We start from the raw sequence: 72,089 nt of genomic DNA, 5'->3' as shown, positions 1-72,089 counted from the left end.
ATCAGCACCGCACTCTCCCGAGTGAGCCACGGGCCGGCCCTTACAGTTTAATTTTAAAGTTTCTTTCTCATACTTTTATGACCCCCTCCAAATTTTCTTAGTTGACTGGAAGCAATTCAACTCTGAGAATCACATATCTCTTTCACTCATCTTGAACACACTTGTTAGTACAGATTAGAACTTGTTAAAGATTAATTCTTAAAGCATCCTCAAGCTTTCTTTTCCAACAAAGGAAACATCAATTACAGGCTCACACATAAACTTTGCCCCTTTCTTGAATACTTGCTGCCCTTTATAAATCTTAGATTTCTTCCCCTTGAGTATTAGTTCAAAGGAGAGATTTTATTGCCTCCAGGGGTTGTTAAACTGATTGCAATACTGCCTATTTAGAGCAGTTCAGTGGGAATTAAGCCGGTTCAATGCTGTCAGACCTAGAATATAGCTGTCAAAGAGCATTACAAGTAAAACACCCTTGATAAGAAATAATGACCAAATGTCAATCTGTTTTTCACTACCCTTACTACAGACTTCTCCTGCCACACAAAAAAAGCAATGTTTTACACTTTATAGTAATAGGACATTTCTGATATTTCTGTTAAAATTCTAGCAATGTTTTCAATGATAAAAATATATAGTTCTTTTTTTTTTATTCATTTTTTTTTAAATTTTATTTTGTCGGTATACATTGTGGCTGATTATTGCTCCCCATCACCAAAACCTCCCTCCCTCCTCCCTCCCCCCTCCCCCCCTACAATGTCCTTTCTGTTTGCTTGTCGTATCAACTTCAAGTAATTGTGGTTGTTATATCTTCTCCCCCCCCCCCGGTTTTGTGTGTGTGTGTGTGTGTGTGTGAATTTATATATTAATTTTTAGCTCCCACCAATAAGTGAGAACATGTGGTATTTCTCTTTCTGTGCCTGACTTGTTTCACTTAATATAATTCTCTCAAGGTCCATCCATGTTGTTGCAAATGGCAGTATTTCATTTGTTTTTATAGCTGAGTAGTATTCCATTGTGTAGATGTACCACATTTTCCATATCCACTCATCTGATGATGGACATTTGGGCTGGTTCCAACTCTTGGCTATTGTAAAGAGTGCTGCGATGAACATTGGGGAACAGGTATACCTTCGACTTGATGATTTCCATTCCTCTGGGTATATTCCCAACAGTGGGATAGCTGGGTCATATGGTAGATCTAGCTGGAATTGTTTGAGGAACCTCCATACCATTTTCCATAGAGGCTGCACCATTTTGCAGTCCCACCAACAATGTATGAGAGTTCCTTTTTCTCCGCAGCCTCGCCAGCATTTATCGTTCAGGGTCTTTTGGTAAAAATATATAGTTCTAACTGCAATCTGGGCTCAAAAATTGATGGAAGCATTTTATTCCTTTTAATAAAGTATGTGGCAACGTGTTTCAAAACTAACACATTTTATTAATGCAAGTAAGTAGAGGGTTGTAAACCATTTTTAAGTTTTATCATTTACTCATTTAACTAACATTTGTTAAGCCTCTATGAATTTGGTTTTGTGCTAGACATTAGGGTACAAACATATGGGTTTTTGTGAGCCATTTTAAGGAGGCTAGATTTAATCCTGCAGGCTATCAGAAGTAAATGAGATTTAATCAGATTTGATGTTTAGAAGGATTAATTTGGCTACAGTATGGTCCTCCTCATCCCTATCATTCTCTCTCTTGCCTCTCTGTTCTTTTTCTTCATAACACCAATCACAGTTCATAATCATATATAGGTTTACACTCAATTTTCCACTAATTATAAATCGATGAGAGCAGAAGTCCTGTCTACATTGTTCATTATCCAGAATCCAGTATAGTACCTGGTATAGAAGCCATTTGATAATTATTTACATGATTAAGTGAATAAATAAATAAATATTGAGGGGGTTTAAGACTGTATTTTAAAAAGTCTATTAGAAGACTGTTGCAGTGTATGGATATTTCATAGTGACCTGAAATAAAACAGTGATATTGTGGCAAAATAGGACTTAATTATATATTTAATGCAGATGGTGTAGAAAAGTAAAGTATTTAGAATAACTCAGAAGTTTCTAATTTGATCAAGTGAATGTTGATACCTTCAAATAGAAAAGGAAATATTTTAGTTATAATATTTCATTGATGAAATGTTATAATATTTCATTGATGAAATATTATTTCTAAATTTTAGGCAGTATGGAAGGTACACAAGATACAAATAAGATATAATATGTAGCCCCTTTAAAAGGTGTTTTACATCATTTTTTTTTTTTTTTAAGATGACCGGTAAGGGGATCTTAACCCTTGACTTGGTGTTGTCAGCACCACACTCACCCAGTGAGCTAACCGGCCATCCCTATATGGGATCCGAACCTGTGGCCTTGGTGTTATCAGCACCACACTCTCCCGAGTGAGCCACGGGCCGGCCCTGTTTTACATCATTTTAAAAGAATTTTTAAAGTATAAATTACTGAACGATTTAATCAGTGATTAAATAAATTAAATCAATTGATGAGCCAATATCACACTGATTATAACAATTTGTCCTTCTCCCTTTCCCCTCCCACTTCCATCCTCTCCATAAGGGAAGTTATTTTTAACCTAAAAGGATAGAATATCAGTTTACTAATAAATCATATCAAATCATTTCCTTTTCATGAAAAGGGTTATTATGTCAGCACGTTAGCCGAAAATCATAATATTCTAGAGATCTGGAAAGACATTTGATTTGGTTTGCCAAACATTATTCATTTCCCCATATTCGCTTTTACTGTATATGTCATTCCACTGCTTAAAAACCTTTAATGAATCCTCCACCTCATTTAAAAATAAAAATAAAAATAAATTAACCAAATAAATAAATGAGTAAATAAATAAATAAAATTACATTCAAAGTCATTAACTTTGCAATCCAAGTCTCTGTAATTCGTCTTTCTAGTTTCCTCAGATACATTACTAATGTCACCCTCAAATCCAGCTTTGTTTTCTTTCCCGGTATGAGAAATTTATTCTCATTACATCGTGGTCATGCTTCTTAATCTTTGACCAAAAATAGCTTCGTTGCTATTTCACCAGATTTGTTTCTGAAGGAAAAAAAATCAAACTCATCCCATAAAGGAAGATTTTTTTCATTACTGAAAACATTACTAACAACAGTAAAAAGTGCAGCAGGATCTAGAGGAAATTCTAAAAGAGGTGTTCTATAAAAATGTCAGGATAACAACATTAGAGCAGGTGTCTACCCTTCCAAAGCGACCATTTTGAAAGGACTCATATAAAGTGAAGGCTCTTGTACAGCTACTAAAAAAATTGGTTTTATCTCTTTAGAGTCTGGTTGGATTCTTAAAGTCTCCACTTTTTTTTGTACAAAAGCTTATGTTGAACAGATGGATGGCTCCAGTTTGATGTATTCTTCTTTTTATCCATTTTGATTAATTTTTACATTATTTCAAATAGCAAAAACTTTGCTTTTCAAATAGTAAAAATTCAAATAACAAAATTAATACATTAGGCAAAAGACTTTAATGTATTTCTTTTTCTCTATTATACGAACAAATAAATTAGAACAGAACAAAAATTTTATAACTATTCTTGCAGAAGTTTTCTCTCAGTATATTGACAAGTAAACTGTTCTTAAGTCATTGGTGTCACTGTTGAATTTATTTTCCCAAATTAAAATGCTAAGATAGGTCAATCGAAGTGCAGTGGTGTTTACAACTAATTTACCACAACCAGTTACAGATTTCTTTGTTCCTTCTCTGTTCCCACTGCTTCATTTGACTGGCCTTTAAAATAAACAAGAAATTCTAAAATAATTAAGTATTCCTGAGATTTTTGTGTTTCATTACTTTTAACCTCAAAATAAGTAAAAACATTTTTAAATAAGAAAAAATATTTTCAGCTGCTAAATAAGACATAAAATTAGGAGATTTTGCTTTTATGTTAATGGTAATGCTATTCCCTTGTAGAAAAAATAATGTATGTCAGGCTCCAGACACCTTTCCCAGGCACTCTTGAACATTTTACATGGTTAAGAACTAAAAGAACTTAAATAAGGAGGGCATCAGACACAAAAATTCTGAAGATTTTTTTAAATAAAAGTTTTAAAACACTATATAGGAAAAGAATGCTATCATTGATCAAATTACTCTTACCTTCACAGGAAATGATATACATAGCTTAAGAAAATTTAAAAATTAGAAAATAAATAAATAAAGGTTCCAAGTCAGTCTTTTTTTTTTAACTGCCCTCCTGAGTTCAACACATAGTTGCTGTGAGCTGTTTGTCTCTTTTCTCACTTTGGGTGTGCTGCCTCCATTAAAATTAAAGGGTTTCTGACCAGAAGATACTCTAGATCTGCCCCCAATCCCTTTCTAATCTCTAGTCAACAACCTTGCCATTCTTCACACCAGCTTTCATATATCTTTATAATCTTAAGCAGAAAGCCTGTAAATGATCCTGCCTCCAACATTCTTGGGAGATGGTGGGGAAAGCCAGCAGGAATTGAATGTTCTTGATGTCCTATTTCTCTCTCCCCTAATTTTTCTAAATTTGAACCTGTCCTCCCCATCAATCCATGTATGAGATTAATCCCTCCTGGTTCTCCGTTTCCTTCCATCCTATGTTGTCTGAAACCTCATGGCCCCAATCATCATCTCTCTCTTCTCCTCTCAGCCCTAACCCTTTCCACCCCATATCCTTTAACTCAGCTTATATATACACTCATGATTTTTGTCTTAATTTTCTTCTTTATCCTATTACTCCTTTACTTATCACTTTTTTCTCTTCATTGCCAAAGAAATAATTGACTTCCCTATTTTCATGTCCTCAGTTGAATTCACTTCTCAGTTCACTCTAATCCAGCTTCTGCCTCCTATTTCATCCCTAAAATAGGGACTCTATTTTAAATAGGGATCACTACTGTAATAGCAACCAAATCTGATGTCTCTTTGCAGTCCTCATTTCATTTGACCTTTCTTTAGCATGTGACACATAAATCATTCCTTCTTTCTCGAATATCTGAACTTTATTTTTGTGCCATGGACCCCTTTGAGAATCTGATGAAGGCTAAGGACTACTCAAAATACTTGAAATTATAAAAGAAACCAATTTATTGAAATGCCATTATCAAAATTTTTTTTACTTGTGATATAGTAATATGTGTACTACTTTATTAAAGCATTAAATGAGAAGATAAGTCAGTAGATCTAAAAACTATCATAATTTCAAAGTAGTCATGAGATATTTATGACAACTTACTGTGGCATAAAAATATCTCTAATTTCTATTAATGAAATTCATAGGTACTATAAATAATATTATGGTTTTTACCAATATTCATAATAAATTCTACTCTATTTTATCCACATTTCACATTTAGGTCTTTAATCCATCTTAGTTTCAACTTTGTACATGATGTGAAATAAAGATTCAAGTATATTGGAGATACAGTTGGTGAGAAAGAGGGCCAGTATATAATGTTCCAAACACATTGTAGTAAACAATCTATCATTTCCCATCCAATTTATGATGCCACCATATATCCATGGATCTGACTGCGCTCTTCATTTTGTTTCTTTTTTCCATTTGTTTTTATGCATGTACCACATAGTTTATTATAAAATAACTTTGTACATGTTCCTTATCTTTGTAATTCTTTTTCAAAAAACTGATAACTTATGGATATTTATTCTATGTAAATTTTTTTTTAAGTTCATTGAGTTTTTTAAAAAATCTTATTAGAATTTTTATTGGAATTGCATAAAATGTCTAGACAAATAGAAGAAGAATTTGGTATTTTTACAATAAGTATTCCCATACATGAACATGTTTCATCACTTTATTTATTCTGATCTGTTTGTGTCCCTTAAAAGAGTTTGAAACTTTTCTTTTTAAAGGGCCTATGTATTCTTTTTTGGTTAATTCTTAGATACTTTGTAATTTTTGTTACTATTGTGAATAATATCTTTTCTATCATTTCCTAGTTGGTTATTATTGGTATAGAGGAACACTATTGATTTTTGTAAATTGATCTTATATTGCATAATGTTATTGAACTCGCATATAAGCTCTAACTGCTAAACTATGCTAGATCTTCTATGCTGACAGTTATATCATCTACAAATTATGACTGTTATGTCTCTTCCCTTCGAATTTATGTACCTCACTTAGGTACATATCTCATTATATTGACTACAATCTCCAGTACAGTGTTGAATCACTATTAAAATAAAGGGCATTCTTATATTTTCCTGAATTTAAAAATGAATTCACCTTTGTGAAGTATTGTGTTTGTTGAAGATTATTGAAATACAGTCTTTATTGTATTATATCCTTTCTACTGCCAGCTTTCTGGGTTGTTTTTTTTATTTTTATTTTTTGGATAGATATATGTTAAACTACATGAAAATTGTTCTGCATAAATTGAAATCACTACATAATTTTTCTCTCCTTTACTCTCTTAATATGGTGAATTACTCTGATAGATTTCCAGATACTAAACCATCTTTTCATTCCATGGATTAAACCCTACTTGATTATAATGTATCATTTTATTCTATAATGTCAGATTTTTGTTAACTCATATTTCATTTAGGATTTTTTTCATAGTTTTAAAACATGTCCATAAGTAAAATAAATCTATAATTTTCTTCCTCTTTTATACTATCTTTAGCCAGTTTTGAAAACAACACTAATTTAACCTCATAAAATAAATTGGGCACTCTAAAATGATTAATTTTATGTTACGTAAATTTCATCTCAATTTTGAAAAATGATTTGGGCAGCTGTCATTCATTTTCCATTTTTTTGTACAACTCGGATATTGTACAAAAAAATGGAAACATTCTCTTCCTTGAAAAACTGAGAGAAGTCATATGTAAAATCACTTGGGCCTGGAGCTTTTTCTCTGGAGGAGGTATCCTTATAACTTCAGATTCTTTATTGGTGTTTGGCTTATTCAAATTTTTTATTCTATTTCTTCTTGAACTAAGCGTGATATTTTGTATTATTATAGAATTTTTTTCTTGTTTTTTTAAACATTTTGGTGAATTTTTGTTTACAATATTCTTTAAAAGTTTCATATCTTTTATTTTTGCAACTGTTTCCCCTATACACTCTGTATTTTTCAAAATTTAAATAGACTCTTCTGCTTTATTTCCTCATCTATAGAATGGAGATGATAGTACCTACCTCACAGGGTTGTTGTGAAGATAAAATGCATTAATAAACGTAAAGAGTTAAAACAATCTACGAGCATTATACAAGTATAACAACATAGTAAGCACTATACAGGTGTTAGGCGTTATGTCTGTCTTATTAATGTTTTCAGAGAACAAGCTTTTGGATTTGTTAATCTCTAATTTGGAGGGATTCTATAGATTATTAATTTTGTATCAGTATTTCTTTTTATTCTCTTCCTTCTGATTATTTTTTCTTAGTGTATCCAATTTATCTTTTTCCAACTTTCTGAGTAGAAATATTGGTTTATTTGATTTTATTCTCTTATGTTCTATTAGAGCAATAAATTTCTAAGTCCTATTTTGGCTATGCAAAAAAATTACATAGGCTTTCCATTGTCTTTCACTTCTATGTATTTCTAATTTCCCTTATGATTACCCTTTTCTCTGTGATCTTTTTATTTTAAAAAATGATTTCTTATTGCTCTATGATCAGAGAACATGGTCTGAATGGTGCTGATTACTTGACCTTTGTTGAGACTTCTTTGTGTTTGGTATATAGTAACCTTGTTAATGTTCTGTCTTTTCTAGAAAATGATTTATGAGAGTAAGATTATACTGTTTACATGTGTGTGTGTATGTATATTAGTTCAAACCTATTAACTATATTATTTATATCAGAATTTTCTTTTTTGTTGGCTCAATTGGTTCTCAAAAGGAATATATTCATATCTATAATTATAATTTTTAATTTATCCATTTTTCTTCATAGTTTATCAATTGTTCCCTTTTATCGTTATATCTTCTTGATCATTTATTCCTTTTACCAGTGTATAATGTCCCTCTTTGACTCTCATGATATTTTTCACCTTAAATTCCATTATTTAATTACTGCTTTCATTAAGGTCTCTTTAAAATTCCAACTTAGTGTGTTCTCTGTTTCCTGTGAGAAGCCTAACTGATATACTAATACAGAAATTTCTGTGGCAATCCTTCTTGTCTCTTAACATTCATATATTTTATACTTTCTATCTCTTTATTCTTAATGCCTTTCAGAAGAGTTCTTTGTCCTAATATTCTTTTTCACAAATTTATCTTTTGCCTATATTCACTCTGCTATTCAATGAATTTACTGAATTTTTGTTTTCAGCAGTTGTAATTTCATACCCAATATTTGCACTACATTCTTCTTAACTTCTCATTACTGCTTTATAACTCCAATATTCTCCCTACTTATTTGAGGATATAGTTGGCCCTTCATATCCATGAGTTCCATATCTGCAGGCTGAACCAACAGCGAGTGGATGAAAAATATTTAGGAAAAAAAAGATAAAAAATATCAATACAATAATAAAAAAATAATACAAATATAAAAATAAAGTAGAACTATTTACATAGCCTTTACATTGTATTAGGTATTATAAGTAATCTAGAGATGATTTAAAGTATACAGGAGGATGTGCATAGGTAATACACAAATACTAAGCCATTTTATATAAGGGACTTGAGCATCCACAGATTTTGGTATCCACAGTAGGTAGGGGGTAGGATACCAAATCCTCTGCAGATACCGAGGGATGACCATACTTAGTATGCTTATTTTAAATTCTTATTCTATTGGTTTCATTAACCCTGTTTTGTCTGGTATAGGTTGTTCTTTTTATTTTCTTTCTGTCACCGTAGTTTTACTCCTCTGGTGTTTTCTGCTAGTATTTCATGTTTCTCTAGGGAACCAACACCCTCGAGAACACTAGTCAGTACTGTGTACCAGAAAGAGAGGAGCTAAAGCCTAAGCCCTGACTTACTCCCCGTCCTGTGAGGTTAGGGAGCATAAGAGGGGGAAATTGCCTTCTTGTGACGAGATCTGATGTTAAAATACAGATTTGACCCTTCCCACTTGTATGTCATGCACCAGATAACCATGCCTGACAGAGAATCTCCACCCTCACCTCTTCTTATTACCTAGCCCTTGAGGTATGTGTAGGTGTGAGGCAGTGTGAAGACTTCTGCCTTTTATCTGCTCCCATCCTCTGCCTGACTCAAGTACAACCCTGATGTTACTTCCCTACTCCTACCAGCTGCTGGCTGGTGCTACAATTTTTCTTTGATGACAGTGCAGGTCATGACTTACTCAAGATAATGCAGAGGAGAAAAAATAATGGTACAACTCTAAAGTTTTCCTCTGCCTGTTCCTAGTCCTTGACACACAATCCTCTTCTGCTCTGGGCTACCATTGCTATCCTATAAAGGGGCTCATCAGCTTACTCTCTCCCCATGGATTTGTCATGATTTTTATGTTCTCTCATATTCAACAACCGCCTTCATGCTTCTGTCACAGCTTCCGTGTTGAGTTCAGGAGGAGCCATAGCTCATGTTACTTCACTACACTTTTTGTTAATTGTAAAGAATAATCATCTCTGAGAAAAGGAGGAGCATCTACAGAAAAGCAAGGATTATTTGCATAATCTTAACTGGCATGCTCAAATAGGTATTTCAAGACGAGAGTATAGCTGAACTCCAGGCCAAGGTAAATTTCACTCGGTGCAATTCATGTTAAGTACAATTGCCAAGACTATCATTGATGTTCAAGGAAACTATTGAGTCAATTCCCAAATATCCAAAAGATTTAGAGTAGAAAAATTAAGAAGAACTGAAGAAACCTCCATCTACCCTCAATACCTTTTGCCAAAATTCCTAGTTTCAAGACCTGACTCTACTGTTTGACCCTGCTTAAGTTACTTAACCTTTGTATGCCTTAGTTTCTTCATTTGTAAAATGGGGTAATAGTAATATCCACTTTGTAACATTATTATGAGAATGAAATGAGTTAATGAATGTAAAGGGTTATTAACAACACCTGGAATATAATAAGCACTCAATAAATGTTGGATATTATTAATATATTTTTCAAATATAGCAAAAAAAGAGATCCAGGTTAAGCATCAGAAGACCTGAGTTCTAAAGCCAGCTCTGGAATTAACTCACTGTATGTCCTGAGGCAAATCATTTCGCATCTGTTTGGCTTAATTTCCTCATATATAAAATGAGATGGTTGGACTACCAGTTCTCTAAGCCGATTCCAATTGTATCATGTTCTTAATTTTGCATTAAAGGGAAATTAAAATGAACATACATTAAGTGGGAATCAAGTCTTTCGTTCCATAAATATTTACCAAGGCAATGTGCAAAGATAAATAAAAGGCACATTTTGCCACAGAGGAATTTACAATATAGTAGATAGGCTAAGTATTGTGAGAATCTCCATAGCTGGGGGCTGGCCACAAAAGAATAAAAGTTGGGAGCATATGCTGTGGGCTGGAGAAGTTGTACTGTCAATTCTGCTTCCAAATTTAACTATAAGGTATACTGTACCACTCTCAGTGAAATAAGACAAAGTCCAATTAGACAATTAGCGTACATTTACTCTGGCCAGAGGCATGAATGGGCATGTAGACACAATGCATAATTGTAACAGAAATAGCGCCATACTTCAAAGTATGCAGAGTAGGGATCAAGAAGGATTTATGACATGTTTTTGGATAGGATGAATTAGTCACCCTGCCCAACTTCCAAAATTAGAGCCTTCTTCCTTTGGCTAGAGCATTAACTTGCTATTAAAATGGAAATGACCCTGACAGGGACAGCAGTCATTTATGCCTTGGTATGAATGAGTTTCATCAGTTCTTTTCCCTAAACAAAGGGAAGAAAACTTGAGGACAGAATGCCCCATTTGAGAGAAAAGGCTAGGCAAGGAGATAACTGTAAAAGTCCTCTAATCTCTTCATATTCATGCTTTATTTAAATAATATTTAATTAAATTATGTAATTACAATTACAAATAAGCAGTTTAGGAACAACCACAAAAACACACACCTTACAAGGGGAGTAAATGTACATGGGAACAGTGGTGAATGGCCAAGGAACAGGAGCAACTGGCCAGCATTGGCATCAGATGGAATAATTACTGAATGAAGCATGTAGGCTGGTCAAGAGCTTCAACTGTGCTTCACAATTTTGCTTAGGGTTTGGTCTACTGTACACCTTTACTAAACTCTACCTCTGCTAATTCAGAAATACAAAATAACACAAAACCCAAATAAGTAAATGTCATCACATATTTTAGCCACATGCTATGGCAAGTACATTTACTGTGTGCTACATGCTAGGCCCAGTTCAGTGCTTTATGTTTGTTCTTATTTGGTTCTCACCATAATTCTATGATGTAGGTGTTATTATTCCATTTTACAAATGAGTAAACTGGGGCACAGACAGGTTAAGAAATTTTCCCAAAGACAGAACAGCTATGAAGAGATGAAACCAGGATTCAAACGCATGTCCACTGATTCCAAAGCCTAAGTTCCTTATTACTACATTTTGCTGAATTTTGTTTTACTGTGAAATATTGCCAGTGATATATATGTACAATTCGCTAATTAAAATTTTGGTTGAGCACTAAATGCCAGGCCCTGTGCTGTACACAAGGAATATGAACATGAATGAGGCCCTATTCCTCATATTCAAGGAAATTTGAATCTAGTAAAGAATAAAGCACAGTAAGACCACATGGGTTCATATGCTATCTCTACCTCTATCTGGTGTATAAACCTCAGGGAAGTCATTTAATGTCTTTCAACTTCAGTTTTCCTGTGCATAAAATGGGATAGTATGAGTTCCTATCACATAAGGTAGTTGTACACAATCATGAGACAAATACATTACGTTAGCGTAGTGCCCAAAAAACAGTGGACTCACCATAAACATTAGCTAACGTGATTATTGTCACTGTCACCATGAACACTCATGAGAGGTAATCACAAAGCATGAGTGTTTTTGACTCCCACTGTCCCTTCAAAATTTATGCAGTGGGGAAGTATTTCCTCTGGCCCTGGACAAAATCTCAGTCGTCATCCCAACATTTCTGATTATTCCTAGGTAATAAAAAAAAAGCATTCAGGTCACTTAAAGCCATAAAAACTGTCTTAATGCAGAAATCAGAAAGTCCAGTTCCACGTAAGAGTAACTTCTAATCTGATTTAAAATTAAATCATCTCCCAGGAAGGTTTTGCTGGAGGCTGGCAGCATTTAGTGGGAAAGAGAGGCTTCATCCTGTCCCCATCCCCACACCGTCTCTCCAGCCCTTCTCTCCCCCAGCTTGTTGACCAGGTTTCTGACCCTAACAGAGGCAAAGAAAATGGGATGGGGGAAAGGTAAAGTGTGCATAATGTTCTTATTTTGACTGATCCTCTTTTGGGCCAGCTTCTTGTTTTGGGGACCTGGGAGGTATTTAAAGATGACTCTTTCTAACAATTTCATGAGTTCTTCCGGGCCCTTCCCCCGACAAAAAATTGGAAGAATTTACTACTTTTCATCTGAAAATGGTAATGCACCTTATTCTGGCTGGCCACCTCCTTTCTCTGCTGGTCTCCTATCTCCCCTCCAGACAGCAATCTTGGGAAGGATTTCAAATGACTCCAGACTGGCTCAGTCTCCCATATGGCTCACATTTGCTCCAGGGGAAACTTTCCCCCAAACAAACTCTAGAAATGTCTCCTTGCTCCTATCCTTAGAGCTGCTGGCCAGCCTGTCTCTTTGCCTTTTACAATTTCTTGGCAAGATTCAGGAATCAGTCGTGTCTTCCTAAGTGCAAGAGACACACATTTCCATTTGTTCCCTTGGGAACAAATCTCCCAACTTCACCTGGAGGTAGAAGCACTCCTCAGCTCTTCCTGGTGGGGGCGAGGCACTCACAGCCCATTTTTCTCAAAAGAAATCCTCATCAAACTTCTCATCTTCACATTCTGGATCCTCCAATATCTACAATGTGGGTGGGGGTTTTTTAAGAGTTATGAAAATTTGCATCTTCGGATGGCACCTCACTTTGGAATTTTATATTTATTGCAACTTGGTGCCTCAATCAAAACTTCCAATTTAATATTGTTAAATTATTTTTTATCAACCCTTTTTCTGAAATATGAAGCAACTCTCATATAGTGGCTAAGTGCTATAATGCAAATATAAACAAAGTGCTATGTCATAATAAGCAAATTTTATCCAGGATTGGGAGTAGAAGATGGACATGGAGGGACTGAGGCAATGACATCTCAGTTGACCCTAAGGATCCACCTGTTCACTTAACAAATACTTACTGAATATCTTTTATGTTCTAAGCAGTATTTTAGGTGCTTGAGATAGATCAGTAAAGAAGGAGGGGGGATGGTTAGCAAGAAATTGGTAAAGGGCCACAAAAAAGATTACATTATGTAATGATAAATACAGTAATTATCCTGATTTGAGGATCAGGCTTTGCAAACAGGTATTGATATTCAATTCTGTGCCCCACAGATATGTACAATTATGTCTCAATTAAAAATTAATTAATTAATTAGTTTTTTAAAAAGAAAACAAAGATCCCTGCTCTCATGGAGTTTACATTCTAATAAGAGGATGGGAGAACAGACATGAAACATGATCAATTACGTAACTTGTTAGAAGTGAAAAATGGTATGGGAAAAAAGAAAAGTAGGGGAGGAAAGAGAAGTTTATGAAACAGAAAACAGGAAGGACATTGCAAGGGGGACAACAGTATGAATAAAGGCCTGGAAATTTAAGGGGAATGGCATAATCAAAGAACTGAAGGTAGTGTGATGTGGCCAGAGCACAGAGCAATATTAACGGTGTGTATGCAGCCCCTGCCTCAGGCCACATCCCAACTCAACAGTTTGCACTGGGCACCCAACTATCTGTACATTGCCCCCAACTTCTTCCTAGAACTCATGAGTTTGCCTTTTGTTCTTATCCCCATGGATACGTGTTTGATGCCTAGAAAGAAAAAGTACAAGTAAAAGAACTAAAAAAAACCTGTTTTTTAAAAAAATTTATTTAAAATTCTATAAGACATTGAGCTTAAAAGGCTTTGGTGCCTATTCAACAATCAAAAAAAATTATCAAACAGCTGTCACATAGTAGGCATACAGATATGATAATGTATAAGGTGGATATGGTCCTTGTTCATCTAATAAAACATAACAGGAAAGGAAGAAGCAAGCCTGTCATCTGCATGGAGTCCTGCATGACTCTGGTACACTAAAGTGCAACAGTAGGACCTACTGCTCAGGACCCAGTGGTGAGACCACCTGGTGGGAGACAGAACAGCTGAGCACTAGAAACATGGAAGAAGCCTCTGTGTCACTTGCTTGACAGGCAGTCTAGAGAGTAGGAAAAGACTGAGAAGTAAAATGACAAACTGGAAAGAACTAGAGGTCCTGCAATAGTGAGGTAGGTCAAAAACCAAAGAAATATAAGTTACTACTATGAATGTGGCTTTATTTCCCATGCTTATCCCAGGTCAGCCTGACTTGAGGAAACCCAGCCAACAACAGCAACAAGGACTGTGGACTATATTCACAACTGTAACTATAAAAGCAAATGTATCTGAAAAGTTCTACGGTGATGGGCCTAATTTTTTTTCCCTTTATATACAAACCAGCTTCTTCAGGATGGAGTTAGCCCTCAGGCTAAAAATTCCCCATTGCAGTTCTAACCTCAGCCTTCCATTAAAATAACTCAGACCATCATCAGTGAACAGATAAAGAGGTTGCAATAATCAGCTTGGAGAGATGTTGCCCCCAAAGTAAAGCTTCAGACCCATATGCTGTGCCTTAGTAAAGACAGCAACTTAGTAAAGAAATTTTTTATCCAACTTTAAAAAGGGGATATGATTTCATTAACAATAAAAAGATACAGGGGGAAAAAAAATCTTCTTAAGTTATGGCCTGAATCCCCTTTGAAAAGTGGGACTCTGCTGCCCCCTGCTTTCCACTGTAAAAACTGCTTAGGGAAGAACTGGAAATCACTAAATCACTGAAAAACAAATCTCTCACAAACACACACACTCACACACACACGCACGCACGCACGAACACATACGCACGCACACACATGCATTCATACACCCCAAAAACAAAAACCACTGATATTACTCTAGCTTGGGGACTCTAAAAACATCCTCCGTTATTTAAATCCTATTATTATCTAAACAGTGGTTGCCCAGATGCAGTAATAAGCACCGTGGGGCCCAGCATGGCTTCAGCACACTGAAGGGTACCTGGATCTGTCTCTCAGAATCTGCCCGTTTGTCCTCTTCTTGTAATAATCCTCTGACTTCAGCCATGACTTCTGACGGAGAATCTCCAACCCTCATTACCTGAGCTTCATTCATATATGGATATCCAACAAGGCCTTCAAACTCAAAATGACTGAAACTAAACTGAATTTTTTGTCACAAATCAGCCAATATGAGGATTTCCTTCAGTGAGTTTGACTTCTTTCAATGGTACTACTATTCTCCAGTCACTAAAGTTAAAAACATAATCTTACTCTTGATTTTTCTGCTGGCCTTCTACACCAAATGAATATAGCAGGTTCTGCCTTCTTCTACTAACATCTTTCAAATCTATCATCGCTTCTCCATTGTTACCCAGGGTCAGGCCTTCTTTGAACCCTATATATTTATGTCTGGAATGTTACACTAGCTTTCTAACTCCAATCTCCATCTCATACCAGCTTGTCTTAACTATAATAAGTCTTAAAATTACTGGCAGATTTATGTTCCTTAAGTACAGCTTTGCTCATGTCACTCCATTGTGTCTCCCTTGCCTCAGAATATAACCCAAACCCTTTAGTCAGGCATCCAAGGCCCTCCATGATCTGCCATCAACTGATTCTACTACTGTATTCAAGTGACTGATGCTGCAGCTACATAAAGCACATCCTGTTCCCTAGAGATAGTCCATAATTTTCTTCTGTGCCTTGCTGTGCTGATAGTTCTTCCTTGAATGCTTTTTCTCTACCACCCTCACTATTCCTATTATAAGTCCAAATCATATGCATCTTTCAAGTTCTACGTCAAATATCACTTGTTCCACAAAGCTTTCCCTAATTCCTTCAACCAGAATAAATCTTTCTTTCTCTGAAGTCTAATCACATTGTTTCTTTCTTTAGTTCAAATGAGCAAATATGTATTGAGTTTCTTCCGTGTATAGAAACATGCTAGGTCTAGGCACACTGGAGCAAACAAAAACAAACATGATCCCTATCCTTGTGTATCTAAGAGTCTAATGTTTATCCCTTTCCTATTTGTATTTTCTTTCTGTGTGTCTTACTTTCCTGATTGAAAATTTCATACACACAGTATGAACTTTTCCATTTATGTATATTTTATTCACTTTTATGCCCCTTTCATACATAGTATCTAGCAGAGTACATTACACGTACTTGTTAATAAGTATTTGAATAAATTAATAAAAGTATTAAAGGGTACTAGAATTTCAGGGTCATTACTCTCTTCTCAAGCTCACACAACCGATTAACTTTTAAGCTTGAGAGTATAACAAATTCTATGGATTCCCTGATTTAAAAAATTTTTTAACATACTTTACCCCACAAATATGTACAAGTAAATGTTAAAATATTTTTAATTTAAAAAACGTTTTTATCACTTAAACTGTACTCATAACAGAGTTAATGCACAGGTTTTGGAATCAGACAGAACTAGGCATGAATTCCAGCACTGCTACTCACGAGCCGTGTGATCTGAAGTATCAGAGGTCTGGGGAAGTTACTTAATCACTCTAAGCCTCAGTTTTCTTATCTGAGTTTGGGTGAGCATTAAATTACATAACAGGGGGCTCCGGGCCAGGGGCGGCGGCGCCATCTTGTGACCGGGACCGGTGGGGAGGCCGGGGAGGGGGCCCTGGGGGGCGCAGGGGACTACGGGAATGGCTTGGAGTCTGAGGAACTGGAGCCTGGGGAGCTGTTGCTGGAGCCCGAGCCGGAGCCCGAGCCCGAAGAGGAGCCGCCCCGGCCCCGCGCCCCCCCCTCCGGGAGCTCCGGGCCCTGGGCCTGGCTCGGGAGCCCCCGGCAGCCAGGAGGAGGAGGAGGAGCCGGGACTGGTCGAGGGTGACCCGGGGGACGGCGCCATTGAAGACCCGGAGCTGGAAGCGATCAAAGCTCGAGTCAGGGAGATGGAGGAAGAAGCTGAGAAGCTAAAGGAGTTACAGAACGAAGTAGAGAAGCAGATGAATATGAGTCCACCTCCAGGCAATGCTGGCCCAGTGATCATGTCCATTGAGGAGAAGATGGAGGCTGATGCCCGATCCATCTATGTTGGCAATGTGGACTATGGTGCAACGGCAGAAGAGCTGGAAGCTCACTTTCATGGCTGTGGTTCAGTCAATCGTGTTACTATACTCTGTGACAAATTCAGTGGCCATCCCAAAGGATTTGCATATATAGAATTCTCAGGCAAAGAATCGGTGAGGACTTCCCTGGCCTTAGATGAATCCCTATTTAGAGGAAGACAAATCAAGGTGATCCCAAAACGAACCAACAGACCAGGCATCAGCACAACAGACAGGGGTTTCCCACGAGCCCGCTGCCGTGCCAGGACCACCAACTACAACAGTTCGCGTTCTCGATTCTACAGTGGTTTTAACAGCAGGCCCCGGAGTCGCGTCTACAGGGGCCGGGCTAGAGCGACATCATGGTATTCCCCTTACTAAAAAAAGTGTGTATTAGGAGGAGAGAGAGGAAAAAAAGAGGAAAGAAGGGGGGAAAAAAGAATTTTAAAAAAAAAGAAAGAAAAACAGAAGATGACCTTGATGGAAAAAAAATATTTAAAAAAAAAAAAAAAGATACACTGTGGAAGGGGGGAGAATACTATAACTAACTGCTGAGGAGGGACCTGCTTTGGGGAGTAGGGGAAGGCCCAGGGAGTGGGGCAGGGGGCTGCTCTTTCACTCTGGGGATTCGCCATGGACACGTCTCAACTGCACAAGCTGCTCCCCATGTTTCCCTGCCCCACTTCACCCCTTTGGAGGCTGCTCAAGTGTAGGTGGGCATCGGTGGTTAAGAGGGTTTTTTTTACCCAGGGCTCTGGAAGGACACCAAACTGTTCTGCTTGTTACCTTCCCTCCATCTTCTCCCTGCCTTTCACAGTCCCCTCCTGCCTGCTCCTGTCCTGCCAGGTCTACCACCACCCCACCCCTCTTTTCTGGCTCCCTGCCCCTCCAGATTGCCTAGTGATCTATTTTGTTTCCTTTTGTGTTTCTTTTTCTGTTTTGAGTGTCTTTCTTTGCAGGTTTCTGTAGCCGGAAGATCTCCGTTCTGCTCCCAGCGGCTCCAGTGTAAATTCCCCTTCCCCCTGGGGAAATGCACTACCTTGTTTTGGGGGGTTTGGGGTGTTTTTTTGTTTTTCAGTTTTTTGTTTTGTTTTTTTCCTTTGCCTTTTTTTTTCCTTTTATTTGGAGAGAATGGGAGGAAGTGGAAACAGGGAGGTGGGAGGTGGATTTTGTTTATTTTTTTAGCTCATTTCCAGAGGGTGGGAGTTTTTTTTTGATATGTGTCATAAATAAAGTTGTTTTTGAAAATAACATAAATAAATAAATAAATAAATAAATAAATAAATAAATAAATTACATAACAGATGCAAGGCAACTAATGCAATCCAAGGTAAATCAGTGTTTAACAAACTGAGGCTATTGCTATTGTTATTTATTTCTGTTTTCTTTTGAATCATAGCACATCAATACTATTTTCCAGAACTTGTTGCTATTTCTGTGGTATGCTTGCTTCTTTAGCTTCTGTGACATATGCTATTGGAAAACTGACTCAACAATCATTCCCAACCCTCTTCTTTCTTCCCATTTTCCACTATGGGAAGCTAGGGATGGCCATGTGACCCAGTTCTGACCAAGGAGACAGAAGCAGAGCCTTCCCAGGAACATATTTGCTTTCCCTATAGGAGACAGAAGACTGAGGACTGTCTTCCCCACTATCCCTTCTTCCTGACTTAAATGCAGGATACATTCCTTGGAGCTGCAAAAGCATCTTGAGATGATGAGGAAAAGGCCAAAAGAATTGGGGTGCTGCCTCACACTGAACATCTGAACCAATACAAGTAGTCGTTTGACTCCAGACTTCTTGTTATATGAGAAAAGATCCTATTTGTTTTAGCCAACATAAATCAGTTTTTGTTGCTTGCACCAAACACTATCAAAACTGATTTTCAACCTCCTGAAGTAGTTGAGTATATGTAAGAGAACATTATAAAAAGATAAATTAATAATGGCTTCCTTCTTCAAAGACTCTTCAATGCATAAAGTCAAATATCTTATCAAAATTCCATACAGGAGTGGTCCTACAAGTCTAAGAGGGATGCTAATTAAACTAAGCATCATCCTGAAACAAACTAATCTTGAGATAAGAAGCTAGAAGGATCCATTAAGAAAACCTTAATTGTATTTATTGAGTGCCTGCCACCATTCTAGGTGCTGAGGATCAAATGCTGAACTAAGAAACAAAAGTCCTATTCTCGTGGGACTTACATTCCAGTGAAGGAGACACGTGATAAACAAATAAATTCATTTTAGATAGTGATGAGTGGTAACAGGGTAATGGGGTAGAGAATGACTACATGAAAAGTCCTCTCTGAGGAAACTTCGATTTAACCTGGCTGACTGATGAAAGAGAACCAGTCATGCAACAGTTTGGGAGAAGAGCATTCTGAGCAGAGAAAACAGTAAACACAATGGCTATGAGACAGAAGCAAGTGTGATGTATCAGGGGAGCAGAAAGAAGGCCCAGAGTACTTGTGGCATAATGAGTCAGGAAAGAGTGGCAGGAGGTGAGGTCAGAAAGACAGGAGCAGGACCACATTATGGTACTGCTGGCATTGTACCAAATTTAGACTCACAGGAAGTTTTTAGAGATGTCACGCACAGAGAGACCTCATTGTCTGGCAGTAACCACATGCAGTGTGAACAAATATTCATGAGAATATGAAAGATACTCCCTGGTGTATGGGGATGGGTGGGGGGCATGGTGACTTTACACGGGAACTAAAGAGAGTAAGTTAGTGAGCAGGCAGAGGTGAAAACTAAAGATTTTGACCTATTATTGTTACTGCACTCCATCAGTACTCACAGACAGCTGACTGACCCTTACGAAACTTAGGGATACATTGGTAACTAGAGGAGAAAGAACGCCAATATTCTTTTCCTCACTCAGAATCATCTGTTTTCTTGTAAAGTTTCCTCTCTAGGTTCCTGAGAAGCCCCTTCTTGAGATGAGACCAGTTGAAGAACAGAGCACTCCCTCCTCATTACTTCCTAATAATGGTATCCCCATCATTGACTCCAAATTTCCTCCTGTGGGGTTTTTGGAGCATGGTAAAAGCTAGAAGAAATAATTTGGGATCTCTGAAGTAGAAGAGAAACCCATGAAGTCTACAGGGCATGTTTCTTATGTGCTGTGCATCTAGAGATAGTCCTTACATAATTTTGGTTTATTTGGAAACCAATATTGTTAGACAAACCTGGGTAAATAGGTCATTCCTGAGTTGTAATTGCCTCTTGTCTTTAAGATTCCTACAGACAAGGATTATTTGTCTGGCACATAGTAAGCACCAAACATACATTAGGCGAATAAATAATGCTTCCAGAAAATAAAGCCTTACAGGCTTATAAAAATTAAAGATACCACAAAGCAAAATAAAACAGCTATGCACATTAATTTTTTAAAACTCTGTATATTTATAGATATATAGATCTAAAAGAAAAATAACTGTAACATTCATTCATCCAACAAATTCATTTTTAGGATATCCACTATGTAGCATGCACTGTGCTAGAAGCTGCAGATAGAGAAAAAAAAGAGTAAGACAGAACTTTATGGGAAGCAGAGGCCTGTAGTACAGAGTGTAGAAAGAGCTTTTTTGTGTGTGCTCTGATAAAGTAAGCGGGGGGGGGGGCTCAGAGAGTTACTGGTAGAGAGGTCAAGAAAAGCAAAAAATGCTTCCTAGAAGAGCTGAATGTAAGCTGTTTTGTTTTGTCTTGTTTTGTTTGTTTCATTTTGTTTTAGATAAGTTCAAATACCTTTAAGCAGAACATTTAGAGTTCAAATTCCACCCTATCTAGACCAGTGGTTCTCAACTAAGAGTGATTTCACCTCCTAGGGAAAATTTGGCAATGTCTGGAAACATTTTTGATTGTCACAACTGGCTGTACGCTACTGAAATCTATTAGGTAGAGGCCAGGGATGTTGCTAAACATCCTACAATACACAGGACAGCCTCCTACAACAAAGAATTATCCAGTCTAAAATGCTGATAGTGCCAAGACTGAGAATTCCTCATCTAGAATGAGAGAAGAATTAGGAAGTACAACACAAAAAAACCACAAATACATCACTTAGTAGAGGTTACTCTAATGCAATTAATGATTACTAATAAGGAATAATTTAATTAGCTGCCTCACTGTACATCAAAAAAATACAAATAAGAAAACAATCAATTAAATTTTATGGTGACTATAAATAAAGTACTTAAGTCTCATGATATGTACAATTCAAATATTTATATTAATCAGTCTTATTCCGAACATTACATATCAAACCTAGGGTCTCAGGAAAACATTGCTTGATTAGAATTCCAAATTAAAGAATGTCAAATAGAAATTCTGATTTTTTTTTATAGCTTTCAGCTTCTAGAATGGAAAGACTTAGCCCATTCCTTTTGAGTTTAAAATTACATTACATAGTCATATGTTCAGCATTCTTTAACTAGATACATTTGCTCCCTAAAGGAAGTTTATAACTTGTAAAAGGAGTTTTATGCAGAATACAAATTGAGAGTATTACATTACTATCTCTTGAGGACACTGAGTTGTGCAAACAGCATCACTTTATCTGACGTAGAGGCTTTGGATTGGTCTATCTGTTCACCCTAGGGCTCTCTGGAATTATAGATCAGGGACATCACTGTCATACCCCAGCTGCTGCAGAAAGCTAGTAGCGGAAAAGGAGATTTATGAGTATTTTGGTTATACTCAACCAAGGATACAAGAGCTATACAACAGGGAGCCTAGTGGCTCTAAATTGTAGGCATTATGCAAAAAGAAAATGCAGAGTTGGGTGTCAAGGGAGTCCTCCAGGAGCAATAGAACATCTTTGTGAAATCTCTAAAGAATAAATTTAACAGTTATTAAAGAACACCACCCTGTTGTTGTAGACACTAAACTTTATAACACCAGAAGGGATACAAGGAATTTTCAGGAAAACATCTGTCATTTAACGGTGATAGTGACCTCAGCACTGACAAGCAATTCAAATCCCAGTTGAATAGAGTGATTTAACCCTTTAGGGGTGGCTGTTTGGAGTTCTAACATTAGCAGATTATTAATATCCTTGCCAGTAAAGGAACTTTGATGCCAAAGGAAAACAAATTCATTGAGAATAACTATGATTAATTCTGTTATATGAGACACTGACGAATTATTTCCCTTCAATGATATGAAAATATCAGGTCATGATATTTTCTTAATTTTGACCAAAGCCCTGTCCTTAGAGAGAAATGAGTAGATGTAATGTAATCTTCACCACAAGTTACGAAAGATCAAAACTAGGTCAAAATATTTTGGAAAAAAAACTAAATTTCTGCATTAACATTATAAAAAGATTTACCAAGATAATACTTCTCTATTTTGTCTCTAATTAAAAGTTAATTTTAAAATAAATAAGCTCGATTTTCAGGTAACAGCAGGCAAACTAAAATTTAAATGTTCAGAGCCAACTGCGCACACTGGATAGTGCTGGGTGTTTACTTACATTCATTTAATCTTTGTAACAATCTTGCAAGGAAAGTAGCACTATATTCATTTTATAGATGAGAAGACTGAGGCTTTACTTAATTTAAATGTTTTTTCCAAGACAGACAGAACTAGAAACTGGTACAGCAGGGGAAGGGGATGGGTAATCGTAAGGAAGAAGATCTGCTGAATCCCAAGGCTAGTAAGCTGTGTTACACCATGCTGCCACAAGAAATTACATTTTTATTTGTGTCAGACACATGAATATTAAAAGCCATCACTTGAAAGAGAAAGCATTAATACTGTAAGTTGATTATGAGCTCCCCTAAGCACCATACCAATATATCCAATTCCTTACTTGATAAAACCACTTCAGTGCCCCACAGGCAATGTCAACATGCCCCAAAATTGATTTATTATCTTCCCCACCTAAACCTGATCTTCTTCCTGTTTCTCTTACCTCAAGAAAGAGTATCAACATCTACCTTGATACAAAGGAAAACAGATCATAAGGAAATACAGTACACAAAAACTATTACCTGGGTGACTGGATTCTGGGTATTTTTTATTTTATTCTTTATACTTCTCTGTATTTTACAGGTTTGGGTTTTTTTTAATGTTTACATTATAACAGATGATTTTATCCTTTTTTGTTTAAAAAATAAAAAACAGAACATGGTAGAGTAAAAGTCTCCACTTTCCCAATGCAACTTCGCTCCTCACATGTAAACACTATTTGTGCATCCTTTCAGACATTTTTTCTATATAAACATATTTTTTATTTTTATGCATTTCTGTACAAATGTATAGTTTGTACGATGTACAGTTTGTACAAATGTATAGTTTGGAATTTGTATATTTACATTTATACATATAGTTTTTCCTAAGTGAACCTCTAATATATACATTATATTGTAAGTTGCTTTTTTCCTCTTAACAATGTGTCTCAGAAATGTTTTCAAGTCAAATAATATAGATCGATCACTCTCACTCTTTCTAATGGCTACAGAGTATTCAATTGTGATGTCTGTATCATAATTTAATTATGCCCCTTATTTCTGGGAATTTAGGTTGTTTCCAAATTCTCGTTATTATAAATAATGCTGCAAAAACCACTATTATAGATATACCATTTCAGCAATTCTCAGACAAAAATACACACACACACACTCTTATCATTTCTGGTGCTTAGATGTACCTTACAACTGAAGGCATGTTACCATCACTGTCAGCCAGGTAGTATTGTTATGTAAAAAACTTTTTATTTGGTGGGGGGGATACCTTCCCTTCCTGTAAGAGAAAAAAGCATTAGCCTCAATACATTTTATATTAGATAAAATACGTATCTTTTTATTCGTGTGTATTTCAGACATTTGTGTTTTCAGGCAAATACATAGCTATTCATGGGTGGAATTGCTGGATTAAAGGGAATGCGCATTTTAAATTTTGCTAGGTACTTTCAAATAGCCCTTCATATAAGGTGAGGCAATTCATACAGCCATTGACCATCTTAGAAAGGGCTTGTTTTCCTCACCAAGAGTGGTTATTATAAATCTTTGAAAATTTATCCACATAATGGTTGATAAACTGGAACTCTCTATTGATTTCTTTTACTCTTTTGTCTCATACATATTACAAATATTTTCTCCCCTTCTGTTACTCTTCTTTCAACTTTGTGTACAGTGTCTTTCACCCTGCAGTTTTTCTTTTTTTAATGTACCAGATTTGTCACACTTTTTTTTTATGGCTTCTGGGTTTATATCTTGCTTAAAAGACCTCCACCTCAAAATTATGATTTTCCAACAGTTTAATACTCATGCAGTTTTTTAAAAACTCTTTATCTCTGTAATCCACTTGACATTTATTTTTGTGTATTGTGTGGTATAGGTATGTCTTCTCCCAATGTGGCTATTCTACTGTCTCCAAATCATTCATAGGCTACTTTATTGTTTACCCATGATTTTAACATATACTATATATCTACACATTACAAGTCTGTCTTTTTAATCTTGCTTCATTGATCTATTCATCTGTTTGTCTGTAAGATGCTTATATTGTTTTGTTGTATGTTTCTAACAAGAAACGTAAGCCAAATTTTCCTCATTGTTCCTTTTTTTTTTAATTTATCTTTCTTGGTTATTTACTTTGCATAAGAATTTCTGAATTAGCTTAAGTGTAATAATACTGCTACTAATAACCCTAATAGCCATTCTCCCCTTTTCCTACAATACCTGCTCTTTTAGTTGGGAACACAGCCAAATAGAATAAACACAATTCCTAGCCTTCCTGTCAGTTAGATGTGTACATGTGTCTGTTTTAAGCAACAAGATTCATGTAGAAAAGCAGGCACAATTTCTGGGAACTGTTCTTAAAGTGAAGGTGTATACCTTTCTTCTTTTTCTCCTTCTCTTCTGGCTGGCAGATAGACAGGATGACTGAACACAACAGATTTTGAAGATGGCAGAGCAACAAGATAGAGGGAGCCTCAGTCTCTGACACCTTGAAGGGCACCACAAGCCCTGCTAGGCCCACCTGAACTTTTTACATGAAAGAAAGACTCTTCCATCTTCCTTAAGCCACTGTTATTCTTAACTTTCTCTAACAGGAAATACTAATCCTAAATAACAGTGGAAAGGGTACTTAATATATGAGTTCATCTGAGGATAACTGACATGTAGACAATATTTTTTACAGACAGGAACACAGAATAATTTTCTATTTATTCAGGCATTTTGTATCCTTCATTAAAATGTAGTTTTCCTCAAATGTAGCTTGCATTTTTCCCAATGTTTATTCCTAGACAGTATATAGTTCAGATTTTTGTTGAAATGGAATTTTTAAATTACATTTCTAATTGGCCGATGCTAGTCTATACAAAGGTACAGATTTTCATATGTTGAACTATTTAAAAACACTATCTTTTGTTATTTCTAATAGTTTTTCAATTCATTCTTGTAGATGTACTATCTCTACAATGACATTTCCTGAAATAACAACTGTGTTGTCTCTTCCTAATATTTCTATTTCTTAAGGTTAAGTATCCATCCTATAGCCAAGAGGCATTGTTGTCTTGATCATGACTTGATTGTGGATGTTTGCTGAAGTTTTCAGGTAGATGTCTTAGTCAAGTTAAAAAGGTTTCCTTCTAATCCAAAGTATTTCCTTACTCCTTCCCCTCTCCCCCTCCTCATCCCCCTCCAACTGCTCTACAACATCATAGAATGTAATAACATTAATAAATAAACTTTAAAAAATTGTAAACACATTTAAAAAGTCATATGCAATTTAAAGAAATTGAAAAAAAAAAAGTTTCTTGCTACTCCTAGCCTGCCAAAATTTAAATGAGTGCTAAATTTAAGGGAATGTTTTTCCAGCACCTATCAAGATTTATCACATGGTTTTTCAGATTTAATTTTTTTTCTAAGTTACAGTAACAGATTTAATAGATTGAGTTGCACTAGTAGATTATGTTGTATTCTTTGAATAAACCCTATATTGCCATGACATGTTATTCTTTTGAATTTAATTTTAATGTTTTTTCAATGATTGCATTTGTTCCTCAGATTGGTCTATCTTTAATGGACAATATTCTGGAATAAGAGGTATGCTAGCCTCAGAGACCAAACTGAAGTGTTTCGATGTTTTATATATCTAAAACAGCTTAAATAGGAATCCTCTTTCTTAAAAATTTCCTGTTTTATTTCCATTCAAATGCAAGCATTGTAAGGACAGCATTTTCTTCTAAATCTGGTTAGTATTTTTATTAATTGGTTTATTGATATCCACTTGTTAATTTCTAGTTCTATTGCATTGTGGCCTGCTTCACGGTCATTTTTTCATGGTATCTGAAAAGAAATACTCTATAACTATTAAAACTTGTGACCTATATGATTCAAAATCTGTTTCCTCAATTTTGAGCTCTTTATCTGGCAATTTCTGAGAGCTGTGGCCAAATACGTAGCTATGATTGCAAATTTGTCAGTTTCTCCTTGTTTATTCAACAGTTTTTCTTTACATAAATTGATATCATGTTGTTTAGTGCACAGTTTTCAGCTGACTTCTGAAATCCTTGTATATTCTAAAATTGCTAAAATGTCCTTATTGTGCCTCTTGGTTGATAATTTGACTCAAGATAGAATTCTAAATTCAGAATAATTTTCCCTCGTAACTTTAAAAATAGCAATATCTTCTAGCATCCCAATGTACAGATAACAAGTCTTGAGACCAATGTGATTCTTTTCTTCTTATAGGTAAATTGTTTCTCTTTAGAAATTTTGAGATTTTTCTCTTTATTCTATTACAGAAATTTCATAAGGATTTATACTGTATGACCCCTTTTTCATTAGTTTTGCTCAGCACGAGTCTTTCATCAAAATAATTTTTTTCCTATTATTTTCTCCATTTTTTGCTCTCACCTTCTGAAACTCCTATACACACATACATATATTTGCTCCAAAGTATTTACTGAGTACTTACTATGTCCCTGGCACTGTGATATATGCAGGGTATTCAATAATGAAATCTCATGTAATACCGTACATGAGGAATCCATATAAAATTAATTATTACTATAACTAGTAAATTATTATTCTATATAATACTAATTACATTTAAATGGTTGTTTTTCCCCTGCATTGCTTTCCCAGCAATTCTTTCTGCTTGTTAAGTTTGGTTGTTTGTCTCTATTTATAATGAGAGCCTAGTAGTCAGCAAGCTTTTCCTGTAAAGGTTAGGTTTTGTGGTCCATACATAGTATCTATCACATAGTCTTTGTTTTGGTTTCCTACACTGGGGAAGAGACTGCCTCTTCAGCAAATGGCACTGGGATAACTGGATATCCATATGTAGGAGAATGAAACTAGACTTGTACTTCTCACCATATACCAAAATCAACTAAAAATGGATTAAAGAATTAAATGTACACCCTGAAACAATAAAACAAGAAAACATAGGAGAAACACTCCAGGAAGTGGGACTGGGCACAGACTTCATGAACATGACCCCAAAAGCACGGGCAATCAAAGGAAAAATAAACAAATGGGATTATATCAAACTAAAAAGCTTCTGCAATTAACAGAGTTAAAAGACAACCAACAGAGTGGGAGAAAATATTTGCAAAATATACATCTGACAAAGGATTAATATCCAGAATATACAGGGAACTGAAACAGCTTTACAACAAAAAAACAAGTAACCCAATTAAAAAATGGGCAAAGGAGCCGAATAAGCATTTCTCAAAGGAAGATATATGAATGGCCAACAGACACATGAAAAAATGCTCAACATCACTCAGCATTCAAGAAATGCAAATCAAAAAAAAAAAAATCAAAAAAAAAAAAAAAAAAAAAAAAAAAAAGAAATGCAAATCAAAACCACACTGAGATACTATCTCACCCCAGTTGGGATGGCTAATATCCAAAAGACTGTGAATGATATGCTGGCAAGGTGGCAGAGAAAAAGGAACTCTCATACATTGTTGGTGGGACTGCAAAATGGTGCGGCCTCTATGGAAAATGGTAAGGAGGTTGCTCAAACAATTACAGATAGATCTACCATATGATCCAGCTATCCCACTGCTGGGAATATACCCAGAGGAATGGAAATTATCAAGTCAAAGGTATACCTGTTCTTCAATGTTCATTGCAGCACTATTTACAATAGCTAAAACTTGGAACCAGCCCAAATGTCCATCATCAGATGAGTGGATACGGAAAATGTGGCATATCTACACAATGAAATACTACTCTGCTATAAAAAAGAATGAAACACTACCATTTGCAACAACATGGATGGACCTAGAGATAATTATATTAAGTGAAACAAGTCAGGCACAAAAAGAGAAATATCACGTTCTCACTTATTTGTGGGAGCTAAAAATAAATAAATAAATAAATACACAAATAAACGGGGGAGGGAGGGAAGAAGACACAACAATTACAGTTCCTTGAAGTTGATACGACAAGCAAACAGATATGAGGTTGTTGGGAGGGAGGGGGGAGAGGAAGGGGGGAGAGAGGTTTTGGGAATGGGCCACAATAATCAACCACACTGCATATTGATAAAATAAAATAAAATAATATTTAAAAGAAATAAAAATGTAAAATCCATACATAAACAGATTGGGGTGGGGGGCCGCAGATGGTAGTTTTCCAATCACTAGAGTTCTCAGTATTACCTGGAGTTTATTTTCTCAGCTTGAGTGAAAAAGTTTATGGCATATTTTTGAATACAAAGAACCTCGCATTTTAACTGTGTGAGGAGAAAGAGAAACAATGAGGAGGAAAAGTGGGAAATGAACAGCCTTTTGTTTGCTTGTCTTCTAAGTATGAGGAATCAAAGCTCCTTGTAGTATCCACAATACACCTGGGGCATTAGCACACTTTCATGGCCCCTATATAGGAAGGTAGTTTTTTAAAAGTTCATGGAAAAATTCGTATTCTACAAACTTCCTGAAGTACCCTCGTATACGTACTGTCTCACTTTATTTGGCAAACAGCAAGCTGTGTTATGATAGTTTATTTATGGTTTTAGTTTGGAGGAATTCTGTGGAACAGCACCTCTGAGCCCAGAGACTTGAATTAACTATCTAGTCCTTGAAAAATCTGGCTTACCACACTAGACAGCACCCCCAACCCCACACACCCCCCCCCCACCCTCACAGCTGCCTCTAAAATGGGAGGTAATTCCTTGATTATCATCTCCATGTGGCTGTCACTTCCTGGGATCTCCTGGTTTTACCAACATCTGATTCCTTGTTTTATATCTTCTAGTGATACCTTGCAAGCACCCTTGTTGTCATTTCTAGTGTGTTTATAAATTTATCTTTATTTCTGTAATATTTTATCATTTTATTTCTTCTGTAATCCTAACACAACTTTTTAGAAAATGACTTGAATCCACCATGGCATTTTGATCTGGAACTCTCCCAAATTCATACTCTTTACTTATCCAATAACTAAGCTGTTTGTAATTCCTTTCCACACTTCATGCTGTTTCATATCTCCCTGTCATCAGAGAGGCCATCTGTCACCATCAACATCGCCTCATCCTTACCCTCAACATAATATATATATATATATATATATTTTTTTTTTTTTTTTTAAAACAAAAACCAGTAAAATAAGGAAAAGAGGAAGGGAAAAGTAAGGAGACTAGTCTGGCTGTTTCTGAGGAAGCCTAAAATGGTGGCATGGTCTACTCACTTTACTGCTGCAAAGAATCTGCCCTCCAGCCCTACAGGCTCCCTGATTTTGTCTGCATACCAAATAGGGATCCAGCCCTCTGAGTAGGAACTATAACTATCAAATAAAGTCAAATTGTTAACCTATAATATGAATTGTAACTGTCACATTGACTGAAACATTTCTGCCTGCATGACTACTCAGTCCATTTTCTGCCCATGAGCAGATGTCAAAGCATAGTCAAAAGTCTGCTTGTAACTAATGCCACTGAATTGTGCACTCAAAAATGGTTAAGTGGTAAATGTTATGCTAAGCATATTTTATAATAAAAAGCTTATTGATACAGTAAGATGTCATGGGGATACATTCTGAGAAATGAATCATTAGGCGATTTTGTCACTGTGCAAACCTAGTTTGTACTTACACAAACCTAGACGGTAGAGTCTACTACACACCTAAACTATACAGTATTGCATGACAATCTTATGGGACTACTGTTTTATATGTGGTCCATTGTTAACTGAAAAATTGTTATGTGGTGCACGATTGTATTAAAAATAAGGATGATTTGCTAGACAAACTGAATGTTAAATAATATGTCTAATATAACCTGACGGTATCTACTTCCATAGTAAGAACAATCTTACCAACAAAAACAGAATTCTCAAATATGTTCCATAATACACTACCAACATTTTCCTTTGTAGTTCTTTTTGTGTGTGTGTCTGTGCATAAGAGAGCATGTTATATTGGAAAACTACTATTCCTGTTGACTTCACGATATGTTTCTAAGTTTTAGACTCCCAGAAATGTCTGTTACAGATCATTCCAATGCTTTCATAAAATATTATGGTGAATCCCAAAAATCTCCTGTTTTGATATGAGAGTCATAGGCACCAGAAATTTGTTTGAGGGCCCTATCAATGTTCTCAAAGTGCAATCACTGACCACTAACTTCAGAATCACCTGGGATACCTTTTAAAAATACATCACCTCCAAAGACTATGTTCTAGTAAACCTGAGGTGGTACCCCTAAATCCTCACTTTTACAAAAATTTAAGAATTACTGCCCCTTTCTAACATGTAAGGTGACCTGAAGGATGAAGAGTCAGCCAAGGAAAGCTGATATAGGCTAGAAACAGAAAATGCAAAAGGTCTCTGTCGGGAAGACCTTCATCAAAAAAGTTACAGAAGGCCATTATGGCTGCTACAAAGAATGGCATAATATAAAGTTGGAAAGCTAGGCCAGATCTGACCACCACGATAATGAGTTTGGATTGTACAGTACAAAAGGAAGTGGAAGATTAGCATTATCTCAATTACATTTTTAGAAGATTTTACTTCTGTGTAGAAAAATGAGTCTAGCAGGGTAAGAGTAGAAGCAAGATTAGTGAATGAGCTATTTCATTGGTCCAGGAAAGAGATGATAGTGATTTGAACTGTGTTGGTAGCAGCAGAGATAGAAGAGTGGGCAGATAAATTTTGGAAATAGAATAGACAAACTTCCTGACAGATTGGAAGTAGGAAGTGATAAAAGTGAAGAATATAGTATATAGTCTCTATGCATCTGCCTTAAACACCTATGTAGGTCATAAATAAACTTCTTTGGTTATTAGAACTACATATCTTGCTTTTTAATAAAGAAAACAAGAAACATTTGGAAAACAAGTTGAAAGGTTATTAAAGATCATCTATAAATCATTATTATAAAAGGAATGCAAATATAACCATTAAGAATCACAAAATTTGATCTGCCTATAAACTGCCATCTACAAATTATCCAATAGGAAATACAAAAATTTGAATTTCTGAATTAAACACAGTAACAAAATATACTTTATTAATACCTTGCAAATAATTAGGTCTATATAAAGGCACATGCTGCCCACAAAAATTACTTAGATGGGTCTTTCCTATCTCTCATTCTAAAACATTTACCTAGAAGTTGTTACACAGGATCCTAATTAAACAGGATTCAAGCCAAAAGTTTCATATCTCAATCAGATTACCAGAGACATTCATTTTGAAGACACCCTACTTAGTGTCGAAAGTACCAAATACTAATTATAACCCAGAGGAATCTATTATTCTTTTACCTTACCCTTTCTACAAATATTTTAAAATAAAGTAGAAACAAGAAGATTAATCAAGCTCTATTACCCTTAAAATCTGAACTCCTTAGCAAAGAGGCTTCCTGAAGCCTATTAAGTCAATACAGACTCCTAGATCTAGGATACACATTTCTCTAGTCTCCAACTAACCTTCTCTTATTTGGCTTCAGATCCCTACAATTAGATATGAGTGCCTACTGGATATTCCCAGCTTAAAGGTAAGCAAATCCAGCTCACCTCAAAAAAACCATATTGGACCAGAAAACCTAGTTTTAAAAGCTCTGTTCTATGCAAATAGAGAAATTATCTGTGAGATTCTATAAATGCCCATACATTCATCCACTTAGTGCTTTACTGCTTAATATATCCATATTTCCATCCATTAAATGCCTCAAAATTTTGAGAAGCTAGTTTTATTGAAATAGGTCCCCCCTCAAAAGAATAGATTCAAAGAAATAAGAACAGTGCTTTTCAGTGACATAGAGAGATGGTCATTTGAAAATAAATGACTTAAGAATAGATCATCTGTCAATCTCATGTTCTCTTTTTAAATATAAGCCATAAAAAGTAAAAATAGGAGAGAAATATTTAAGAGAAATAATTATTTAAAAAAAAAAAAAAAAGTTTGCATTTTGGTTCTTAAGCCAAAAACAGACATGACAAAAGAACTAACACAACTATGGAAAACTTACTTGTATTCAAATGTATTTTCAGAAGATTTCAAGATTTGACACAGGCACAGAAAAAAGGAACAAACGAAAACAAACATAAACAAGGTCAGTTATAGAGTGACCTGTATTTGAAATGTATTTTTTAAAAATTTTTTTTAGTCATACTCTTTAAAAATATGACAGAAAAATTTTTTAAGTCTTCTCAATCATCTTGAAATATTTGTGAGCTAAACTCATCATTAAGGCAAATCTTGATTTTAAACACTCATTGTAAATAACTGATGAACTCTGTTTCATTTAATTGCTAATCCAGGGAGAAAGTTTTTGTAAAAAAACATTTTATTGCTACAAAGGGGAAACATAGTCACAAAAAGCCTTTAAGTGTATCTTAAAGCAAACTACTATTCAATGTTCAATGTGGTAAAAAAATACACAGTCAGAGCACAACATACTTGCCCAATTTATCTCTTCTAGGGTAAGTATTCAAAAAATTAATGCACACTTGAATATTCACTCCCAAGAGCAGCATTTAAATTCAAATGATTAGAATAGATATACTAACAATAATACACATCTGTTATCCTTAACACCAGTAAAGTAATAAAAATTAAGCTTAAAAATTATACAAACAGTTCCTCAGATCTAAGTTTGGTAGCTATAAAAATTAAACTAAAATAATCTTACCTTCATTTTATGAAATGCCAAACATTAAGAAATTATATAAAACAAATTTTAATGTGTGGAATGCATGCAACATTGTTGTTAACTCATATTTTAAGCTATTAAAATTCTTACCCTTTTCCACATTAGGATAGAAATTTAAAGCTCCTTTTAAATCTAATAGCATGTATTTAATTTTCTGCAGGTTGCTCAACAGGGAAGTCAACAGGCTCTTCCTTTGCTTCTTCTTCCTCTACTTCCTCTGCTTCTCCCACTCCCTCTACTTCCCCCACTGCCCCTCCTCCTCCCTCCACTGTCCCTACTTCCCCCCCTCTCTCCCCCTCTATGTCCCCCTCTCCCTCTACTCCTCCTTCTTCTCCAACTTCTCTCTCTCCCACTTCCTCCACTTCTTCCACCTCCTCTGCTTCCCCCACTTCCTCCACTTCTTCCTCCTCCTCTTCATCCTCTTCTTCTTCTTCAATAGGTTCATCAATCTTTTCTTCATCATCTTCATCTCCTTCTATTTGCTGATCCTGAGAATGATCTTGAATTTCAAAAGGATTTTCACCCTAAAAACATGAGAAATGGCTTTTAAAATCAGTACGTTTATTTTCACATCAATAAAAGGTTTATTTGCTAAATCATGAAGAATTAATACTATTTGAAGCTTTTTATTTTAACTTATGACAAATCCATTAAATACTTGTTGAGTACCTATTTCATACCAATTTGGATTTATAACTGAATGAAGGCATTACTATATACTCCATAAACTGAAGTACTTAAAGGCCATTTTTTCTTAACTGAATTTCTAAAATGATATATACATGACAAGATAAATATGTCTTTTATGGTAGAAACAAAACAGATGATGCAAAGATTTACATTCTACTTAATTACACCAGTATTCAGGGTACTACTGTTGTAGGATCTCTTTTAAATGCAAGTAAAAAACAGGTAGTTTGTTTCACCTACTAGATACCATGCCTTACTTCTACTTTTAAAAGGTAGACAAATCTTTAATTCATTAAACATTCACAGGTACAATTTTATTTTAATGTTTTATTTTAATACTTGAATTATGTATCTCGATCCAATCTCACATAAATCGGACCATATTAGAAGACTATATTCATATAGTAAGAAATGAAGAGGCAGTGAAGGTTATTAAGTAAGAAAGTATTAAGATTGGTGCTACATTTTAAGATGAACCAGGTAGGAATGTGCAGGATGAAGTGGAGTAGCTAGGCAACAAATACTAGTGAGAGGATTACTGTAATAATCCGGAAAAGGGAAATGTAAAAGATGTGGTAACAACATTAACAGAATAGGTAAATCAGAATGGGGAAAGGGAAAGCAGAGGGTGTATGCTATATATTATCAGAATTTATGATGTCTAAATGTCTAACTGGCAGTAAAAATTTGCAACTCAAAAGAGAGGAGAGTTCAAAGTAAGATATTCACATTTGTGAATTGCTTGCATAGAGTGCATAGTGAAGTTAGGGTCTTAAATGGGATAGCCATGAGGGGAGCCTGGAGGAGTAAGTAGAAAGGGCTGAGAATAAAACCCTACAAAAATACCTATACATGCAGCTAAAAGTCAGGAGAAGGAATACTTGGAGAAAGCCCAGGATAGTAAAATATTATCTGGCAAAACAGAGTTTTAAGAATAAGTGGATCAAGAGTATCAAATAAAGCAAACAGATAAAAGTAGAAAAGGACTGAAAAAGGTAACTGAGTCATCATCATTAATGTTGAATGAGGGTTCTTGAGGATTTATTATGCTATCCCTTTTATTTTTGTATGTTTAAAATAATAAATAATAACATTAAAATTTTTTTGAAGGCCAGAAGATTTGATAATTACATCACTGGTAATCCTCAGAAGAGTGGTTTCAAAAGTATGACATAAGCGGGAGTTAGACAGCAGCATATATGTCCAAGAATATATCTTTACAATTTCCTGTGAAGCTCTCAAACAACACAGGCCCTGATCCCACACTGTGAGATTTTAGTCAAGTACTGGAGCTTGCCCGAATCAATCTTAGACCTCCTGAATCAAAAATCCCAGGGGAGAAGCCTGGTAACCTGCATATTTAAGAAGCATTTCAGGAGATATTATCAGAGAAGTTTGGGAAACTAATTCAGAAAGTTTGAAAAAGGGCCTCAGCAGCTTTTTATTTGATCTTAGCCTCACGGGTGTTTTAGATTACATTCATCCAGTTGAGAACTACTAGGATAAAGAGTGAATAATAGGAAGTAAAGTGCACAATGCAAGGTAAATAATTTTTCAAGTATGGTGGGAAGAGAAGAGATAATAAATTGGGGAGGGCCAAAGTGTAGGAAAACTTAGGTGATTTTTAGTTTAGGGAACTCAAAAGCATGTCTGTTTGGGGAAGACTGAAAAAATAATAAACGGGAAAAAACAAGTAAGGGGAGAGATACCAATGAAATAAGAACACAGATGAAGGACAAAGGATTTTCCCTCACAGATAACAATAAAGGTGAGAAAACACACATAAATCTAAGGCAGAAAGGAGAACACTTATTGAACTCACATCTATTGGTCTCAATCTCCTTAACTCAAAAGAAGAGATAAGAATATGGGAAGTGAAGGGAGTAAGGATGAAATTTGGGAAATGTGAAGAGCGGAAAAAGTTTGAAACAGTCACTAAAGGAAACTATTAATAAGTAAAATTATTGTGAACCGAGTGAAAATCTGGCAAACATAGGGCTGGCACAATTCCATGATATTTTTCAGGAAGATCAACATTTAATAAAGCTAACCACAGGCGGCATGGCACTGGGAACTGGCAAATGGTGGAAAAACAAATAAGAAAGGAATTTTAGAACAAAGGGGTGACCAGGAGTGTCCAGAATAGGGAGTGAAAGTAGAACAAGCTGATACAGTGGGAGAATTAGGAGAAACTGATGAACTGATCATCCCGATGCAGATAAAGATTTGAAAGGGTATTCTGTCAGACTGAGAGCACTTGAAACTGAAAGAGTTTTAAGCCATGACCAGAGCTGACCATGAGTAGAGGATGTTCTGAGGAACGACAACAGGAAACTGAGCAGACAGGAATGTTGAACAAAGGGAAATCATTGAGTAATGTGACACCAGTGCTTCTTGAATTTTGACATGTTTATGAATCAACTGAGGATCTTGTTAAAATAAAGATTCTTATTCAGTAGGTCTGGATAAGACTAGAAATTCTGCATTTCTAATGAGCTCCCAGGTGATTCCAATACTGCTGGTCCATGGATCACATTCTGAATAAAAAGGTTCTTAGAGTTCTTCTCAGTTCAGGTGCTTTCTCCACAACATGCACACGAGCAAGACACTCCTACCAGTGATGTCTTCGTGAAGTGACTCAATTGTGTGGCTTGAACACACTGTACAGAAATTCTAATTTGTATTCTTCCCTCATTAAATATTACTTTCATACATCAGTAGAAACCATTAACTTGTCTGTGATAAAGCAAGAATAAAAATCTAATGTTTGCTAATTTAGCTATGACGCTCTTGTCTTTTTGATGCCATACCTCCCATAAAATTGGGTTTCAATTCAGGGCTTCATTCATCTTTTAAAGTGGTGTCAAGAATATAGTAAACAGTGACAAATTGATCAGCCAATTAGAAAATAAGTCCCAAGAACAAGCCAAAAAGAACTTAGATTATTCAGCTCAGGAGTCACTTGACTGAGGGATAATTTAATGGTCATTATATATATATCAGGCCTCTTTCACAGAGTAGCTGTTAAATACCACAAGAGCCAAAATAAACAAATCCTCTTTAGCATATAAAATAAAGACTTACATACTAATGTCAATAACAGACTTGTAAATCACCAGTGTAACAGCTCTCTTCAGTGTAAAATGATTTTAAGTTAACTATGATTTTATAAAAACTCAAAAACTAACCTAAAATTTATTTCTATTAATTTCCGGAATAATAGTAAGTTCTTATTTGTATAAGTGTTCATATGAAATTTTGTGTAAACAAGGATTCAAATAATAATATATGGCAAAAATCTTGAGGATAAAGTGGGCCAAGTATACCCAATTGTTCAAAACTGAGTTTCCAAAAATTATGGGCAAATCTCCTTTCTTCTGGCTTCCTGATTTCATCAGGGAGCTTCTTCTAGAGTAACACATCTGACCTCCTGCTTCCCTTCCAGCTTTTGTCCAAGGAAGAGCAATGACTTATCCAATTAGTATGCCTGGAAAAAGAAACTGGGCATGGACAACTCAATCCCTTCTGAGTTCCCTCTTTTGGTCTTCCTAGCAACTGAGAGGATACATTCTAGTACATCCTAGGACATGTGGCTAAGTAGAGGAAGGCTGTTGTTGTCCAGTTGGGCCAGTAATAGAAGTTGGGGGAGAGGTAAGTCTACCTAATTTAAGAGTGAATTATTAAAGTCCACAGTAACTACATATCTAAAACATATTTTCCAAGTCAACCTTTTTTTTAAATCAAGAATAAAGCTGACATTTTGATGTTCTATGTGACTTTTGTGTATCTCTCAATTGATTCAGAGCTAAAAGGAGATAAGAGAGGCATCATTTACTACTCCCCTCCCCTTCTCAATCCCAACAATCAGGAAAAAAGATGCTTTACCAATATTCAAGATAGTAAGTAAAATTCTTCCTAATATGTTGTACTATATTTAAATATCACAAAGGATTACTATGTTACCATTTAATTATTGGAGTACTACAATATTACCCAGAAAGCTTTTGCCCTAAAATCTTACCTTAACAAAACGTTCATATCGTGCCTTCACTATTGGATTATTTAAAATGCTTGTAGCAGTCAAGACACTCTCTCTTTTTATTTGTTCCTTATAAGCCTATGAAAAAGAGATCACACAGAGGGTACTTGAAAACGATGCCATGAAAAATATTTCCAAAACTAAAATTACATTTTATGCTCAAATCCTTATACTTAAATGATTTATATCCTGTCAAATTAAGCTACAGAGCAACAACAGCTACTGTGACCACAATCTTATTCATCTGTGGATTAAGACAATGAAGATTCAATAAGCCAATAAGTTCAATAGAAAACACTCAGTCCCCAAATACTATAAGTTTAGATCTACTAGATAGTTGCTTTCTCTCTTTTTTACTCTACATACACCTCACCAGCCCCCAACTACTAATTTTCATACTATCAAAAAAGAATAAATTTACATACTACAAGAGTAATCAGTCTTCCTCTAGACCATGGTTACCACAAGACTGCCTTACACAGAGGAGAAAAGGTAATAATATGGAACATCTAACTGCCAAAAAGGTGTCAAGGGAATATCAAGAGCAAAGAAAGGACAAAGATTAAAAAAAAAGACTGTATGTGCTCAAAGTGCCTAAAGAAGTCCAAGTTAAATGAAGTTCACTTCAATACAAAACATAAATTTAAGACTTAGATATGCTCTATTAGAAACTTAAGGTTTTAATATTTGAATCTTTAAATCTGCTTTTCAAATGAACTAGTTTCCCACAATATAAACATTTGAAGCAGAAATATGCTAATCAAAAAGAAAGTAAGTTTTTCAGGAATATTCTCAAAAAATGTAACAATGTTAACTGGTAATATTAGTTTTCAAATTAATTTTCCCCAACCATGAGAAAAATATATCAGTTATTTCAAATCTTTGCTTTTTTGTTCTAAAACACACACACATACACTCACAAGACTGTTTTAAAAGTTAATAATAAAATAACAGTTCAACAGCTATGATTTCCTAAATGCTTACTATTTATTACCAGGCACTATTTTAATTGCCTCTAATTGGTAGATGGTAGGACCACTTTTAATTCATCTAATCCTTCAACAATCACATAAGAGTAGAATGATTATCCATCCTCATTTTACAAATAAGAAAACTTGGACAAAGAAACGTTAATTTACTTGCTTAACATACGTTACATACTGAACCAGGAAGTCTTGCTCCAGAGCCCACCATGTTAACCAGTATGCTATACTGCCTCTCTGAGTATACTTATTCACATATGAGATTAATAGGACTGCATGGAAGTAGATGGATGTGAAACAATGGCCAAAGGGCAATAAGGGATTGATAGATAATTCAATGACTTTTTTGAGATAGATCCTAACTTACCTGCTTCCCTTTTATATGATCAGGAGATTTTAAGTGCTGCTGAACTGAACTATATAAAGCAGGGATATACAGACTACAAGCACTGCAGTGAACAGTCTCCACTTTCATCATGTGATCATCCACAGTAACACCTACAAGAGAAATCCAAGTATTAAAGAAATGATTCACATATTCTTATTTCTCAGAGATCAAGTTTTTACTACTTAGTTTCCATGATTATTTATACCCCTTCTTCCAAAAAAAGGATCAGAGTATGTAGGTTTATGTTGAGTTTTTCTATAAAACTAATATATAGATAACTGATTAAAATTAAAGGTGCAGTTACATTGTATTTCCTAAGCATAGTACACAATCAGGCTCTGAGGCTTATAAGTCTATCCCCAAAAAATATGAAGGAAAATATATGTTGATTTTAATAGTAAAATAAGAATTTTCATGATTATTGTGGGTTGTTACAGAAAAAAGATATCAAAATTGGATTCAAAAAGAACAATGTATAGTTGGAACTTGAAGATGGTGATTGGGGTTTATTACAGGCAAAGGTATATACAAGGGAAAGGTATGAGAGAAAATGGCACTCTGAGAATTGCAAGTAATTAGGTACAGCTGGGGCACAGAGTATAAAGAAGGGACAAAGAAGAGAAAAGAAAAAAGAGGAGGGCCTATGTTATAAAGAGCTTTATGTGCCAAGACTAGGAATTTGAACTTTATCCTGTAGAAGATGGGGAGCCACTGAAAGTTCCTGAACTAATGAGATCACGTAGTAGAATTAGAGATAAGAAAGACTAGAAATAAGGAAAATAGGAAAACACTACAACTGTCAAAAGAACGGGTAAGAATTTCTACAAATGCAATAAAGAGTAGGTAAAGAAACAGATTTGGAAAATATTTAAAAGATAGACTAGGACAAAGTGCTATGTATATGATAAGGAAAAAATAGGATAAACCCATACTTCTAACTTTGGTAGATAGTAGGGCCACTTAAGATAAATAAAAGAGATATTTGTGAGTTTTTGTTTTCCTTGTGGAATGGAGTATGCTCAAGGAGATGATAAATTTTGGGGAGATGTTAATTTTTTGTGACTGTTCAAGAGATGTTGGTAGGCAGCTGAATGTATGAAACTAGCACTCAGAAGAGAAATCGGTGCTAAAGACATAGATTCATAAGTAATCAACATACAGATGTTCATTTAAGCTCTGTAAGTAAAGGAACTCATCAGGAAGGAATGGAAAGGGAGATGATAATGGGGCTAATGACAGAGTACTGGAAAATACCAAATTCTAAAAGACTAAAAGAAAAAAAAAGCACAAAGACTAAAAAAATGACAAGGGATAAAGAGAACATTAGGCCTGTGAGGTGCCACAGAAACCAAAGAAGGAAAGATTCACATAGAATGTAGTTATTGAAAAATGTTACAGAAGTCAATGATTCAAAAGGACCTACAAAAGTTGGTGTTAGTAACTTCTGTCAGAGCAGTTTCAGTAGACTAACAGCAGCAGAAAGTTGTTTACTGTGCATAAAGTAATAAATGGGAGGGCAAGAAACAGAGTGTGGGCTATGCTTAAAGAAGCTGGCCATTTAAAAGGCAGGTTTTAGGAGAACTAGTGTCTGTTTCTTTCTTTTTTTCCTTTTTTGTTTTTGTTTTTTCAAAAAAGAGCATGTTTATAGGCTTCAGATATGAAATCACAAGAGAAGGAAAAATTGAAGACCAGGAGAGTTCATGATTTGAACTTACAAAGATGAGAAGGGATAAGAGAGACAGAGGACATGGAAGAAGTATCTTTCACCTAAAGGAAAAGATGACTTTTTCTCTAAAATTGAAGTGACGGAGGTAACAACACATGATACATTTGTAAGCATGAGGATAGGAAGGTAAAGTTCATTTCTGAGAATCTACTCAGGGCTACAGCATATATAACTCTGTACTATATCACTCTCAGGGGTTATCACTGACACTGAAACGGGTTATACTATATAAAATGTAGATGTAAATTTCTAAAACGATTTGGTTAAATACTTACCTTCCATAACATCTTTTTCTATTATTTTGACTACTTCCGTTTGATTATTTGTCTGTTGCTTACGAATAGATGTTTTCTTGAATTTATTCACCATGCATTCCTAGAAAACAAAACAGGAAGAATCCATATAGTTTTCAATAAGCACTTAGTATATGCTTAGAACCATGCTCATCCTATGGAAGATACAATGTCTGCTACATAAGAACTAATATCTGAACTAATATCAAAGAGCTTATGATTTATTTGAAGACAGTCATAAAATACTAGCAAACTACGAAAAGTATTCATCTTTCAAAATATATTTTAGGCATACAGAGAAAGAGACCAAAGAGGGCTGGAATAGTCAAGGTCTTCACAGGGTAAGTGGGTATTTAAGTCATAAATGACAGATAGGAACATGGTAAGGAAGGAAATTACAAAAAGAAATTTTAATTAAGGAACCCAATTCTGTAAATACAGAGGTCTGAATGACCACTGTATTTCTAACCTTCTAATAATTCTATCTCTTCTGCCCAAATTAATTTTATGTACAATTACCAGTCCAGCTCAAGTCCCTTCTTTAAGTATTCCTGGTCCCAACTATCTTCCCCTTCTCCAAACCCCAACAAATATTTCCGCATTCTTGGCATTGTCACTTAAGTGTACTATCTGAGTATCTGTAAATGTCTTCTGTTTCCAATTATTGTTAGTTCATTGACAGCAGTATCTGCATCTTTAGTGCCTGACATAGCACCTTTCACAGGTATTCAAGAAAAACTGTTAAACTGATGACCATATACTAATAATACAAAGGACACTAAACAGACACCAGGCTCTCTGACTCTGAATTCAGACTCTGCCACTTACTGATAGAGTTGCTTAACTGCTCTGAGCATGATCTTTCATATTAAAAAATAAGGTGTTATGAGGCTCAATTGATATAATCAAGGAAAGCACCGAGCACAACCCCAGCTATGTAGTAGACTCTCAATGGATAGCTGACTGCATCAATAAATAGTTGTTAAAGGAATCCTTTCTCTAACATCTCTACCAGAAACTACTGTGAAAAATGTAAAATGATTTTTCAAATAACAAATCCAAATTCTACTAGAAAGGAACTCACATCTAATTCTGGGTTAGTTTTACTACTCTTTCATTAAATAAACGGTAAATTAAATTTTTAGAATATAAAATGAAAGAAATGGGTAGCTGTGAAAAAATGAAATTATAGAAAATTCACATCAGATAAAGTGCTTCTCACTTCAAAAACAGCTACTTACATGCAAAAACTCCATAACCACTTTATCAAATTTCGTTTGTTTCTGAATATGATCTAATGTTTCCTGGTGTGAAGAACTTTCCAGATGCAGTTCAATATCTTTCTCTTCAAATGTTCGAAATTTACAAAATGAACATGTGAATGCCATCCTATAAGGAAAAAAAAGTTTTCTTTAGATATTGCCTTATTCACTTAGCATTCATAAGATACTACTGAAACTGATTTTACTAGCATAAATGACTTCCTTTCTTCCATTTAACAATTGATTTAAATTTACCTTAAGTTAGAAAAAATAGTATTTCTTTAAGTACCTATTTGTACAGCACAGTCATTATAATTATACAACTTTGTATTTCTGGCCTATCTGGGAGCTTCTGAATATAAAAGAGTAAGTGGGTCTACAAGCTATCCATTTCAAGTATAGGCCAATTAAAAAGCCAAAGCAAACCACAAGTATCAAGTTCCAAAGCTCCACATGTTATTTTACACTCATCCATCCTCAAGCTTGTAAACCACTAAGGTAGTATCAGCAAGGCCAGGTGGCACACCAGACAACCATAATTCACTCCAGGGGGCTCTTAGGTAATCAAAAGACCTGCCCCCTAAACACTACTTAAGGGTGACTAATAGCCTGGACTGGACAAATTTACATATTTAGAAGCAGAAGAACCACCCCAGGATGAGAGGCTCTTAAATTCTCCCATTTAACTGTTTCTATCTTATGTATATTGTTACTTCTTTTTCCTGGAATTATGACAAGAGTCTCCCTAACTAGTTTCTGTCTTTAGTCTCCATTTTACAATTAATTCCTTGCACTGCTATTAGATTTATTTCCCTGGTTGAGAGTATGGGCTGGGGAGCCAACTGTTGGGTTTATATCCTAGCTCCTTCTTTTGACTATGGGCAAGTTGCTTAACTTCTCTGGGCCTTAGTTTTCTTATCCTTAACGAGATGAAAACCTTTATAGAGGTGTTGTGAGGATTAAAAAATATTAATATGTATAAAGCCCTTAGAACAGTTCCTAGCACACAATAGTTACTTCCTTAAGGAAGTAACAAGCATATTACTGCTCCAAAGGCTCAAAAAAACATTTCAGCTGCCATCCAGGAAATTCCCTAATCTCTTCTATCTCTTTTTGGCTTTACACATCAATGCCTTTAACACTGTCTAGCATTAAATGCTTAAATTAGATTATACCTTTATCCCTTCTAGAGTCATATCTACATACCTTTCCATTTTCTTCCTCTTCCTTTTTTTTTTTTTTTTTTTTTTTTTTTTTGCAGCTGGCCACTGCAGGGATCCAAATCCTTGACCCTGGTGATAACACTGTACTCTAACCAACTGAGCTAACCAGCCAACCTGGCTTTCCATTTCCTGAATGTCAATATTCTATTTCTTTGCTTTTACTTCAAGCCATGCTCTCTACCTGGGCTGCCTCTCCTCCCAACTCCTCCTTCAATGTTACCATTCCTAGATAAGTTCAAATACCTCCTCCTCTATCATGTAGCCTCCCCTGATTTCCCAGCGCTCTTATTTAGAAGTTATCTTTCATAAGAGTACTTTGCACTTCTCTTTTGGCACTCTTCACCATATACTGTTGTTTGTGTACACCTCTCAAACATCCATCCCTTTCCCCCATAAATAAAGAGATTGAAAAGGTGTATACCTACCCTTAAGGTATACATAGTCACCTTTCCAATCTCTTTATTTATGTTGAAGCATTCAAATATCCAAAGGAAGACATCACAAAAAGAGTCATTACCATCAATCTCTAATATTCCTAACTCAAAGTAAAACTGCTCGGATAAACTAAAATAATTTTAAACTGTTTTAAAGAATTCTTATCCTAAACTGACAATTTAGTTGAACTGGCATTCTTTTGGTTATACCTTCAGGTTTATATTTACAGTTATTGGAAAAAAAGCTAAATGAAAGTTCAGTTCTTTCATTTCCTCCAAATCACAATATTTATTGTATTAACATAGGTATATCATATCCAAACCTACAATTTTTAATGGAAAAAGTGCTCATAGGATAAATAGAAAAATTAATCTTCTAATGAAAAACTATTTTTAGACTCCTACACATTTGATATAAAGTGTTAACTTGAATTCATTTCCAAACCAAAGTAACTAAGCCTGTTACCTCGGCCAAAAGAAGGAATTTCAAGAGATGAAAAGTGGGAGAGATACTCACAAGGACCAAAAATAGCAGTGCTCTTAAAACTAGAACTTCTTTTTATGAACTCTTTTTTTTTTTTAACCCCTGTACTCAATACATTCCAGTATGCATTAATTCTTAATAAGTTTAATCTTACTTTTCTCAGGTCCCAGAAAATTAGGAGCAACAAACCAAAAAAAGAATAGGAGATTACTAAAGCTAGACACAAAGATAACACAAGTATACCTAGAGGAATAATATCAAAGACAGGCCAAACAAACAAAAAACATCGGGGAATTTGGATGCAAATGAATTTTTTTTACTACTTTTTACATAAACAAAACTAATGTATATGTCAAGACCAAGTAATAACAAAGAGTATCCTATTTTACACAGAAGGAAAGCCACACATTTTTAAAAACTTTCCATCAAAACATTTGCTGATTCTTCTCTTAAAATTTTATCTTTTAAAATAAGATAAAGTTTTAGCTACCTAGAAAATTCATTTCTGTCAAACATTTCATTCCTTTCATGCTACATAAATAAGTTAACTTTTAAAGAACAAAAATATAGTTGAATGGGAAATACAATAAATTTACTTTTAATTTTTATATTCTTGATTTTTCTAGCATAAGCTGTACATGGGAAGATTTCAGAGAAAATGCTTTAAAAAAATATTAATTATAGTCCTTCAAAATTTTTCATATTACAGTTGATGCATTTGCCTTTTCTAGGAAACTATTTTTTTAACGAGCCCACTTTTCTGACTCTACTGAACACAAACCTGTAGCCATCTCCATATTTCTCACTGTTTTTTTCTCTTCTGCGCCTTTGTTTCTCTCGCCGAGCTTCAATTCGTCGCTTCTCTTCTTCTTCATTTTTAGGATCAGTTTTTGCTAGAATATCAAACAAAACAGTTAAAACTAAAAATCACTTTTCCATTCTCCCTTTTCAATCACCAGTTCTTAAAGTACAGACATAGAGGGTTTACTTAGTGATCACACTCTAAATTGAACTAGCCAGAAAAATCAGAGTTTGAGATTACCCAAGTATTTCCACATTCTTGCTAAGGCTTATTATCTGTCTTTTGATTCTATCCATCCAGGAAGGTGTGAAGTGGTACGTAGTGTGGTATTGACTTGCATTTCCCTGATAACTCATTGCTGAGCACCTTTTCATGTGTTTATTGCCATTTGTCTGTTTTGGAGAAATATCTGTTCAGACAATTTGCCCACTTTTTAATTAGGCTATTTGTCTTTTTATTATTGAGTTGTCAGAGTTCTTTAAATATTCTGGATGTAAGTCTCTTATTAATATATGAGTCGCAAATATTTTCTCCATTGTGTGAAAAGTATATATGTTCACGTTCTTCATGGCATCCTTTGAAGCACAAAAAGTTTTTAACTTTGATGAAGTCCAACTTATCTATTTTTTCTCATTGTTCATGCTTTTGATGTCATATCTAAGAATTCCTTGCCAAACCCAAAGTCATAAAGACTTACCCCTACATTTTCTTCTAAGAGCTTTATAACTTAGGTCTTGGATTCAAAGTCTTGCATTTCAGCTTTTGCATGTAGCTATGCAGTTGTCCCAGCACCATTTGTTTAAAAGACTATTCTCTCTCCATTGAATAATCTTGACACCTTGTTAAAAAACCAACTGACCATAGATGTGTGGGTTTATGTCTGGCCTCTCAGTTCTATTTCACTGATCTATATGCCTGTCCCTGCCCAGTACCACACTGTCTTGATCACCATTGTTTTATAGAAAGTTTTGAATTGTGAAGTGTGAGTTAGAAGAACTTTGTTCAAAGAAGAACACTTTGTTCTTCTTTTTAAGGATACTTTGGCTATTCTAGGTCCCTTGCAATTCCCTATGAGTTTTAGAATCAGCCTGTAAATTTTTGCAAAGAAGTCAGTTGGAATTCTAATAGGGACTGTCCTGAATCTGTAAGTCAGCTTGGGGAGTATGGCCATCTTAATAATGTTCAGCCTTCCAATATGTGAATACTTATTTAATTTTTCCATTTATTTAGATTTCTTTAATTTCTTTCAATAATATTTTGCAGTTTTTAGAGTATAGGTTTTGCACTTCTTTTGTTAAACTTATTTCCAAGTAATCGATTCTTATTGATGCTATCATAAATAAAATTGTTTTTAATTTAATTTTCAGATTGGCTCTAAATTTTTTAACAGTCAATGTAAAAATAGAAATATGATTACCTCTTAAGAGTCATCACATTAGGAAGATTAAAACCAAATTAATTTTCTAAAAGAAGCACAGCTTTTTCTAGTACCAAGGACCATGAAAATTTTCTTCCCTTTTTCCTCATAAAGGGTATTCTATGTGATATGACATACCATTTCCATCAACAATACCTCCAACAATAAATATAAAACCCAAGAAAGGGGTCTGGACCAAAATCATGTGTAAGGACTTCTTAAAAATATATATTTTTCTAACAAGCCTCGCTGGTTAGCTCAGTTGGATATAACATGGGTTCTGATCCCCATATAGGCCAGCCACACACACACACACACACACACACACACACACACACACACACACACACACAAAAAAAAAAAAAACCCAAAATATAGATTTTTCTGGCCCCATCTCTCAGGATTTAGGGAAAAGTGGTGGACCAAGGCATGTGATTGTAAAAGTATCTTTGGGTATTCATGACTAATTAATAACTACACTAAGTCACTCATGGATCTAACTTCTATAATTATAATTACTATGCAGTTTTTCTATATAGATATGGAAAAGTTCCCCTAAAGTATTGAATTTAAAAAAATAAAAAGTATCCTAAATCACAGGAATTATGTTCTCTTACTTACTGGGTGACTTGCTGAGGCTCATCTTCTCCATAGGTTTTGCTAGCTTGGGTTTCTTGATAAAGGTTCCACTGGGTTTATTAAATGGCTGCATCATTTTTCTCTTTATTCCTCTTGCAGCAGCAACTGTCACATTGGTGGGTTTGTTTTGATAGTCAATAACAATTCCAGGTCTATGAATGCTTTCAAAATCACCCATATGCTGTAAATTTGTAAAATCAAGAAAAATCAGCATAGTGTCAAAGAAAAAACATGAATTCATACAAAATTTTCATGTTATTTATCTACTAATTTTCACCTGAAAATTCCCTGGAATGTAACTAAATTTTACATGTCCACTCTGAAAAAACACATTGAAAAACTTTGTAAATTATTACATGAACTCAAATCCAGTGAATTTGTATTTTTATTTCCAGTAGAACAAATATGGATATTTCCTATCTATTTTTTCACTTTTACAATTCAAAATTACTTGAGATCATAAACAACATATGTGCCTGTCAGAATGGTACCACTTGTACAACTCTCTGACAACTCCTCTTCAGAGTTCCTAACTGATGTTTTCCCATGAAAAGACCTTAAAAGAAATCTTTATTTTACTAAAACCTGGCTTAAATCTAAGATACACAAAGAAGACCATATTTGTAGATTGAAGTAAAAAAACATCCAGAAATCATTTAGGATTTCTCCCTGTTGAAAAAGGGAATGAGAAGGCGAGATGGAACATTAGTATGAAATAGGAGAGTTAAAGCATAACCATGCATCAACTTCCAAGACACACTTCAGATAAAGAATTGCATCTGACGTTCCATTCACATTCTTACCTAGAGAAATATATTTTGACCAAGAAACCCAAGAAGCAAAAGTTTACAGATGAAGAGTCATGCATCCAAACGACTCTTTGTGTCCCTTCCTCTTCTCTTGTCATTACTAAAATCCACTACACCAAGAGGCCAGATGTCCACAGAAATTTATTCTGCTAATCTTACTTTTAGAAGATAAAGATTGAGGAGTAATCTGAAGAGAAGGACCCAATGGGAATTGTACAAGTGAAGATTAAAAATGAAGGTCCTATTGGATCGTCTACTTCATTAACAGGAGGAAAGAAAAAATCCATTCAGACTAGAATGGTAAATACAAAGTACAGGAATATTTGTTGCACTATCATGAAAACAAAATTGATATCTGAAGTCTCATTAAGAAAAAATCCTTTGCCTAATATACAGCATAGAAAATTTTAAGAGTTTTCCAAATTTTCAAACTGAAATAGATTTTCATTTTTGAAATCCAAAGCCTATTATCCCAACTGTTTTCAATTAAACTATAATCATGAAGTCTGGAAGAACAGCAACATATCAATTGCTTACATTTACATACCTATCTAACCTAGTAGACTTCAGTAAATTAGTGTTTCCAGGTAACTTACATAGTCACATCAGAAAAATCTTCATTAATTATCCATTAAAGGTGCAATGCATTTTACATAATTAAGTAGTAACTTAAAAATGCAAAACTTCTACACAAATATAACAAACTACACTGATGTACCAAAGGCTAACAAACAGAAACATCTGCCCTACTTTATCAAAAGTACTTTCCTCAGCAAAGAGAATATTAAGAGCAACTGACTTAAAAAAATTCTTACATTATATCAAAAATACAACATTCTTTATATGATCAAAATACTTAATAACCCCACAATCTTCATACACTTACTAGACAAAATTTCCTGTCAATCAAGTTACCTAAGAACATAAAGGATAATCTTTACACTATATATCCTGCAATTAAGCACTTGAGGACTAGCATATCTACTCATTTAAGTAATAATCTACAAAATATTACTTCCTAGGAAGGAGCCATTAAACATAACTGTACAGGGAGGAAATTATCTCTCAACAGTAAAGCTAGCGACATGAGGGAAAATAAAACAACCAGTAATAGGACATACTGTAAGACAGTGAGTTAGCAAAAATACACTGACCACAAATCATTCTACAATCTATTGTACACATCAACTTCTTTGCCATGTAAACATGGCTAAGCTATCCTAATCTTTCACCAACTTTTATTAGTCTCTTGTGTTTAAAGTGAAACATGGAGCTTTGAAGAAATTCAACTTGCTAGAGTTTAGCAACAAAGTATAAACATTTTATCATACATTGCACCTTTAACCTACTCAAAAACTCAAAAAGGGTTCAGTTACCTTTTACAATAATCCAAGAACTATCTCACCAGCAAAACTGCTAGTGTTTACAAGGAAAAATGCAACTCCTTTTAACCCCTTTTAGACCAAACCTAATATCCTCACCTTTTCAATAAAGGGAGATTTGGCACAACTTCATGAACAATCATCTCAAACTGCCACTTATTTTCTGAGGTGCTGGGAAAACCTTTTACAGTCAACCTAAAAATTATGTTTGTGACTCAACTTTTTCTTCAAAATACACTGGGATGAACAGTGTTTATTCTAGTTGAAAACCATGGTCTTGAAAGGGTTTAAAAGAGTGACTAGTGAAAAGAATCCGAAAAGATTCTGTTGTACTTACTCCTCGGCCTCGGCCTCTGCCTGTTGATGGTCCTCCAAAAGCATCATAGTTTCTGCTTCCAAACGTACTTTCAGGATAAGCAGGCGTTCCTCTCCCCCGAGAGCCTACAGGTGCAGGCTTCATATGGGGTGAAGAAAAACTGCTGTAGGAAGAGTAATTCTCTCTTCCTCTGTCCTCCATAAACCCAGGCCTCAATTTTGAACGGGAGTAAGGTGCTTCCCAGCTAGACCCGCCCTGGTTTCTACCTCCGAAAGAGTCAAGGCTATTCCGGTAGGAGCTCTCAAATCGACCACCATAACTACCTCCGAAGCGGCTTTGTTCGGGTTCATTAAAACCATAGCCAGATCTGTACAGATCTCGCCCACCCAGAGAAGACCTGGAGTCGTAAGACTCATAAGGTCCAAACCTGGAAAAGTTGCACAGTGAGGGAAAAAACAAAAGTAAGCTTACTAATGTTAGACAATTCAAAAGACAAATTATCAGATGACATTTATCAACTAAAATTCATTTATATGGTTTGTACAGTTCTACTTTTGTTCACTCTTGATTAGGGCTGGGCAGTTCAGCATGAGACCAGATAGAAAGCTATCTGAGTCAGTTTCTAAATATGAATTGAGTTTAATAAATCTTAGCTTAAAAATCTGCTTTTTAGTAGCTTTTCTATTTTATTAAGATTTGTCTATCATTATTTAAGCCCAGCCCTAGTCTTAGAAAAGGTCATTTGCTAAAGTTCACAAACTATTCAAACTTTCTTTGAATCCATCCCTAATATTGAAAATTACAAAACATTTACAATACTTTGGCCTCCAATAGGGACGTAAATTGAAGACTACACAGATGTAGGCTATTTGTGACACAGAGAGATCCTTTTGCACCCCCAATAATCTAAATCACAAAACTGCTTCATTGTGTCTGTAGTAGTCAAAATTTGGGGAATTATCTCTGGTTATAAAATTTGACAATCTGCCAAACTTCAGCCAAAGTCAATGACCAATCCTCAATCACTTGTTACTTGTAGACTAGTAAATCTAACAAATCTAGAAGAATAAACATAAAATAGAACATAAAAGTAAAAGAACACCAACATATACCCTCTGCATATGAAATTTCAAGGTAGATGAGAAAGCATAGATTTTATAAGGTCTTCAATTATTTGAAAAATTATTTCCTATCAGGAAATTATCACATAAACCTACTCTAAAAATGGGAGCACACAGTCTCCCCAAGGTTTTAATAGAGTCAACAGAAGAAACAAATCAGCTTACTTCCCACAAATCTAATACATGGATTACAAAAGTTGCTTGATATCTTACAACACAGTTTTACAAAGGTCCACAATTACACACGAGATAAATGATATAATCTACAGAAATAGTTTATGCACATTATATTTACAATGTAAAAGGGAAAAATTTATATATTAAAACATTTAAATGTTATATTACTTCAATTATTTACAGATCACTAAATAGAAAGTACTATTTACTTCTGAATCCTAGTGACTAAATAAAAATTATTCCTCTTTCCAACTACATTTTTCAAAACATCTATCACATAAGCGAAATTATTAACTGTTCATTTTCTTGATTTTTCTGTACTATAAACCACAGTGGCACACTTGAAGCAGAAAGAAGGAAAGTAAGCAACATTCAGTACATCATTAAGGAATCCGGATCCTTCAGTTTACAAAGAAGGATGACAGTTTCAAATATCTAACTAGTTTGACTTATTCAGCAGGAATCTTTGTGCCTCAAAAAAGTAAACCCACTTTTCCTGAAATATGGTAAACTCTAAAGCCTGTAGTTGTTTAACTAGTTTTAAGCTTTACACAATATCAACAGTGAAATATAAATACAATCTAGACTGTAATCAAAGGTACAGCACGAGGAAAAAGTTCATGGAAAGAATCACGTTATCTTTTAATTCTATTTTTCCACAAACGTTTTGAAGTACCCTCATATTCATGGCTTTAATACAATGTTTCTATCCTAGAGCACAAGTGTTTTTGGTGTAAGTATTACCTGCCAATAAATAACCTGGATATGATTTAAAGAACATCCTTATTACTACAATATGCTCTTGCAACTTATTTAAAATTAAAAGAATATCTATCTTAAATGTTTCTTAGGAATTAAATGCTGCTAGACTGGTTCGATTAAATCCATTCTAGTCAGACCATTTTGTTGCTTTACATATAGCACCCCACATTACGAAAGATTTTTTTAAAGTCATTCAAAAAAAAAGCTTCACAAATAATATTTCCAATAGCATATTTTTATATGTTCAGGACATTTCTATTGGCAAGGAATTAAAAGTAAAATAAGTTTTAAAAAAAAAAGGTTCACTGCTAAAGACAGAATATCTCAACACTATTATACAGAAATGATAACAGTTATCTGGGGTTTTCCTAAAATAATGTCTGCTGGTGATCCTGCAGTAATTCTTATAGCCATCAATTAAGACCTTTAAACATTTCAGGTGATTATTCAGCACCAAACAGTGAAGTTCAATTATCATAACATGCCTAAGTAATACTTAAAATGATATATCCAGAATCTTATAGTTGTCTAATTATTTGGCCAAATGATTAAGCAATTTACCTGCTACCCCCACCACCACCACTGTGACTGTCCATGCCATATGACTGGTTTAGGTAGGAATCCATGGATCTTTGACCCCCATAGGATCCATGGCCATAATCACGATCCATCCCTATAAGAGTTTAAAAAGAAAAAAATTAAATGGCGCTCACCTTTACTGGCACTCAAAAGAAGAATTTTTAGATAAAAATCCTTGAATGTCAGACCTCCATAAGATCCAGGGCCATAATCTCTATCCATTCCTAAAAGAGAGTCAATAAGAAATTGTCAGTAAAATACACTATTCTCCTCAGGAATCTTTGTATAAAACACAAGATATTCATATCAATCACCTGAGATAATGATTCATCATTGACATTTAAGGTAAACTCCCACTATACATTGAAGGAAAAAATAAAAAGATGATAATATACTGAAAAATCAGATTTGCTAACAAAGTATGATATTTCAAAAAAACATTATCAACTAAAAAGTTCTATATTAGAATTATTTCCAACTTAGCCAATAATTATTTGACTAGGGTACTACTATACGGCCCTGAATTGGTACTTCAGTGTATATAAAAATAATTAATAATATAAAGGTACTTCAGAAAGTTCATGGAAAAACAGAATTAATAGATAATACAAATCTTTCCAGGAATACTATGAAGTACCTTCATACATGATTCCTATTCTCAAGAGAAATCAGCATTTAATAATGTCAAAAGGGAAAATTTTTGTCATAATTATACTATGACATAAGTATACTACCATACTTGTTTTCTGCATCCAATTGCTCTCAAAATGTCTAAAAACTCAGAGGAACTACATTTTCAATTAGCCACATTCACAATAACTGAAATAGATATTTTTTAAAAGTAAAATTTTGAAAAAATTGGGACCAATCTGTGGCACCGTGTCTGTAAATAATATGGACTCAACAAATATTTAAATCTTCAAATTCCCTTGAATAAAGGAAATTAACGTGAATTCTAACAATGTTAACATTAAAAAAAAATTCTAACACAATAAGGGTACTAAGTATAATTTATTTACACTGCAATTATTCCTATATCCCAACCTCTGACATTAAAAATAAATACAACAAAAGATGTAACAAAATTAATTTACAATGTGTATAAAAATGAAAAATTAAAACAACCATTTGGAATTCGTTTCCTATAAAATCCATTAAAATCCTTCATTGCTACCCGCCCCAAGTTTTACGTATAAATAAATACAATAGTACGTACACACAAAGCAAATACCTTAATTTATATTTTTAAAACACTAAACTTTATTTCCAATCATTTAAATATTTCTAGTCCTAACAATAATAATAACAACAAAAACTTTACGAAAATACTACTCAGAATCTTACAACTTTAAACCTGGAACTGACCCCTAAATGATCAAATTCAATCTCCTCATTTTAGATTTGGGAACTAAAGTCCAAAGAGATGAAATGACTTTCCCAAAGTCCCATAGTATCTTCCTGTCTACCTTCATGCTGTTGCTTCTACAAGAAACATCTTCCTCTATCACCCCAAATATTTGCTTATTGAAATTTTCTAATCTTTTAAAGTCCATTTCAAATACTAATGCATTCAAGACAACTTTTCTTGATATTGTCTCAGCTGAGTATCACCCTTCTCAATACTTACAAAAGCCTGTAACTCTTATGTGAGGCTTATGATAACTCTATTTATGGCCGCATCTTAAATTTACACTAGTCTTATGGTAACGGTCTGATTTTTACTAATTTTTTATAAATCTTAGAGCAGCAGTTCTCAAGGAATGGTCTGCTGACCACTGGGAGTTGCTGAGACCTTTTCAGGGGGTCCACAATGTCAAAACTATTTTCATAAATAATACTACAATATTATTTGCCTTTTTCATGCTGTTGACATCTACACTAAACTTGCAAAAGCACTGGTGGGTAAAACCGCTGGCACTTTAGCACAAATCAAGGCAATGGCACCAGACCGTACTAGTAATCATTATGTTCTTTAACATCACGCACTCACAATAAAAAATAATAAAATTAAAATGCCATCTTCACTTATGAATATCCCTGATGAAGCAGTAAGAATTATTAATTGCATTAAATCGTGACCTTTGAGTACACATCCCTGTGACACTCTGTGTAGTGAAATGGGAAGTACACATAAAGCAACATTGCTGAATAACAAAGTATCGTAACTGTCTCCAGGAAAATCCATTGTGCAAATATTTGGTTTATGAATTAAATTAGCCACTTTTTGCAAGGAACACTCTCTTTACTAGAAAGAAAGACTGACATACTATAACTATGGTTTTCAGACTTGGGCATTTGGCAGATATTCAGACTATCCACATTTCAAGTGCTCAACAGTTACATGTGGCTAGAACATCTTGGCAACACAGTTCTAGACTGAGGAAACAGTCAATTATTTGTCTTAGAGTTGGTAAGTGTATAGTATAATTTACGCTCATATATCTCATACAGAGCACAATTTAAATCACTCTATCATAAATAACAGGCTCAAAAATGTTAAACTTCATTTACAATTACAACACATGAAAGGAGCTGTGGAGTAGAGGAGAAAAACTGACTTATGATCAAAATAACTAGATGTGCGACATCAAGTCTAGAATGGGATTAGTTTTTACCACCTCTACACTACTAGCATCCTAGTCCGGGCTACCAGCATCTATCACCTAGATTATTGCAACCTCCTCCTAACTGGTTTTCCTGCTTCCACTTTTGCTCCCTTAGGTTTATTCTGAAGACAATAACCAGAATAATTTTAATAAAACGTAAGTTAAATCATGTCCAATGCTCAGTACCCTCCAATGGCTTCCAAGTAAAAGCCAAAGACTTAAAGTAACCTATAAGGCCCTATACCAGTGGCTCTTAACCAGGAGCAGTTTTACACCCAAGGGAACATTGGCAATGTCTGAAAACACTTTTGGTTGTCATAACTAGGGGGCAGGTGCTACTGACATCAAATGTGTAGAGGCCAGAGATGTTGTCAAACATTGTACAATGCACAGGACATCTCCCTACAACAAAGAATTATATCCTATGCAAAATGTCAATAGTGTGAAAGCTGAGAAATTCTGGCATATATGATCTACCCCATCACCTCTTAACTTCATTATCTACCATACACCCTTATTCATTCCACTCCAGCTACACTAGGCCCCTTGCTGCTCCTAGAACACATCAGGTGTACACCAATTCTGGCACCCGCTGCTCCCTCTGCCTGAAATGCTCTTCCCCTATATTTGCACTGTTCACTCCCTCAACTCTTTCAGGTTTTCACTTTCTATTGCTTCTTATATATAAGCAAATTACCTTTGATTTTCAATGCCTTCTGGCTACACCTCACCACTCTAACCTTAAGACTGGCAAAAATCATCTCTTCTAGTCAAGCCAGTCTTCTTAAGTCTCTTTGAAACACAATGTTCTCAGCCCTACCTTTGTTCCTGCTGTTCCCTCTAGCTGGAATGTTCTACCTTTTTCTATCTGCTGTTTATACTCATATAAGAAGAGGTAATATAAAGAAAAAAAAAATGTAGACACTGGAAATATTACTTCCTTCCAAAAATGGTGTAGTGGAAATCTGTATCTTGACATGCTTTCCAATGCCTTCTATACTTCATTTCAGTTGCTGGAAAATACAATGCTAACAGTGAAGTGCATTGTTGGCTTCATTTGATACCTATACATCTTTTATTTTCTAAAGCCTATAGCATTCTTCCTCTAGATAGCCTGATGGCTTGCATCCTCATCTCCCTTAAATATATGCTTAGATGGCACTTTTTGGTGAGTCCTTCCCAGTGACTCTCTTTAAAATTCCAACACACATACACTTGTCCCCCTTCCCTGCATTATTTTTCTCCCTAGCAATTATTACCATCTGACATACAAACATATTACTCTTCATCTTATTTACTGTCTATTTCATCCCACTAGACTAGAAGCTCCAAAAGGGCAGGAATATCTGTCCATTTTGTTCACTGCTGTATTCCCTGCTCCTAGAACAATATCTGATACACAGCAGGCACTAAATATCTGTTGAATAAACTCAAATCAAACCCCTAAAGTTAATTTCCTCATTTGTAAAATGGAGATAATCTAGACCTCAAATTATTGTCAAGCAGTGATCTTTAACCAGAAGTGCATTCCAAAATCATTCAGAGCACTTTTACACAACATATACAGCCAGAGACCACTTGCCCTGAAATTAAGATTCAAGAATTCTAAGGTATGACCTGAACATATATATACTATGAGAAAGTTCCCCAGGGGACTTTAATAGATACCCTCAGATGAGAACCACTGTTAAAACTAAAAGAGAAAAAACGTAAGTCATAACATTAGATCTTTTTACAACACTGTACATTAAGAAGGAAATAAACTTCTGGCCCTGCATGATTCTACATTTCAAGTCATGTGTTTAGAGATTAAACCCAGTCATGTCTTTCTATAATTCCAAATTTCTCTTTCTCTCTTTGGTGAAAGCACTAGTCCTACCCACTCCAGCTCAAAATCCTGGAATCATTTTTATTCAACCCTCTCAATTTTCTATCCATTACTAGTCAGCCTGCAAGTTCTGCTAATTTTCTCCAGAAAAAAGTCTTAATATTTTTTAAATTACTATGGTCACTTCCCAAGTTGAGGGTCTTGAAATCTTTACATCTGAATTTATGAAATGGGTTTCTAGCTAATTTTTACTTTTCAATCTAACCTATGAGTGGATACAAATTAAACTTCCTTTGGTAGTTTTGTTATGGTACTCTCCTGCTCAAAAGTATATTCTTTGGCAGTCACTTTATATTGACTACTTCCTACATGTTGAGCCACATTAAATCCAAAGTTTCTCTTAATCTTTACACATGAGAAATAAAAATTAGCTGTATGGTAATTATTCCCATAAAACAGCATAGTCTTCTTTTGTAGTACATATGCTTCAGTTTTATTTCATAAATATATTCTGTACAACAGCTGGATTTTGCAATTCTCTAGATGTCAGGATATTTAATGCCACTCCCTCAAGTCCTTCATATAATGCTTTTTTAACCTCTTGGAATTACTCTGTATTCGTTTTTGTGTTATTACCTTGTTTGGCAGGGCCTTACTTGTAACAACTATTAAAAAGACATCCAATTGTATTCTGCATACCTCTCATGATTTTATCTAACTCTGCAGTCACAAGTCTAATGTCATGCTTATGTCAATAAATAATCAGGCTTCTTTATGTGCCCCTTAGACAGTTCTTTATGTGCTAATACAGTTAGACACACTGAGAAAAATGACCTCCAAAACAAAATCAAAATACAGTACAATAGAAGCTATATAGAACCAAGCCAATAATCCACTTAATCTACATTTCTCAATATCAAAGCCTCAATTCAACAAAAAGAACTCAGCCAGTGTCTTGTAATTCATCATTCAGAATGTCATCAGGGCCTTTGGAATAAATTAAAAGAAGTATATTTCAAATAAAATGGACAAAAAGGCAAATCTGAATAATATCTAACTTTTTTTTAATCTCAAATTCCCAAATTCAAATACTATATATAGTATGACAGCATTAACACTGAAAAGTGATAGATCAAGAGCCAAAACAAGAACTGAAATAAGGTGGAACTGGCTTTTTACACTGATACTTTCATGGGTATGAAGAGCAAAGCTGAAATGCATTCCCTCAACAAATTCAAGAGCAAATGAAAGAGGATACTTACCATTAAAGCTTTGATAAGTATTCCTGCAAGCAGAGTGTGTGTAATCTATGAAGACATATTTAACAGAAAGAAATCAGTGCAATATTAATGAAAATCCAAACTTATATTATCTACTCAAAAACAAACAAAATTTTTTAAATGCCCTAAACTCAATTATCTGAAAAATCAGGATACAAAAAATTACCAATACTCTATTTTTGAAAATATATCTCTTTTTCTTCACTACCTCTCCAAAATGGTAGGTTTATCATCCAAATTATGGTACTGTAAAAATAGTTTATAACACCTGATATACAGTATAGTAACATCCAAAAGAGGGGAACCAGTACTGATTTATACTAACAAAAGGAAGACAGATTAAATTACATATCAAATAATGCAAAAACCATTGAGATATCCAAGAATTGATTCTACGTAATATAAAATATTTTCAAAGTTAGTATTTCTTTTACCACTTAATTTTCTCTCTAAAGATTTCAAGCTCTTAGCTGAGAAATGCATATAACACATATATGTATATGTGTGTGTGCTATATTCATCCAAGATGTGGCATCACTGAAAATCATATTGCCAATTTCCTTGTCAAAATTAATTTAACAAATGTTAAATCTTTTAGTTAACTTTACAAATAATTACTCAAAGAACAGGATTTAATACAGTGGTCATTTGGATACAAGAGAACCTTGTTATGCTACACAGGATTGGCTCCAGATACATTGTTAGTCAAATTCTACCTCCCAAATACAGCAGTGGTGGCTGAGGATAGGCAGTGAGAGAACACTGCTTAGAATCATAGGCAGATGGTGAAAATAAAAAGATACTCTAAGTTTTATTATTGTTTCTCAATTCTCTACAGATAATGGATTCCCTTATTACCTGGGGGGGGGGGGGGGGGAGAACGTTCCTTTTGCCCTCCACCCCCTTGTTATCCTCTGCAGTACCTTGTTGGTACTGTCATCAAACTTCAGCATGAAAACACAACATATTTTTTTATTTTCACTCCCAACTCTGGCCATTTCAAAGATTCATAGTTTAAAGGTATCTATATCAAAATGAGTCAAAGTCCAACTAAAACAAACAAAAATACCAAGTGTGCTACTCTTAAGGGCTGAACTTCCCATTTCAAAGTAACTGAAAACTATCCACAAGAGTTAGTCCAGTCTCCTTTCATATATACTTAGATTTGGCAGCTTTAACTCTTTGTAGCATGAAATCAAATAAAAAAATCAAAAGCTCATTTCAGTAACGCTGAGATCACATCTCATTCTATGTTAAAGATCATTTTTTGGTGAGGTTAGAGCCTTAACAACTACTTAGTGAATTGGTTTTATTTAGAAGTGCCTGGTTACTCAGGATTAAATCCAGTTTAATCATACAAGCCCTTTCCCATGTCTCCCTAATGCTGTCATTACATACCATTTTACCTCGACATCGAATTCCTACAAAAGTTGGGCAAGACTTGAAGACAAGATGAAGATCAAATTAATTTTACATTGTGACCCTGTGGAAACGGTTTAAAGAACTGGTGACAGAGACGATGGAAAGTATTGCTAAAATACAGTTTATTTAATCAGCAAGTCCAACACAGGCAGCTGTGTACAGGTCTGAATGTGAAGGGCATTTGATGATTGTTGTGCCAGAATTCTGCCTCACCTAAGTCCCATCACACACAATCCAAAGAAAAGTGTTTTGGTTCACAGAAGTATTTCAAATTAGGTATTAACCACCAGGTAATTTTGGTGAGTAAATATCCCAGTTTGCTAACCAGGAAATATTTTGCTTTCCATCATGTATAAATATCTACCTATACACATCACTTAAAAGACGCCCTTTAAACTCATCTCAAACTAAGACAACCAGAAACATCACCGTGAACAAGCCTCTGAAAATTCTATCTGGCAAGAAGTAACCAGGGTAGAGGATTAACTAAATGGACGATCTGGGTCGCTGCCCTGTCGGGCGCACACGAGAAGAGGTGACGGAGGCCCCACTCGCCCCTTTGCCCGACACTGGGAAGTTGGAGGAGTCGGGCAATTTCCACTCAGAGACCAAGAGAGTCCGGGGCCCGAGCCCGGAGGCCCTCGCACTCTGGGCGCGTCCTTCCCGGCACCGAGGCCGGCACGGAGCTCCCAGGTCCCCGCCGGCAGCGGGCGCCCGGCGGGCCGGATCGGGACGCGCGGGTCCCCAAAGTGGCCGACTCCAGGCGCCGAGCCCGCGGCGGGCGGGCGGGCGGCCTCCGGGCCGGCAGAACAAAGCCCACACGGCCATCTTGAGACGGTAAACAGACCCCCTGCGCAGGCCACCCCGCCTCCCGTCCGCCGCGGCGACCAGCCAGAGGACGCTTACCATCCTCGAAGTCCATGGCGGAGGCTCGGGCCGACGGCCTCGGCGGCTCTGGGCTAAGCTGTGGCCGGCAACAACCGCCCGCTGCCCGCGGTTCCAAACGACCAGTCTGCGCGACGGAGAGCGTCGCTACCGGCCCGGGAGCCGCAGGCCACAGCGAGGCTGGCGGGAGGGGCCGGCTGGAGCTGTCAGTTGCCGCAGCGCAGCCCGCGATTGGCTGGCGCGGGCTGGTGGGCGGGCCCTCGCGTGGGGCGGGAAGCAGGTCCGCTGTCATGCCCCGGGGTGCTGATCCTCCCCAGCCGCCTACCGGGAAGGAAGGTGAAAAAGGAGAGCCAACGACTGGCGGGGAGTGTGGGAACGCGAGCTAAGTGTTCTGGAACACTTCATGGCCCGCCATGTTTGAACCTGGCGAGAGAGGCTGGTTCAAATGCCTCCCTCCTGCCCTGACTAATAAAGCCAAGTGCCGACCAAAGTTTTGCTTTTTATTGACTAGTGATCAGAAATATTTCAAGTATTTATGGAGTTTCTGCCGTGGAGACACAGAAGTCTGGGACGTTTTGAGTACTCCGTGAGCAAAGAACAGATTGCTAAATGGGAAACAATTATGAGAATGATCCAAGACAAGCTATTATCCGGTTCTGAATTTTAAGGTGCAAATACAAGAGCTGTAAAACTTCCCAGACGGGGAGGATTTGTGGCAGAAGTTGTCCAGAACTTGAAGGATGGCACTCAAAAACACACACATACTGGTATTGTATTATTGCCACTTTGGAAATCGTGTTGGGGACAGCGGGCAAAGTTATTCACCCACAAGACAATATGGAAAGAGACAACTGCTTTGGTCACCTGAATCTAGAGCACATGAACCACAGGTTGAAAAAAAAATTTTTTTTCATAGAAGAAATGGTGGTAACAATGAGTTGATCACCAGATAGGAAATCAAACTATTTACTCTTCTTCAGGGTCCAACCAGTTGCTGGAACCAAGTTCCAAGGGGCAGCCTCTAGAAATACAACTGGAAGGAAAACTCACAGATATACTGTGTATTACTGTAGCCCCATATCTGGCCAGGACATTGTTTCCTCTTTATCACTTTTCTTCTCTACGCTGATTAATTCACCCTGTTCTCCACCCTTTTCTTGTTTCCTTCCCCCCCACCACGTATTTTTTATTTACCTGAGCTGAACATGTTGAAAACTGAACTCATAATTTCCCTCCTCAAACCTGCTCGTCCTCCTTGTATTCTTTCATCTCTGTTAAGGGCATCATGAGCAACCACCCACTAATCCCAGAAGCCTGCAAATCATCCAGTTGAGACTCATCTCTCTCCCATCCTACCACCTCCAATCTATACTGAAGTCTTTCATCTGCTTATTACCTCCTAAAATTTATTAAATTTGCCCCCCCAACCCTACTGCCACTACCTTTTAGACTCACATTTTCTCTCTCCAAAATTATCACCTTAGTTTCTCTGACCTTTAGCCTCCACGTTCTCAGCCTCCGCAGTCATTTAAGTTCAGCTCTGAACATGTCATCATTCATCTCTATCATGAATTAGATCTAGTCAAAACTCCTTAACCTAGAGCACACACAGCAGGATCTGGCTACTGCCTGACTTCCGCCATCTCCCTACATTTCCCCTCTTCCCCGCCCACACTCCCTGTTGATTACCAATTTCAGGCTACTGGTTCCCAAAACACCCCTATGCTTTTTCATTCCTCTGAACTTTTTCTTTGGAACACCACCTGATTAACTCTACTCATCCTCAAAGCACAGCTCAGGATTTATTTTCTCTAAGAAATATTCCCAGATACCATCTCCACCCCCAGGACAGTACTTCTCAAATATTATACATATGATTCACCTAGGGACTTGTTAAAACAGATTCACATTCAGTCAGCCTGGGGTGGGGCTGAAGAGTCTGCATTTCTTTTTTTTTTTTTTTTTTTTTTTTTTTTTTAATTTTATTTTGTCGATATACATTGTAGCTGATTAATGCTCCCCATCACCAAAACCTCCCTCCCTTCTCCCTCCCCCCCTCCCCCCCAACCATGTCCTTTCTGTTTGTTTGTTGTATCAACTTCAAATAATTGTGGTTGTTATATCTTCTTCCCCCACCCCCCCCGGTTTGTGTGTGTATGTGTGTATGTGTGTGTGAATTTATATATTAATTTTTAGCTCCCTCCAATAAGTGAGAACATGTGGTATTTCTCTTTCTGTGCCTGACTTGTTTCACTTAATATAATTCTCTCGAGGTCCATCCATGTTGTTGCAAATGGCAGTATTTCATTCGTTTTTATAGCTGAGTAGTATTCCATTGTGTAGATGTACCGCATTTTCCGTATCCACTCATCTGATGATGGGCATTTGGGCTGGTTCCAACTCTTGGCTATTGTAAAGAGTGCTGCGATGAACATTGGGGAACAGGTATACCTTCGACTTGATGATTTCCATTCCTCGGGGTATATTCCCAACAGTGGGATGGCTGGGTCGTATGGTAGATCTATTTGCAATTGTTTAAGGAACCTCCATACCATTTTCCATAGAGGCTGCACCATTTTGCAGTCCCACCAACAATGTATGAGAGTTCCTTTTTCTCCGCAGCCTCGCCAGCATTTATCGTTCATAGTCTTTTGGATTTTAGCCATCCTAACTGGGGTTAGATGGTATCTCAATGTGGTTTTGATTTGCATTTCCCGGATGCTGAGTGATGTTGAGCATTTTTTCATATGTCTGTTGGCCATTTGGATATCTTCCTTAGAGAAATGCCTACTTAGCTCTTTTGCCCATTTTTTAATTGGGTTGCTTGTTTTCTTCTTGTAAAGTTGTTTGAGTTCCTTATATATTCTGGATATTAATCCTTTGTCAGATGTATATTTTGCAAATATTTTCTCCCACTCTGTTGGTTGTCTTTTAACTCTGTTAATTGTTTCTTTTGCTGTGCAGAAGCTTTTTAGTTTGATATAATCCCATTTGTTTATTTTTCCTTTGGTTGCCCGTGCTTTTGGGGTTGTATTCATGAAGTCTGTGCCCAGTCCTATTTCCTGAAGTGTTTCCCCTATGTTTTCTTTAAGAAGTTTTATTGTCTCAGGGTGTATATTTAAATCCTTAATCCATTTTGAGTTGATTTTAGTATACGGTGAGAGGTATGGATCTAGTTTCATTCTCCTGCATATCGATATCCAGTTATCCCAGCACCACTTGCTGAAGAGGCAGTCCCTTCCCCAGTGAATAGGCTTGGTGCCTTTGTCAAAGATCAGATGGCAGTAAGTGTGTGGGTTGATTTCTGGATTCTCTATTCTATTCCATTGGTCAGTGTGTCTGTTTTTATGCCAGTACCATACTGTTTTGGTTATTATAGCTTTGTAGTATAGCTTAAAGTCAGGTAGTGTTATGCCTCCAGCTTTATTTTTTTTGCTGAGCATTGCTTTGGCTATGCGTGGTCTTTTATTGTTCCATATAAATGTCTGAATAGTTTTTTCCATTTCTGAGAAAAATGTCTTTGGAATTTTGATGGGGATTGCATTGAATTTGTATATCACTTTGGGTAGTATGGACGTTTTCACTATGTTGATTCTTCCAATCCAAGAGCATGGAATATCTTTCCATCTTCTTGTATCCTCTCTAATTTCTCTCAGCAGTGGTTTGTAGTTCTCATTATAGAGATTTTTCACCTCCTTGGTTAACTCAATTCCTAAGTATTTTATTTTTTTGGTGGCTATTGTAAATGGGCAGGCTTTCTTGATTTCTCCTTCTGCATGTTCACTATTGGAGAAAAGAAATGCTACTGATTTTTGTGTGTTGATTTTGTATCCTGCTACTGTGCTGAAATCATTTATCAATTCCAACAGTTTTTTTGTAGAGGTTTTAGGCTGTTCGATATATAGGATCATGTCATCTGCAAACAGGGACAGTTTGACTTCATCTTTTCCAATCTGGATGCCCTTTATTTCCTTCTCTTCTCTGATTGCTCTGGCTAGTACTTCCAACACTATGTTGAATAGGAGTGGTGAGAGTGGGCATCCTTGTCTAGTGCCTGTTCTTAAAGGAAAAGCTTTCAGCTTTTCCCCATTCAGGATGATATTGGCAGTGGGTTTGTCATATATGGCTTTAATTATGTTGAGATACTTTCCCTCTATACCTAACTTATAGAGGGTCTTTGTCATGAATGAGTGCTGAACTTTATCAAATGCTTTTTCAGCATCTATAGAGATGATCATATGGTCCTTGTGTTTGAGTTTATTAATATGGTGTATCACATTTATTGATTTGCGTATGTTGAACCAACCTTGCATCCCTGGGATGAATCCCACTTGATCGTGATGAATAATTTTTCGTATGTGTTGCTGTATTCTGTTTGCTAGTATTTTAGTGAGGATTTTTGCATCTATATTCATCAAGGATATCGGCCTGTAGTTTTCTTTTTTGGTTATATCTTTACCTGGTTTTGGTATCAGGATGATGTTTGCTTCATAGAATGAGTTTGGGAGATTTGCGTCCGTTTCAATCTTTTGGAATAGTTTGTAAAGAATCGGTGTCAATTCCTCTTTGAATGTTTGGTAAAATTCTGCGGTGAATCCATCTGGTCCTGGGCTTTTCTTTGTTGGGAGCCTTCTGATAACAGCTTCAATCTCCTTTATTGTTATTGGTCTGTTCAAATTTTCTACGTCTTCACGGTTCAGTTTTGGGAGCTTGTGTGTGTCCAGAAATTTATCCATTTCCTCCAGATTTTCAAATTTGTTGGCGTATAGTTGTTTATAGTAGTCTCGAATGATTCCTTGTATTTCAGATGAATCAGTTGTAATATCGCCTTTTTCATTTCTAATTTTGAAGGAAATAGACACTAATACCATAATAGCAGGGGACCTGAACACTCCACTGTCAATATTAGACAGATCATCTAGGCAAAGAATCAGTAGAGAAACACAAGATCTAAACAAGACTCTAGACCAATTGGAATTGGCAGATATCTACAGAACATTCCACCCAACAACCTCAGAATATTCATTCTTCTCATCAGCACATGGATCATTCTCCAGGATAGATCACATATTAGGTCACAAATCAAGTCTCAATAAATTCAAAAAAATTGGAATTATCCCATGTATCTTCTCAGACCACAATGGATTAAAACTAGAAATTAATAACAAACAAAACTCTGGAAACTATACAAACACATGGAAATTAAACAGCATTCTACTTAATGACATATGGGTCCAAGAAGAAATCAAGCAGGAAATCAAAAAGTTTATTGAAACTAATGAAAACAATGATACATCATACCAAAACCTGTGGGATACTGCAAAAGCAGTATTGAGGGGAAAATTTATTGCATTAAATGCTCACTTCAGAAGAATGGAAAGATGGCAAGTGAACAACCTAACACTTCACCTTAAAGAACTAGAAAAACAAGAACAATCCAATCCTAAAGTTAGCAGACGGAAAGAAATCATTAAGATCAGAGCAGAACTGAATGAAATTGAAAACCAAAAAACAATTCAAAAGATCAACGAATCAAAAAGTTGGTTTTTTGAAAAGATAAATAAAATTGACAAACCATTAGCATGGCTAACCAAAAAAAGAAGAGAGAAGACTCAAGAGTCTGCATTTCTAACAAACTTCCAGGAGATGCTGCTGCTTGTGGTGGAACCACACTTAGAGTAGCAAAGCCTTGGGCTCTGTTATAGCACTATCTCCCATGCATTAAATGCTCTGGCTATATGTCTCCTCACATTAAAAGCTCTTTGAGGGCTGGCCCGTGGCACACTCAGGAGAGTGCGGTGCTGATAACACTAAGGCCAAGGGTTCGGATCTCATATGGGGATGGCCGATTAGCTCACTGGCTGAGCATGGTGCTGACAACACCAAGTCAAGGGTTAAGATCCCCTTACCGGTCGTCTTTTGGGGAAAAATAAAAAATAAAAATAAAGCTCTTTGAGATTAGGATCAAATCTTCTTTGTATCCCAAGTGCCAAACACATGTGTTTGCCAAGTAAAACTGAGCTTGAACGTTTATAACTTTTTTTCTTGTTATTTTTTCCCTCAATTAACCTACTGGCAAAGAAATGATTTTGTAACCTGAGCTCTTCAGGTTTTGGCACAACTGGAAGTAAATAAACATTGGATCATTGTATTTGTGTGTCACATGTATATACAAACACACATACAGATCCTCTCCTCTGAAAGAGAAAACTGTCAGACAACGAATTCCTAATTCCAGAAGACACCTGGCCTCAGCACAGATGCATGGAGAGAGAGAATACACATCTCTCTTTTCCCATTCTTTCTTCTTTCCCAAATAGGAAGTGCTTTCAGAGAGGCAGATGGACATACCCCAGAGACACCCTGCAATACATGAGAGTGCATCTATCTGCTTGTTCCCTAATTCATTTATTCAACAAATATTGACTGAGCACCATCTATGTACCAGGCATCATTTTCTTACTTTACTATTAACTCTCTCCCACAACCCCACCTTCCTCAGAGTCTAGCCAGGCTACATGTTCCCATTTTGTTTGCCTCAGATTTTTATCCTAAGAGGTCAATGCTTTGCACAAAGTCTTATGCCACATTATTTCCCACATGTTTTACAACAGGCAGCCGGCTAGTGAATGCCAGACCAACAAAGTTTGTTGGGAAATAAAAAAAGAATAGGGCTTTTTATGTGCAGAGGTCAAAAAGGTGTGAGGTCAGGAGAAGACTGCAGGGAGAAGGAGGAAACGAGAGGTCACACCTTGGACTTGATCCTAAGGGAGTTGTCACAGAAGCCCCACCCCAGAACCTGAGAAGAGCCAGGTGAGTGGATTCCCTGAGGATCCAGGGACCTTTGTTTCTCATCTCCTCCTACATACCTTCTGCTCCTACAACACAGGACCATCAGCTTTTCCCCAAACAAGCTGTGTATTTTCACATTCCCATGCCTTTGCTCATGTTGTACTCTTCTATTGTTTCTTCTCTTCCTTTACCATTCTTTGGGTTCAGTATAAATGTTGCCTCTTTTTAAACCTCTCCCTAAGTTCTTAATCAGAATCTCCTTCACTCTGTGTAGTCTTATCAGTGGTTATCACAGTTGGATTCCTGTTACTATTAGTGAATGAGTTAGTTATATCCTTCTGTAGTTCACTGTTCATAATTTTTCGATGTAAAGACCCTTCTTTTTCCCCCTTTAGATGGCCTGTACATAGCACATTGTCACTATATGTTGAGGTGGAGGAGCGTTAGCCAAATCGCCACTGAAGAAAAGACCTGATCAGCCCGTTACTGGGTACCCAGAGCTTCATCAGCACAAAGCCACTGTATCCTACAACTATTTTGGAGAGTAAGCAACAGTAGAGTTGCAAAGGAGAGTTCTGATTTCACAATGTTTTCCTAATCTGTCTCCAAATAGTTCTTCCTCCCCATGTTCTTTATCAAATCCACAAACACTTAAAGAGGGAAGTCAAGAACTAAGAATTGGGCCAGCCCGTGGCTCATTTGGGAGAGTGTGGTGCTGATAACACCAAGGCCAATGTTTTGGATCCCTATATAGGGATGGCCGTTTAGCTCACTTGGGAGAGCGTGGTGCTGACAACACCAAGTCAAGGGTTAAGATCCCCTTACCAGTCATCTTTAAAAAAAAAAAAAGAACTAAGAATTACTATCTTATAGCAAGGCAGTCAAACTGAAATAAAGTAATTCCTATTGAGGGCTCTGGGGACTTATCAAAAGAGAGTTGGTTATAGGGCCACAACACTGCAAAACTGCTGAAAACAGCTGGTATGACAGCATTGAACGAAATGCATTTTATACATACAGGAAGATGTGTCTCCCTGATTTTAATATAGAACTTCAAAAAGATACATGTGTTGCTAAAAGCTGAAAGGAATAGCAATTAAAATAATAACTAACCTTTATTAAGCTCTCTGTGTTAACAAATGTTCCAAAGTACTTTACATATATTAACTCATTTTATCTGCCCAACAATCCTATGATGTAGGTACTACTATCATCCCCAATTTACCAATGAGGAAACTGAGACCCAGAGAGCTAAATTTACTTACCCAAGGTCACACAGCTAATAAAGGGTAGAATCAAGATTCAAACCCAGTAAGCCTGGTTCCAGAGCCTAAGTTTGCATCTCTATCATTTTGAAGTGTGTACTGTACTTTTCTGAGCAGATACTGTGTGCCAGGAATTTAAAAGGATACTCTAATAGCCATATTTCTAAGCTTACAATAAGGTAACTTATACCCTTTTCCAAATGAGGAAAACTGAAGAGACGTTAAGTTACTCACCCAAGGCTATACAACCAACGATTGCTGGCTCCATATTTATGATAAACATTATATAGTCATGCCTAGGTCTACTGGTGTATGGAGCAAAACCTGTAGACCCAATATCATCATCAGGGTCCTCAGGTTAAAAAATAAAAAGACTTTGCTAATCTGTATATGATTTTACATAACTGCATAATGCTTTGTCCTGTGCTCTAGGCTCTCTCAGATTAGAAAACCTGATTAGTTTTATATGAAGTTCCTTTCCAAGAAAGCAAAGTAAAGTTTCAAATGCGGAGGTGCTTTTAAAATGTAATAGTTACCATCCTTCCTTGGCTACATATAATATAAAGTATACTTTTCTGGATGTTATTTTCATGCTCCATCTCTCAGCTTCAAAGGAGGTATTAACAGTATCATCTCCATTTCAGTCTCCCTTCAAGCTCTGTCCTGAGCTCTGTTTCCTTTGGAGGGGTTTGCTCCACTCTGCCAAGTGGGATCCTTACATCTCCCACTTTTCCTCCCTCACTTTGGATCCCTTCTTTCCCCTGATCAGAGAAGGGGATCAAGAGGGGAGAGACCAGCTTAGGTCCCTAAGCCTCCAGAAATGCCCTCCTCATCCCCTTTTCTTACTCCCAAAGAAGGAAGAACATCCCTGACAGATGTGGAAAGGTGCACACTGCCACCTAAATGAGTCATTCCCCAGAGGAGAAAGGAAAGGAGACCCTCCATCTTTTTTGCAACATCTCATCTCTTCTTTCTGCTATTGCCTTTCCCCCTACCCTTGGTTTTGTCCTATTCTACACTTCAGATTTCTATTTTGTGTTTAACTTGCTGGGTTTTTTTTTTTTTTTTCATATTGAAAAGATGACTGCCCCAAGAGCCAAAAATAAATGAGAACTGAAAAAAAGTTAAACAAAATAATAATGTGTTATAGTTCATCATAAATTTTAATTTACCAAGTGAATTGAGAGCAAGCTGGCTGTGACATCTGTCAACCTCACTCATTGCCAGAATCAGTCTGGTGGATCTGTCCTGCTAGAAAAATGTCCCATTTCTTCCTGGCCCTGCCAAAGCTCCAGGCTTCATTGGAGAGGATGATTTTTTCTAGATAGAGAGGGACAGGGATCTACAAGGAGTCAAGTTCTTCTGCTGGACCATCCAAGGCTTGTTGAGACCTGGCTATTTCTCTCCCACTAGAAAATGAGCCACCTGAAGGTGAAGATTTCATCTTTGTGTCTCCAGCCCCCTAGCACCATATCTGGCATGTGATAGATTCTTTAAAATGTTTGTTGAATGAATAATAAGCAAACAGATCCACAGCTAGCTCCTGTATTCAGATAGATTCAATTCTACATTAAGGCAATACATAAATAAAAATACAGACATACAACATTGAAGCGTGCATGTACACAGTATAAATCCCCTTCTTTAGAGTCCTTACCCACCACATCTAGTTTACAAACAGAAAAAGGGCACAGTCCTAAAACAGCCAGTAGAGGACACCACACACCAAATATAATAATGATTTGGCTGCAGAAATTGAGCATGTTCTAGTTCTGCTGGTCTGAATGTTGCTAAATGAAACCAATGTAGAGAATTCTCCTGTGCTCTTCCTGTATTTCTATTTTTGTGTCATCATGGATATAAATTTTCCTGTCTGCCTCATTTCATTAGATTTCATTTCTAGAGATGATCTTTAAAGGTTGAAACAATGAAAAATGTTTATTGTATTGGTAAATTTGAAAAGCAAGATACAAAATTGCATATGGACTCTGATGACCACTATGTCAATACTTTAAAAGATAAAGCATAGAAATAAAATGGAAAGAAAAATTTCAAAACATGAGCAATGATTCTTTTTGTGATGACTTCTTATATACACATGCATATTTATTCTTCTATATTGTTAAAATTTCTTGAGCAATCTGATAATATAAAATATATATTTGACATAAAACAAGATGTAATATTTATTAATGATTAGTGCTTATAAAAAGTTCCCTTTAGCCAAATATTGTATTTCATTCTCTTTGGAGATATAGTTTTTCATGGGAAGCACCTCTACTGGCCATTTTAGTCAATGGTTCTTTATTGTAGCTCTACTTTAAAATCATCCAGGGCACTTTTATTTAACTTCCAATACTCAACCCTCACTTCAGTTATTCTGATTTGATGTTGAACCTAAAACTGTCACCAATGTTTAATTACTTTCAATAAGACACTCACTAGAGATACTATTGGAATAAGTTCTGTTCTATTTCGTTAACTTGTAATTCTTCAGAAAATGACTTTAGAGATTGAATAACAAAACATTAACTGATCAATCTATGTGTGGGAAACGGTCTAACAGCCACACCCTGAGTCAGGGCTGGTACAGACACATGCACATTTTACAGATCTAAAAACTGGCTTGGTTCCAGTATTCCCTCTAACTACTCTACAGCCCTTGGGAGATAATTAGCTAATGACGGTAAAGGGCTTTTACACTTGAAAAGTTATATAAATGCTAAACACAGGAAACACACAGAGGATTTCCACTGATTGCCAATACTTCTCAATCAGAGACAATTTGATGCATCTTTCAACCAATTTCTCTTTTACAACTGAAATCTTCCTAATCTTTAATCTGAGGGAAACAAAGGAGGAGTTATTTTTTTAAATGCCTTTCCTAAAAATCAAAGACCTAAGAAGATTGCCCCTTTCACTTAATCTCAGAAGTGAGGTTTCTGCCTCAACAAAACACCACATCTTAATGTGGTTTGTGTGGATGAAATTTTGGCAG

The 72,089-nt window shown here is 35.8% G+C and overlaps 2 protein-coding genes across 4 annotated transcripts; one reads left to right on the top strand and one right to left on the bottom strand.

Annotated features, from left to right (window-relative positions):
• The first annotated feature begins 16,944 nt into the window (after window positions 1-16,944).
• On the top strand, window positions 16,945-17,778 carry LOC134384764 (polyadenylate-binding protein 2-like). Its single transcript, XM_063106489.1, has one exon. The coding sequence runs from the start codon at window positions 16,955-16,957 to the stop codon at window positions 17,735-17,737; it is 783 nt and encodes a 260-aa protein (XP_062962559.1). The 5' UTR covers window positions 16,945-16,954; the 3' UTR covers window positions 17,738-17,778.
• A 15,208-nt stretch (window positions 17,779-32,986) lies between these two features.
• On the bottom strand, window positions 32,987-61,200 carry ZNF326 (zinc finger protein 326). 3 transcript variants are annotated; one of them, XM_063105295.1, is made up of 12 exons: window positions 61,056-61,200; window positions 58,710-58,754; window positions 53,202-53,237; window positions 52,996-53,107; window positions 50,396-50,801; window positions 47,850-48,048; window positions 45,791-45,902; window positions 42,848-42,995; window positions 41,589-41,688; window positions 39,567-39,697; window positions 38,199-38,294; window positions 32,987-34,011 (listed from the first exon to the last, which is right to left on the bottom strand). In XM_063105295.1, exons 1-12 carry the CDS (start codon window positions 61,069-61,071, stop codon window positions 33,634-33,636), a joined length of 1,779 nt encoding a protein of 592 aa, XP_062961365.1. In that variant the 5' UTR covers window positions 61,072-61,200; the 3' UTR covers window positions 32,987-33,633. The 3 variants fall into 3 exon arrangements, with proteins under 3 accessions (XP_062961365.1, XP_062961366.1, XP_062961367.1); XM_063105296.1 differs by lacking the exon at window positions 58,710-58,754; XM_063105297.1 differs by lacking the exons at window positions 50,396-50,801; window positions 52,996-53,107; window positions 58,710-58,754; window positions 61,056-61,200 and having other exon boundaries at window positions 53,148-53,230.
• Window positions 61,201-72,089: the final 10,889 nt, after the last annotated feature.

This window comes from Cynocephalus volans, chromosome 8 (genome assembly GCF_027409185.1).
Source record: "Cynocephalus volans isolate mCynVol1 chromosome 8, mCynVol1.pri, whole genome shotgun sequence".
Taxonomy (NCBI): Eukaryota; Metazoa; Chordata; class Mammalia; order Dermoptera; family Cynocephalidae; genus Cynocephalus; species Cynocephalus volans.
This window is presented reverse-complemented; position numbering and strand designations above follow the sequence as displayed.

What these genes read in the sequence shown, in the direction of transcription:
- ZNF326 (XM_063105295.1), bottom strand. An exon ending in AGAAAAAGATGTTATGGAAG is followed by an intron (nt 39,698 to 41,588) that starts GTAAGTATTTAA and finishes TTTCTCTTGTAG; the next exon opens with GTGTTACTGTGGATGATCAC. An exon ending in ATCATATAAAAGGGAAGCAG is followed by an intron (nt 38,295 to 39,566) that starts GTAAGTTAGGAT and finishes TCTTTTTCATAG; the next exon opens with GCTTATAAGGAACAAATAAA.
- LOC134384764 (XM_063106489.1), top strand. Translation starts at nt 16,955, where the DNA reads ATGGCTTGGAGTCTGAGGAACTGGAGCCTGGGGAGCTGTTGCTGGAGC.